General features: G+C 40.8%; 1 long non-coding RNA gene across 1 annotated transcript; it reads left to right on the plus strand.

Moving 5' to 3' along the window:
* Positions 1-14,178: 14,178 nt before the first annotated feature.
* LOC138764783 (uncharacterized) lies at positions 14,179-42,629 on the plus strand. The gene is made up of 3 exons (XR_011358308.1): positions 14,179-14,288; positions 14,430-14,505; positions 42,534-42,629. It is a non-coding gene; the product is annotated as an uncharacterized lncRNA (long non-coding RNA).
* The last annotated feature ends 29,460 nt before the right edge of the window (positions 42,630-72,089 follow it).

The raw sequence follows: 72,089 nt of genomic DNA on the forward strand, positions 1-72,089 counted from the left end.
AATTCTTAAATAAAATGTTTTAAAAATTATTAATTTCAGTCGTGGAAAATCTAATTTTTCCAAAGTCAAACGTGCCATCTTAACAGATATCTAATGATTATGAGTGGGAAGGGCAGCATCTTTCCATCTCATGAAAATGACCCTTCTAGCAATAAGGGAAGTGAGGGCAATTATATGGGATTGTGAAGCAGTCAATATCAAACCTGTTGGAGAGCAATAAAAGGTTTTGGAGTCAAATTAATATTAAGAACTAAATGCAAGGTATGAAATACCCCTTCCCAAAAATTGGGAAGAGAAAGACATAACCACAAACTATGAAACAGTGTACCTTCTTCAGTTATACATCTATCACATTTAGAAGCAAGATTAGAATAACATTTAGCTAATTGAACTTTGGAATAGTGGGCCCAGTATACTACCTTGAACTGTATTAATGAATGTCCAGCACTAAGAGAGGATGAATGCACTCGCTTCAAGTAGAATTCTATGCAGTTTCAGAAAATAGCTGTTGAAAATCCTGTTCCCATAATTTTTTAATTCTGTTTAAGGAACTATCCCTAGAATTTCGAAGTAATTCAGAAAGGCAAGATACTACCCCTTTATTATTAGTTTGGAAATGATAAATCATCCCTAGCATATTAGGTTCCAGGTCTTCAGGGAGCTTCAAAATTAAAAGCTCCTAACCTGTAAATAAGGAAAGAAATGGTGTGTAGGTATTGTAAATTTTGTGGATAATTGTTCAAAAGAGGCAAGTATCGGAAATTAATTAACGCTAGACTAGCGATGATTAATTATAATTTTATTCATCAGCTATATTTAACGCCGGAGAAATTAAAAAAATTTGGTCTTAGTAAGTTGGATTCTTGTTTTCGATGTGATCAGACTTTTTTGCATACTGTTTGGCTTTGTGATCGATTGCAACAGTTTTGGAAAAGAATTCAATTTATTTTTAACAGTTTATATAATATCCGTCTTGTATTAGATCCCGATATATTTTTATTAGGGAACATGCAATCATTAATTGATTTAGGTTTAGAGGATTATCAGATTTCCTTTATCTATTTAGCTTTAGTCGTGGCTAAGAAATGTATAGCACTTACTTGGAAAGATAAAAATATATTAACTTTAGATAAGTGGTATTTGGAGATGAAATTTTGTCTGACTATGGAAAGGATATCTTTTTCAATTCAGGATAGGATGTCTTTTAATAAGTTAAAGTGGACTCCGTTTGCTAATTATATGCATTTAAGTTTGATTTAAATATATGTTTAAGCGTGATATTTTAGTATAGATAAAAAATTTTTTTGTTGTTAGAATTTTTTTTAAGTTAAGTTTTATCTCTTTTTTTGTAAGTGGGTATTTTTTTTTCCATATATAATATTGTTAATTTTATTAACTCTTCACTCTTTATTTGGGGGGGGGGGAGGGTTGGACTAATTTTAAGTTAGATTACTAATATTGTGTTACAATTAATGGGGGGGGTTATTTTGTGTAGTTTTCTGATGTAATATTGTAATCATACCATTTTTAATTTTTTATTTTTCTTTAAATGTAATTCTCTATTGTATTAATGTTATAAAATTTTAAATAAAGTCTTCAAAAAAAAAAGAAGAGGCAAGTATTTGGTCAGTAAAAATATCTAAAGAAGATTGGATACCTACATTTGGAAACCAATATCTTGTACAGATGGTTTTAAAAAAAAAGCAAGTCTTGGATAATTTCTATGGATGATTAATCTCTCTGGTGTAATTGCCACAAATAATTGGTTGTATGAAAATATATATATAATTTTAATATTGGGCGGAAGCAGGCAAATTACTCCACAATGATCACGAAGAGCAGTCTCCTAAAATTAGAGGTTAAGGAGAATTAGCATCATCGGGTGGATTAATTTAGTCAACTACAGTATTTGCCTAAAATCAGAGATCTAGAATTTGATAGCTTAAGGATTTTTCAACAGGCAATTGGCTGGTGGAAGATCTTTAAAACAAAATAGGTCTTTGCTTAGATACTCTAAGCATAGTAAAGGTCGATTGAGAATAGCACCTTATCATCCAGGAAAAGTGAAGACTACACTCTCTTTTTTGCCTCTAGTTCTTCTCTTCAGGTGATTCCCCAGGAGTAAGGATGGCCTGCATCCATGGAGATTTTGTGGCATCTGAAGTTGCTGTTGAATCTTATGTGGGAACAGCAGACAGAGCAGGAAGTAATTTGATGGGCAAATGGGTGAGCAGCTTGTGAGGTGCTGTGCTTCCTTCCTTATTTGTGCCAGATCTCTGTACACTCCTGATGCATGGACTTAGTTTTACCATATCAAATGTTTGTTCTTCACTTTGGGTGATTGCAGGCCAGCAGTACACTACAGCAGAGAGGGAGTTTAAGTGTTTTTTTCATGGAGGCTGTGAAAACATCTGGGATACCTTTCTAATATATTCCATGGAACCATCGAACATTATAGCACCAAAATAGGCCAATCAGCCCTTTTAGTCTGTGCCAAATTAATTCTCTGCCTAGTCCAACTGACCTGCACCCAGTTTAAAGCCCTCCCGTCCATATACCTGTCCTAATTCTTCTTAAATGTTAAAATTGAGCCTGCATTCACCACTTCAGCTGATGGTTTGTTCCACACTCCCATCCTAATATTTCCCTTAACCTTTAACCTGTGTCCTCTGGTTTGTATCTCACCTATCAACAGTGGAAAAAACCTACCTACATTTATTCGGTCTATACCCGCTAATAATTTTAAATGCCTCTATCAAATCTTCCCTTGACAGATAAGATGTCAGGTTCAAGAATCTGGTGTGAGACATGGGGACTTCAAAGCTTGGCCCATGCAGGTGAGTTGATGTATTTAGAGTTGAGTGGGGCAGCTACAATCCTGTTTTTTTTTAATAAGGATAATTTAAACAAATTGATGTCATATTCATTTCCTGTTTATTTCCTTCAAATAGCAGATAAAATTTGAAGGATATTCATCTAATAATAGAAATAATGGGTATTGAGAGCAATTTTTATATTGGTGCACTTTGCAAAAATGGGAAACATCATTACTGTTTCATACTAATTCATTACTTTGACCACTTTGAATGCCAGCTGCATTAAGAATGATAACGAGAACATTTTTTCACCTTGTACAATTGCTTAATGTCAGAAAACTGGTTCGACCTCTTAGTTGAATTGGAGAGTGAAATGGAAAGCTTGTTGGAATCATCGAGGTGAGAGTTTTCAGAGCTGAACCCAAACCAAAATAATGTAGATACTAGAAATCTGAACTAAGAACAGGAAATGCTGGGAACATTCAAGTACAAGTTTATTGTTACATGTACCCAGGTGTAGAGATGGAGGTTGCTTTGAGAGCTGAGCAGTGGACATAGTGCAAATGTGCAGAATTACACAAAGAGGTCAGTTTGTATAGAGCAAAGAGAACATAATTTTACTGTTCTGAGGCTCATTCAGGAGTCTGATAACAGCAGGAAATAAACTGTCCTTGAATCTAGTGGTACATGATCTCATACTTGTGAATGTGCTTCCTGATGGGAGAGGAGTGAAGAGATCATAGCTAGGATGAGGTGAGTCTTTTAATATTTTGTCTGTTCTTCCAAGGCTGCAGGATTTATAGACAGAATTGATAGATAGTCTGAAATGTCTTCACAGCGCTCTTCAGTTTCTTGCGATAAAAGGCTATTGATTTGATACACCAAAACTCTTTAAATGGGTCAAGCAGTATCTATGGAGGGAGACTCAAATTAATAACTTTTTATCAAAACACAGAAAGGTCTTTCAGCATTGTCCACTGATGTACTCAAACTTTCACCAGTGCCATGATTTAAAGATCAAAAGTGGTCTTAAAATAATATAAATGGGAGCTTAATCTCAGATGGGATGTATACTTCTGGATCACAAGGTTATAATAGAATTATAATGTCTATCAAATGAAAAGTTTAACTAATGCCCCATCTTCCCTCCCAAAGAAGAGCAGGTTGAGTTATCCCTGCTGTCTTGCTATTTTTGATTTAATTTAATCTCAGCAGTTCACCTAATTTTCTCAGCCTTAGTTACTTGTTTATATTTGGCCACACCTATCTTGAAAAGTTCACCATGTGTCAATAGGATGAGACATCTAGCAGGGAATCCATGCAGGTTCTCACTGGTGAATGTTGTGAAATGGGGTGGGGGGGTGACCCATTCTATTATCTTATTTAAATGATTGTCTGACAAAGTTAGTCTTAGCCTTATTTGCCTATTCTTCATTTCCTCCACTACATAAATATAGTCTATCAAATGACCATCGATGGCTCCACCGTTGAGTTTGTCAAGAGTAACAAGTTCCTTGGAGTACACTTGGCAGAGAATCTCAAATGGTTCCTTAACACCAGCTCCATACCCATCAAAGCCCAGCACACCTCTACTTCCTGTGAAGGCTGAGCACATTTCCTCTTCCACCTTCCAACCTCATTACATTCTACAGAGGAGGTATCAAGAGCATCCTGTGCAACTGCATCACTGTCTGTACTTCCTCAGACTGGAAGATCCTGTAGAGGATAATGAAGTCAGCAGAAAAATAATTGGGGGCTCTCTTCCTATCATAAATGACATCTACAACACTCAATGCCGGCGAAAGAAAATAAGGATTGTGAAGGATTCCACACACCGCTTAAGTAAACTGTTCTCCCTTCTGTCATCTGGTAGTACTTGGTCCTTTGTCTAGATTGGGCAGCAGCTTCTCCCCCCCCCCCACCAAGCTATCAGACTCCTGAATTCCCAGAACATTTGGGGATAGAGTACCATGGACTGTTGCTGTATATAAGTCTTAATATTTTAAAGTGTTTAACTTCTACTCTAACTTGTATTTATATAAATATGCTCTGTGGTCCTGGAGAAACGCTCTCTCATCTTTACCATGTGAGAATGGTATGAACGATAAATAAAGGTGAAAATGAAATATCCACATTTCTTTTGAACAGAGAATTCTAAAGCTTCACAAACTCTTTGAAGAAAGAAATCTCTCATTATTTCAATTCTAAATATCTGTCCCCTCGTCTTCCCAGCTACAGGAGAAGTGATCTCTCAGTATTGACCCTGTTAATCTCCCTCAGAGCCTTGTGTGTCTTTAAAATATTACTTTTCATTTGTCTAGCCTTGGTGGAACATTGGTCAGTTCTTTTCAGTATCTTTCATAGGACAAGTTTATCATCCTAGGACAACCAATGTCTCCTCCTTCCCACCTTTGTACTCATCCTCGGGACAGTTCGGGATGGCATGCTTACCATAATGTTTCTGCAACACTATTACAATGCCAGCGACTTGGGTTTAGATCTGGCACTATCTGTAAGGAGTTTGTATGTTCTCCCTGTATCTGCGTGGGTTTCCTCTGGGTGCTCTGCTTTCCTCCCACCCTTCAAAAATGTTGGGGATTTGTAGGTTAATTGGTATATTTGGGAATGGCCCTGAAGGGCATGTTACCATGCTGTATGTATAAAAACAATTCCCATTCCTCTTTATCTCATCCCCTACAGGTTGGCGTAAATGAATATCCAGCATGCTATCATTTTGTGCCAGCTGCCAGAGAATTGTCTAAACTTGCAGGATAGCAAATTAACTGCCCAACTACTAATTGTTCAGATTTGATCAACTTTGAAAAGTCAACTTGGGGAACTGCTGGTGTCAGCTTCCATTTATATAGAGCATTTGATGTGGCAAAATGTTTAAATTAGACAAATAAGTGACATCGTACAAATAAAACTTTTACAACCACAGCTTTTACTTCTACAGTGATTGGAGCAAATTTAAAAAATGCAGTAGATGCTGCAAATCTGCAACAAAATTGAAAGTGCAGGACGTTCGCAGAAGCCCGCAGGCAAAGCAGCAGAATTGCTTTTCAGCTCAAGGCCTGGCAATGAAACTGGAAAAGTCTGACGGATCTTCTTGAATAGCATCTCAAGAAAGGCAAAAAAAAACATGCCAGTTCAATTCATTATCAAACAAAATTTAAGGTACCAAAGATGTAATTTTAAATGAGTGAAAGAGAGGCAAAAGGCAAAGAAGTAATGCTGCATCTGGGGTCCTGAACATTAGAAAACATAGTGAAATGATTCTATGTACCTTTGTAGGTACATAGGAATTAAAAATTAGAAGAGTATTGATGTCTTGTAAAGAGATGATTCCAAAGATAGAGAGGATAATGAGTATATCAATGGAGGGATTTGATAATGAGAACATGAAAGCTCAGGGATTGCTTCACTGGGCGACAGCTTAGGAAGTGAAACAATAGTGGGTGGATCATCTGGGCAACAAAATGAGGGAACCAGAATATTAAATTGTGATTTTTTTCCACCCTTCTTCCCCCATTTACAAACATGCAATTTAAAAAAATCAGTAACTCCACTTTCTCATTTTCCATTGCTAAATTTAAAATGTGGAAAAATGTGCTAATATGAAATTTCTATTGTTTGTACTTCAACTTTCATTAATACCTGTCTCTCCTGCCCCCCAGTCACTTCCTGTTGAACCATTGTAAATGTGACTACACCTACCCTCTCACTTCCTTTCAGGGACATGAACAGACCTTCTACATGAGGAAGAATTTCACATGCACTTCCTACCTTGGTGGAACATTGGTCAGTTCTTTTCAGTATCTTTCATAGGACAAATTTATCATCCTAGGACAACCAATGTCTCCTCCAAATGTTTTCTACATTTGACGTGGCCTCTATGCTATTGGAACAAAAAGTAGATTGAGGAATCACTTTGCTAAACACTTACATTCTCTCCTTGTGTGCCAGCTGGAACTTCAAGTTGGCAGCCATTTTCTCCAGAGACCTGTCTGTCCTTGCACACTTCCATTGCCAAAGTGTGGTCAAACAAAGAGTGTATCATTTTCCACCTGGATAGCCTACAGCTCAGTAATATGAACATTCTATTTAATCCCCACCCTTTCCATCTATCCTTCACCTTTTCCGATTCTCTCAGCTCATTCCAACATTGCTTTTCACTCAATCCCCAGTGATTTCCATCCTTACTCTTCCACCTTAACTTATTGAGTATCCAATTACCTCTTGGCCCCTCCCTAACCCTTCCCATCCTTTTTACAATTGTTATCTCCCCCTTCCCACCTTAGTCTCAAAACAAGCTCCCTGTCCAATGCCCATTTCTCTAGATGCTGTGACTGACTTGCTGAGTCTCTTCATCTTCTCATTGTTTACATCTAATTACCCTGGTTAAATGATCTATGAATTGATGAATATGTTAGACAGGCTTCTTTGTCTCACTATTTTATTGTTGATATTAACCTACACAAATTAATGCCCCATACTTTTGTGAAGAGGAAAGAGTTGTCTTTTCTCCCAATACAAGCCCAAATAGGGCAGCATGGATGGTGTAGCAGTTAGCACAGTGCCAGCAATCGGGACCAGACCATGATTCAAATCCTGCGCTGTCTATAAGGAGTTTGTATGCTCTCCTTGTGTCTGCGTGGGTTTTCCCCAGGGGTTCCAGTTTCCTACCATTGTTCAAAATGTACTGGGGGTGTAGGTTAATGGGGTGTAATGGGCAGTAAGGACTCATGGGCCAAAATGGCCTGTTACTGTGCTATATGTCTAAATTTAAAAAAAAATAATTCCTGGATAACTGAGGCAGATTCAGACTCTTTAATTGAGCTTCTTGTCACAGATCTGTGCCCTCACTAATCCTTTCTTCTGCCTTTACATTTTAGCTGGCTTTTCCCTGCCTCAGTCATTGGCTTCTGAAAACCTCATCCTCCCTCTGTTTTATCCAGTCATAACTATTCCAACATATTCCATGCCAATCCCCTTCACTTAGACTAAAGGTCACACAAACTTTGCCGACTGTGTCCTAACTTGCACAAATCTCTTTTCCCATTACTCTTGCAATTGCTGACCTGCTCCAGGTCCCAGTTAAGCAACACCATGATTTTAAAGTTCTCAGTCTTATTCTTGAATCCCTATGTGAATTCTTCCTTTCCTGACTCTGAACTTTTTCCAGCACCACAGCACTCTGAGAAATTTGCATCCTCCCTCTCTAGACTCTGAACCCTAGAACATTCTTGATTTAATGCCCTATTGGACAGAATCAAAAATGCAACATTGCTACGAAGCTGGAACCACAGGCAGTGGATGTCCTGTTGACATGTCGCAAAAGAGCAGCTTGCTGTCGGCATCCATTTGCACATCCTTCCATTTTAATTTGGTTATCGAGGTGCGATACAACTCTATCTCACTCTCTTGTGCTTGGCCAGCGGCGAGAGCACCGTAGTCAATACTGTGGTCCATAGCTGATAACTCGAGCGCAACTGAGTGGGAAAGTGCATCAGCCACTACATTGTCTTTTCTGGAAATGTGCATTATTCTGGTAGAGAATTCCAAAATGAAGGACAACTGCCACTGTTGTCAAGTTGAACAGGGCTCTGACACCTTCGTAAATGCAAAGGTCAAAGTTTATGATCTGTGAAAATAGTGCCTTCCAAATAGTAATGGAAGTGACGGATAGACAAATTTAAGTCTAGGAGCTCTTTATCAAAGGTATACTTTTTTCTTGTCTCACAAAAATGGCAGCTAAAGAATGCCAATGGGTTCCATTGTCCATCGACATACTGATGCAGAGTGCCCCCTATGGCCACATCAGATGCATATGTTGAAAAGGCAGTGGCTCCGTTTAGGACTGGATAACTGAGCATGGTTGCTTGAGCTAATAGTTCCTTTTTCTTTAATGAAAGTGTTTTGACTTTAATCTGTTCACTGAATAGATTTGGCATTACCAGTCAGCAGATTAAACAGAGGCTTCATCATGTGACCTGCTGCTGGAAGAAATTAATGATAAAATTTAATCATGCCCAAGAACTCTTGCAGACCTTTGAAAGTGGTTGGTCTGGAATATTCAGTCATGGCATCAATCTTGGAAGGCAGGGAACCACGCCCTTGTTGGTGATTGTATGCCCCAGGAATTCTATGGACTCTTGACCGAAAAAACATTTATCTGGATTGCTGGTCAGTCCAAATTTTCTGACGACTAATATGTCGTCTAGATAAATGAAGACGTTGGCCATGCCATGCCCTACTGCGTCCTTAACTTGCTGTACTGTGTCTATGTCTCGCTGAAAGGCCTGAGCTGCATTTTTTAACCCAAAAGACATATGTAAAAATTCAAACAATCCAAAAGGAGTAATTATTACCATTTTCGGGATGTCGTCTGGTTCCACTGGCACCTGGTGATATCTATACATCAAGTCCACTTTTGAAAAGATTTTTGCCCCATTCAGATTCACTGAAAAATCTTGAATATGGGGAATAGGATAGCGATTCAGTATTGTGGCATTGTTGAGCCATCTATAATCTCCACAAGGTCTTCACCCTCCAGTGCGTTTTTGAACTAAATGTAATGGAGAAGTCCATGGGCTGTTGGATCTGTGAATTATCCCCACCTCTTCCATTTTGTGAAATTCTTGTTTAACTAATTGCTGTTTCTCTGGAGGCTGGCAATATTGAGATTGAAAGAACTCATTGAATGTTATGACCAAAGCCAGTCAGACTAGAAGCCCTGTTCGTTTCTGGTCAAGTTGCTTTGTTATGAAGTGAGGGAAAAGATCTTGGAGCTGGCTGTGAAGCAAGTGAAGGAGAGACAATCGCCATTGATTTATAATGATAATAAGATTTTCTTTTACCCTGATATAAGTTTTGATTTGTTGAAAAAAAGAAAATAATTTAATATTGTTAAAAATCTGCTATGGAAAAAAAGGTTACACTTTTGTTTTAAGGTACCCAGCAGTGTTAAAAATTTTTGTTCTTGAGGGTAAAAATAGAATTTTTACGGAATCCAATGAAGCAAAATTGTTTGCAGATTTGTTACCTGAATAAATGAGATGAGAACTGGGAAATATTTGAAGAGAGAGAAGAAGTGGAAAGATTGCAGTTCTGGATGTATAATGAAATGATAGAAGTTTTAGTAGGAGAGAGAATATTATGAGGTCAGTTTTTACCCAATAGATCTGTAAAAAAAATGAATTGTTCATTGAAAGTTTGAGTAGATTTATAATTTCGGAGCAGTTAAGTGAAAGTATGAGCCTGGCCTCTGTGGAATCTAGTGAGTGGGTGTGGTTTTTGATCACAACTCCTATAGATCAGGGGTATAAAGACACACTGTTAATTACACATGCCTTATTCCATTCTTTTCTTTGTTTCCTTTCTTTTTTCTCTTTAATACACCTAAATTTAATAACTATATTATGAAATATTTAGTTAGTATTTTGGATGTAGGAGGAGTGGAAATTTTTCATAAAAATATGTTTATGAGACTCTAATGTCTCCACAGAATAATGAGGCGCCAGGTGAAGATGGTTTCTCACCAGAATTTTATGAAGAGTTTAAAGAGTTATTAGTACTTGTATTGATGGAGGTATTATGTCAAATGAAAGAGGCTTATGATCTACCTGAATCTTTAAAATAGCATTATTAACTGTAATTCCAAAAAAGGAGATTGTTTATAGCCTTCTTTATATAGACCTATATCATTATTGAATACAGACTATAAAATTGTACTGAAATTGTTAGCTTATAGGCTAGTTGAATTTTTGCCAAATTTAATAAATTTAGATCAAACTGGTTATATTAAAAATAGAAAAGCAGCAGATAGCATAGTTAAAATTTAAAATTTGGTAAATATAGCACAAAATTGGAAGATTCCTGCAGTAGCAGTAGCATTAGATACAGAGAAAGCATTTGATTGATTGGTGTGGGATTTTTTAATTTGAGACACATAGTGCTTTTGGGATTCCAAATACTTTTATAAACTGGATAAAGACATTGTATGATCAACAAAAATCAAAAGTCATTACGAATAAACAAATCTCACAACCATTTTTGCATGATAGGTCTTCTAGACAAGGTTATCCATTATTACCCATTTTGTTTGCATTAGTGTTTGAACCATTGGCAAAAGTAATTAGAACTGATAATGAAATTAAAGGATTTGAAGCAGGTAATAAAGAATATAAAATTAGTTTATTTGCTGATGATGTTATAGTATATTTATTGAGACCAGAAATATCTTTAAATAAGTTGAATGAGAAATTAGAAGAGTATGGGTTAGTGTCGGGTTATAAAGTGAATGTTAATAAAAGTGAAGTAATGGCTATGGATTACTCTCAATGTAAAAGATTGACAAAATTTAAATGGCAAAATGAAGCAATTAAATACTTAGGAATTCAAATTAGGAGAAAAATAAGTAAATTTGTTTATACTGAATTATTTGACAATGTTAAAAAAAATTGGAAGAGGATTTGAAAGATGGAAAGATTTACCAATAACATTAATAGTACAAGTGAACTGTATTAAAATGAATATTTTCCCAATAATACAATATTTGTTTCAATCATTGCCCATGCAAGTACCAGAATTTTTCTTTTGAAACTTGAATAAAATAACATGTGAGTTTTTTTGAAAGGTAAGATGTCAAGAAATGCTTTAAAATAATTAATGTGGAAATTTGATCAGGGTGGACGAAGGCTACCATATTTTAAGAATTATTTTAAAGCAGCTCAATTGGGGTCTTTGTCCTCCTGTTATCAACAGGATGAAAAACCAGCATAGATTCAAATAGAAATGAATAAAATTGGTTAAACAATTCTGGAGTTAATTTTGTATAAATGGAATAGTGAGTCATTTAAAGGAACTAAAGATTTTTCCATATTGAAACATATTTAAAATATATGGAACAGAATTCATATTGAGAGAGGAATTAAAAATTATCAATGACCAAAAATGTTGTTAAAACAAAATCAAATTCTTCCTTTTATTTTGAATAATTCTTTATTTGATAATTGGTAGAGTAAAGGTATACAGAGAATAAAGGATTGTTTCTTAGGATCTGTTTTCTTAACTTTTGATCAATTAAAAGATAAATACAATATACACAATAATATAATTTTTGCATATTATCAATTAAAAATGTATTTGATCAAGAGACTGGTAGCAGATTTGAGACTCCCTAAACAAAGCCAGTTTGAAGATATAATAACAGTTAAGAAATTTATTATTAATATGTATATAAAATTACAAGAGACTGTAAAGAAAAAAAAGATTTATATAAATCAAAAATCCGATGGGAGAAAGAGTTAAATATACAAATTCATGAGGAGATTTGGTCAAAATTATACTATGTAAGTGTTACGAATACAGTAAATGTTGGATATCAAATGGTTCAATATGATTTTCTTCATCAATTGTATTATACACCACATAAGTCAAGTAAGTGTTTTTGATGTGTGAAAGAAATAGGAACATTTTGCATTCAGCGTGGTCTTGTGAAATAGTGGAAAGGTTTTGGAATGAAGTGAGTTTATTAGTAGGGCAAATTATGAAGATAAAGATACCAAAGGATTCAAGAATATTTTTACTTGGAGATATTGATGAAAAGGATATAAAATTGAAATTGGACAAATACCAAGAAAAAATTTCTTAAGTACTGCAATAGCAACTGCAAAGAAATGTATAGTGATATCATGGAAAGATGATAGAGAAGTGTTATTAAATAGATGGTATAATGAGATGTGAAATTGTATACTTTTGGAAAAAATTATGTATAGTTTAAGGAATCGAGTTGAAAATTTTTATAGTATTTGGAAACCATATATGGATTTTATGGATAATTTTCCATCCACCTCTTCCATTTTAACCACTCATCTTAATCAGTAATTTTTAATAACAATTAATGATTGTATATACTAATATTATTGTATATTAAATGGTAGGTGTTTCTTTTCTTTCCTTTTATTAATTTTGGGTAGGAGGGGGGATGGGGAGAAAAATATAAAGTTTTTCTGGTATCATTGGTTATGGATATTTGATTAATATTTTATTCATTTTTTTCCCTTAATGATGCAAACAATTAAATCAAGTTTTAATAAAAGATTTCCTAAATTATCAAGCAAAATGCTGGATGGACTCCCTCCTAGTCTCATGCATTCTGGGCCTAAGCTTTTGAGTGTTGAAAGTGACCTTGCATCCATCTGTCATATAGTCGGTTGAGATTGATCAGCAAGTCCCAAAGAGTACCGGAATTACAATTTGAAGGGAAGGAAATTACCATGTCTTAGAGAAAATGCAGGGTATCTTTTTAATTGAATAGCTCTCTCACAGGTCCAGTACCATTTCAATGAAATGAATTTCCTTCTGTGCAGAAATATTTTAGTATAAAGGGATTGACATCATAATAATAAACAAACCTTATGGAATTTTAGAACCACTCAGCAGCATAGCTATTAACGGTGAGTAATATTTGCAATTTTAGTGACCTGTTGTACATATTACTGAGTATGTTAAACATCTGTTAAACTTAGATTGCATCTGTAAAATAGTAATTTCTGCATGAATATTTAACTTCAAGCCTTGAAATTCGCTTATGGTATTAGCAGAAAAGTTCCCATTAGAAATAAGGATATATTACTAAGTAATGTCATTATGGAAAAACTTATTTAGTATTTATGTCAGATTGAATATGTGTTTTTAAATTTTACTCTTAAGTCTTTTAACTTGTCTAAATTAAATCCATGTTATATATCATCAATAATTCACAAATGGCTGAGTAGTGAAACAGTCAAGCTTTTAATAGCTAAAGACTGGAACACTATCAAACAACCATCCACTTCCTTGACTGATGAGAGCAAAAGGGAAGGGGTAGCCTGCAAGGGGCTATGGGTGAGATCAGTCTCGAGAAGCCTATCCCATCGATAGCAGCCAATCATGGTGTAACAGTGGTTTACCACACCATGTCTCTCAAAGGAATGTGTGGGTGGGAAGGCCAACAACTGTTTGCCTTCTTTAAGGTGGAAGGCTGCCTTATTGAATGATGGTACATTTCCAATGTACCCTTAGTACTGGATGAATTTTATTGGCCAATATATGTTAATACATTTGCCCAAATGCTAGAAATGCCTTTTCTAATATATCCCCTTTGATGATGATTTTATTTTAATAAATGAATTTGCTGGGCTAAGATAGAAAAATATTTTGTATTGTGCTCTGTTGTAGATTAAAAAAAAGTTGTAATATTTGAAGACCAGTGAGTGAGTCCATGGTCCCAGGTCAATGTCCCAAAGGACCTAGTGAGTCAGAATGAGTTGCTACATTTCCCTGCATTCCCAAGGTAGCCACACCTCAGATTAATTCACTGACCATGAACCAGTTTAAGTTTCATAAAGCTGATCCCTATTCACAATTTTTCAGTTATTAGTCAGTATTTCCTGCTACATCACAAGTGTTCTGCAAATGTCAGTTAAGGTGAGTGCCAGTCGATTTTGACATTTAAGAAAATATTACATACATGGGTACATGGATAGGAGTGGTATGGTTGGCTTTGGTTCAGGTGCAAGTCAATATGACTTGGCTAGATGGACTAAAGGGTCTGTTTCTATGTTGTAGAGCTCTGTGGTTCTAAGAAGGTGGAAAGGATGATGAATCTGCTGGATAACTGCCTCACATAAGAATGATTTACTAGGTGAGATCTCTCTTCTACATTATAGATGTTGGTTTCTTGATCAGCACTTCTAATGGATAAAAACTCTTCAGAGAGTGATGGTGAGATACATTTGTGAAATGCATGCATTGAATGTTTCTCAGTGGTAGGAAAGAGAAAAACTTTTCCATAACTTCCAGACCAGAGAAGTTATTAGGTACCAGATAGAATATTTATTTTTCCAAAAGGCACTGGTCATCCAGATGAAAACTTTAATTGGACTTTCAGAAGGCACTTTCAGGTGGCCAAAATCCTCGATTGTAAAGCCGGATATTATGCTTATATGCAGTTGTCAGAAGGCCACCTGAAAGTGCAGGAGGCACCTGCGAGACGAACTTTGTAACCCTCCTCTGGGAGGGACAATTGCCGCAGCACAGTGCACCCCCACCCCACCCAACCATCTGAATGCAGCTGGCTGAAAGCGGCTGCCAAAGGGGTGAGCTGATGATGTGGCAGTGACGTCATCAGCCAGAGATGCCTGGTGTGAATTTTGAAGCACATTGTGCAGGCAGGCTAGTGCAGGTACAGTCGATTTGGGTCAGCATTGTAGAAAAACATTATAATCCAACAATGGCTCCAAAAAAGGCTTCAAACTGGTGTGAAGAAGAGGTAAGACTGCTGCTAGACCATCTGCCTCAGGAATCCCAGGAAAGGAACTGTTCCTTCACAAGGACACATAAGATGCCAGGCAGCAGGCTCATGTCGCCGCTTTGTGAGGGGTGGGGGAGCAAATTGTGGGAATTGGGGAGCTGGGTAGCAGGGACATGCCCTTAAAGGGTGGACATTATGACAGAATGGATGGCCTGGTGCCCATGAGCCTGCTGATCATGACAATCTGGGCTATTGGGTGCAGGACCATCTGCTTCAACCGATGTCCACTCTGACAGGAAGTCTTCCTTGTTAATCTCACATATGTTGTGCAGTACACAGCAGGCAAACACAACATCTGGGACTAAGGCGGTAGAGATATCCAGACACTTGGACAGGCACCACCAGTGGCCTTTTAGATGGCCAAACACATGTTCCACCACTATCCTTGCAGAATTAAGGGCCTTGTTAAAACTTTGATGATCCGGATCCAGTACTCGGTGCTGTGTGAACCCCTTCATCAGCCAGGTTTGTAGGAGTTAAGCTGCATCACCCACAAGATGCGCTGGAACCTCCACTCCATTTACATCCTTGGACACCTTCGGGCACAAAATGCAGAAATGTAGTTAATTCATACACCTGACCATTGATACACTAAGTGTGCATAATATTGACACACGGAGCTTTAAAGGGTGAGCACTCTTGACACGTGGGAAGAGTTAGCCGGCCTGGTCCTCTACTTTTCTATACAGAGGAGAGTTGGTAAGCACTCGGACATCATGCATGTGGCTCGGCCGACCCACAAACACATCTGAGAAGCTGTAACATGAATGGAAAGTGTATTGAAGTTATAGACATTGAGACGTGATGTGATAAAGATCAATAAAGGCTTAACTCACCAGAGCCTGTGGTCAACCACCGCTTGCAGAACCACCGAATGCCACCCTTTGTGATTGTAGTATGCTGCAGCATCCATGCTGGAGGTGATAATGGGAATACGTGACCCATCAATGGCACCAGCACAAATTGGGTATCCCCTTTGTGCAAAGCCGTCAATGGTCTCCTGGAGACATGTTCCACTTGGCAGGGAGATGAAACATTTACTGAGGAACTTCCTCAAAGCAGGAGTCACCTCCTGCACCACCATGCACACAGTGCTGAACCCTATTCCAAAGATGGTACTGATGGATAGATACTCACAAGGGGTGGCATACCACCACAGGGCCACGGCTAATTGAAGTCCAGCCTCCAATGGTTGCAGCAAGTCTGGTCTATGCGGTTTTAGGTGAGGTTCTAAGAGTTCTAATACAAAGTGAAAGGTGCCACGCAACATACAAAAGTGTCTCCTCCACTCACCATCATCAAATTTGGTGAGGACATTACTTCAGAACTCAGCACCCTGGGCTGGGTTCAACCTCCAGAGAGACCGATGTGTCACCATAGCTAATTGACTGATAAGCAGCATTCACCTTTGTCTGCAGCGCTTATGCTCCACACGCCTTTCAGCCACTAACTGCCGCCTTCTTGCCCACAACCTTTGCAGGAACCTTCTCCAAATTGCACCTACATGATTTTCAGATCTCAAGGACATTTGAAGAGCTTCAACAGCAGTAATAGCCTTACCAAGGATCTGACATATCTCGTTTTGAACACTCAGAAAGGCTGAAACCATCATCATTATTTCTCATGCCTGCTCCGGGTCCGCCATCATCCTGTGTTTCTTCTCATCGTTCTCAAAATGACATCACATCAGTGGGCGGGAGTACAGCTAACTTTGGACAGGAGCCAGAGTGCGCTCAGAGGTGCATCCAGTGCAGCTGACCCTTCAGGTGGCCAGCGCTGTGCTTTTAGCGCTGCCACCTGAACGGCAATTCAAAGGGCATCTTCCGCTTCTACAGGTGCATTCTTAGCGGAGAATGCACCTGAAGAAGCCTACTCTTTATTTATGAAGTCCACACAATACAGGTCACTACATTATAAAAGTGGAATTCTATGGTGTGGAAATTTAAAAGACTGGAAAATATTGGAATGAGTAAGGATTAGATTAGATGAGGCTATAATCTTTTGAACAGAAGATGCTGAGGGGAAGCCCAGTTAGGGTGTACAAAACTAAGATGGCATAGATGGACTCAACCTAAAAAGGATTGTTACCCTTGGCCTTGAAAGAGTGTTAGAGGTAGAAACACACATAACGTGTAAACAGTAATTGAATGTGTACTTGAATGGTGACTAGCAGGGCTACTGGTGAACTGGAAAATGTGTGATTGGAAAACAGCCATTATTGTCATCATGAGTCAAGCATCCTTGACTGCACTGTCTGTCTGTGGCCTCATGCACTGTAAAACCAAGGCTACCTGCAAATTGGAGGAGCACACCTAATATTGTGTCTTGCCAGTTTCCAACCAGATGATATTAACATTGACTTCTCCAATTTCCGTTAACGCTTCTCCTCCATATCACTCTTTTGCTTGTACTCTGTTTCCTTTCCTTCAATTCTCCTCTCACTTTCCTTCCTTTTACTATCAGAGAACTATTCTCACAATTTCTCAGTTTCACTTTTCAGCTTTTTTTCTCTTCTACCCTCTCTGCTGTATCAGCATTACCTCTTGCTTGTTAGCCTCTGCTTCTCCCCCTTTCCTTCCACACCCCCCCCCTTTTCTCCTCTCTTCCTAACCCCTCATTCCCCCCCCCCCCCCCATCCCCATCTGCCTGGTTTTGCTCATAGCTGACAAGAGTCCAGGCCCAAAACATGGGTTACTTGTCACTTCCTATGCATGCTTCGTGACCTGCTGAGTTTCTCCAAGCATATTTGCATATTGCATCATGTTATCATATTCTGACGTCCTTCTTTAAAAGCATCTCAGTGTGTCCCAGCTACGTTGGGAGAACAAATTAAAAATGAATGCAAAATTAAACTCAATCCATTTATTTTCACTCAAATATAGAGTGCAACACTGTCTTTCTAAGTGAGGCTAAACAAAATAAAAGGTACTTTCTTTTTGTGGGCTCTCTGCATTCAAAGCACTGAGCTAAAAGAAACTACACTTTCTTTTTGTGTTTTGTACCACTCGGGAAACTAGTTTCGAACCTGGTTTGAAATGAAGAGGCAGTGCTCGTATTTTTTTTCTTGTTTCCCTCCAGTTTAATCAATGGTTAACAATAACATTGGCCTCATATTCTACAATCACAGCAGACCAGATTCTATTCAGTTTTGCTTGGCCTCATTGTGTAAGTGTCAGGAAAATTGAGGAAGGGCTCCTCTCATCTCATCCTGTAAGAGCTCACATGGTACATTAGCAAATTATATCACAAAACGTTCATATACATCTGACTGAGATTAACCTGTGAACTTTACTTCTCAGAAACATAATCTAATATGGCTTCATCTTCCTCTTGGTATGTCCAAGGCCAGCATACTAAATTCTAGCAATTCATTGCTGCATTTACTCCTATTCACCGACATGCCCATTTCCTCATCAATCTGACTCAGAGGTTACTAGGTGGACTTAAAAAAAAAATGGATTGCCCTTCCCAGCAATAAATGCTGGTTCGAAAAAGGTTTAAATTCATTTATCTATAAAACTGATTGAAATCTCATGTAATGGTTAGTGTCTTTTCTGCATTGATTCCTTAACTCGTTTGTCTCTGAGATATGAATGCTACCTTAGTCCTGCCTTGTGCAAATTCCATTGCAATGCATTTTTAAGTTCATTGATGCTACAGTATCCTCACACATTTAGAATACAACTCGTTCAAGTTGTTCACAAATGCGCAGACCTCACTCTATGCTGATCAGCACTCTTTCAACCCTTTCTGTTGCCTCATCAAAGAACTCAGTCAAGTTTCATCAGACATAATTTGCTTTTAACAAATTCATACTTTCCTAAATTAAATATATATTGGATTATTGACGTGCAACTTCTGTAAAAACAGCTGACAGTTCCATACTAATCTGTCAGCATTTACTTGTCAAAGAGCCTCATAACTCAAGCACCAGCCTGTGTGAATGTGGACTCCCACTAAGCCAAATACTGCTGATGTGACAAATGTGCTCCAAAGCAGGTATGGTAAATGTCAGAAAATTCACCATGTTTTGATTTCTTTGAGCAAATTGAACAAAAAAAAGTTTACTGGTGTTTTGAGCTTTATATCTTTTACTTCATTAAAGATGTTAATGATTAGAAAAAAATGTAATAGCATGTCTAATTAAAGAATCCTTCTCACTGTAACAGGTAAAATGTGATCACTAAACTTAAACATTTTTTAAAAATCTATAATGTTTTTTAGCACTTAATATTCATGTAACTTCAAGAGTTTAATTGATGTGAACTATGAGATTGGGACAAAATGTTCCTACCCGCATATTTTTACCGTAAGTTTGGTGAAGGGCTTATGTAAAGGCTGTAAATTAGCCCCAGCCCCAGATTTTTGGTTTATGGCTTTTACTATGTAGAACATAGAACACTTCAGCACAGTACAGGCCCTTCGGCCCTCTCTGTTGTGTCGACCTATATATTCCTACCAAAAAGAACTAAACCCATTCTACCTCATAGCCCTCCATTTTTCTTTCATCCACGTGGCTGTCTAGGAGTTTCTTGAATGCCCCTAATGTTCCAGTGTCCACCACCAAGGCATTTCAGGCACCCACAAATCTCAGTGTAAAATAAACTTACCCCTGATGTCTCACCTAAACTTTTCTCCCTTCATTTTGTACCAATGTCATCTGGTGTTTGCAACTTCTGCTCTGGGAAAAATATGTTGGCTGACTACCTTATCTTGCTGCTTTCTCTTCAGATCATTCAGAGGAAAGTTATTGGAAAGGATACTTAGAGATGGGATATGTACTCATTTGGAAGGACATGGTCAGATTCAAGATAGTCAACATGGTTTTGTGAGGGCAAGTCATAGCATAGAATCATAGAACCATAGAATATTATAGCACAGAAACAGGCTCCTTCAGCCCATTTAGTCTGCGACGAACCACCTTACTCCCTAGTCCCACTGCCCTGCATACTATCCATAGCCCTCCGTACCTCTCCCATCCAAATTCTTCTTAAATATTACAATTAAGCCCACATTCACTACTTCAGCTGACAGCTTGTTCCACATTTCCACCAATCTCTGTGTGAAAAGATTCCTCCGCATGTTCTCCAAAACATCCCCTTTCACCTTTAACCCATGTCCTCTGGTTTATATCTCATTTACCCTCAGTGAAAAGAGCCTACGTATATTTACTCTGTTCTTCCCCCTCATAATTTTAAATACATCTGTCAAATCTCCCTTCATTCTTCTATGCTCCAGGGAATAAAGTCCTAACCTCTTTAACCTTTCCCTGTAACTCATTTCCTGATGACAACATCCTAGTAAATCTTCTCTGCATTTTTTCTATCTTATTGATATCTTTTGTGTAGTTGACCAAAACTGAACACAATATTCCAAATTTCGCCTCACATATGTCTTATACAACCTTACCATAACATCCCACCTTCTATATTCAATACTTTGATTTATGATTTACAACCCTATCCACCTATGATACCACGTTCAGAGAATTGTCCAACTGTATTCCCATATCCCTCTGTTCTACCACACTCCATAGAGCTCTTACATTTACTGTGCTTGTCATTTCTTGGTTTGTCCTTCCAAAATGCAACACCTCACATAAATTCCATTTGCCATTTTTCAGCACATTTTTTTCTGCTGGTCCAGATCCCTCTGTAAGCTTTGAAAAACTTCTTTTCTGTCCACAACACCTCCAATCTTAGTTATCTGCAAACTTGCTGATCCAGTTTACCCCATTATCATTCAGATCATTGATATAGATGACAAAAAACAATGGTCCCAGCACTGATCCCTAAGGCATTAGTCACAGGTCTACAGTCTGGGAAGCAATCATCCTCTACTATTTTTTGGCTTCTCCCATCCAACCATTGTCGAATCCATTTCGCTACTTCACCATGAATACCTAGCGTCAGAACCTTCCTGACTAACCTCCCATGCGGGACCCTGTCAAAGGCCTTACTAAAGAGCATGAAGACAACATCCACAGTCTTTCCTTTGTCAACTTTCATGGTAACCTCCATGAAAAACTCTATAAGATTGGTTAAACACGACCTTCCATGCACAAAGCCACTTTGTCTATCCCTAATCAGTTTCTGGATATCCTTTTTAAACAACAGAACAATGTGAGCTACGCTCTAATCCTCCAGCATCACACCTGTGGCTAAGGACATCTTAAATATTTCTGCCAGAGCCCCTGCAATTTCAACACGGGCCTCCCTCAAGAACCAAGGTCATATATTGTCAGGCCCTGGGATTTATCCAGCCTTATTTGCTTTAAGACAGCAGGCACTTCCTCCTCTTTAATCTGTATAGGTTCCATGACCTCATTGCTTGTTTTCCAGTTTCCTGAGTAAATACTGATGCAAAAAAAAACCATTTAAGATCTCCCCCATCTCTTTTGGCTCCATACCTAGTTGACCACTCTGATCTTTGGGGGGACAAATTTTGTCACTTACTATCCTTTTGCTTTTAAAATACCTGTAGAAACCCTTAAAAATTTCCTTCACATTGTCTGGAAAAGTAACCTCATGTCTTCTTTTAGCCTTCCTGATATATTTCTTGTCATTTTTCTTGCATTTTTAAAAATATTCCTCAAGTACCTCATTTGCTCCTTATTCTAGACACATCTCTTTCTTCTTCTGAACCAGATCCCCAATAACCCACGGAAACCAAGGTTCCCTCTCCCTGCTAACTTTACCTTTAATCCTGACAGGAACATAAAAATTCTGTGCTCTTAAAATTTCACCTTTGAAAGTCCTCAACTTAAAATTTATCCTAATCCACATATTCTAAATCCTTTCTCATTTCCTCAAAATTGGCCTTTCTCCAAGTTAGAATCTCAACCTGTGGCCCAGACCTATTCTCCAAAATTAACAAAATGAATGGCATTATGATCACTGAACCCAAAATGTTCCCCTACACATACTTCTGTCACCAGACCTGTCTCATTCCCTAAAAGGAAATCCAGTTGGTACCTCTATATATAGATTTAGAAAACTTCCTTGAACATATATGACAGACTTCAAGACATCCAACCCTTTTACAGTATGGGAATCCAATCAATAAGTTGAAAATTAAAATCCCCTACTATCACAATCTTATATTTCCTGCAGTTGTCTGCTATCTCTACAGATTTGCTCATAAAATCATGAGAAATATTGATTGGGTGGAAAGTCAGAATATTTTCCCTAGGATAAAAGCACAAATCGTTAGAACATAATACATTTAAGATGAGGGAGAGGAAGTGTAAAGGAGATATGCAGGGAAAATACTTTAGACAAAGAGTGGTAGGAGTCTGGACCTGGCTTCCAGGAGTAGTGGTGGAAGTAGATACAAAGGTAACATTTAAGGTTTTCTCGATAGACACCTGAATATGATGGAGGGATACCTATTAGACATATACCACGGTAATAAGCCGCTCTGACCCACAAGCCTGCGCTGCCCGATTATACCCAATTAGCCTACACACCTGGTATGTTTCAAACGGTGGGAGGAAATCAGAGCCTTCGGGGAAAATCCACGCAGACACGGGAGAAGGTACATACTCCCTACAAACAACGTGGGACGATGCCAGATCCCAATCGCTGGCTCTGTAAAGGTGCTGCACTAACCGCCACGTTAACCATGCCTTGGGCATCATGTTCGGCACATATGGGGGCTGAAGGGCCTTTACTGTTCTTTGTCTTTAATACTCCTTTCTGGCAAGGGAACAAAGTGCCCAATAAGGAACTGTCTCATTGTGAGTGCATGTTCATTAAAAGAGATGTGAAAAAGTTGCCATTCGATTCAACCTTTCATGCTTTTATATCAGCAAAATTAATTAAAAATTAATGTCATGATGATTTAATGTGAGACTTGCTGTAGTCAATATTAGCTCCAACACCCTCACATGGGAGTGAAGAAATAAATATTGATGAGAACACCAAGGGATAAATTTCCTTCTGTTTGACATTATATTATGATTTAAAATCTCCAGCAAACTGCAGCATGTCCAACAGTACAGCACTCCATTAGCACCACACTGGATTTTTTTCTTCATCCAGAAGAGGGAATTGAAACTTCAAGAATAGCAGCAGAAGAGGTCCATTCGGCCTTTCAAAACCTTTTTGCCATTTGGTGTGATCATGGCTGATCATCCAAATTCAGAACTCTGGTTCAACTTTCTACTCATCTCCTTTGATTTCTCTAGTCCTAAGATAATTATGTGAGGTCTTCTTCAATACCTAAAACTTGAAGCTTTACAGCACTATACAAGCCCTTCGGTCCTTGATGTTGGGTCGATCTATGTAAAACTACTCGACAACATGGAACCATAGAACACTACAGCACAGAAACAGGGTCCTTCTCGTCTATGCTGAAACATTTTTTTTGCCTAGTCCCACTGATCTGCACCCATAACCCTCCATACCCCTCCCAGTCATGTACCTGTCCAAATTCTTCTTAAATGTTAAAATTGATCCCGCATTCACCACTTCAGCTGAAAGTTTATTCCACATTCTCACCATGTTTGAAGTTCCACCTAATGTTCACCTTAAACTTTCCCCTTTGACCTTTAACCCATGTCCTCTTGTCTGTATCTTACCTACACTCTGTGGAAAAAAGCCTATCTAAATTTACTCTTTCTATCCCCCTCATCATTTTAAATACCGCTATCAAATCTCCCCTCATTCTTCTAGCTCCTGGGAATAAAGCCCCAACATGTTTATCCTTTCCCTATAACTTAGTTCCTGAAGTCCTGGCAAAATCTTGATAAATCTTCTCTGCACTCTTTCTATCTTATTGATATCTTTTCTTGTAGTTAGGTGACCAAAACTGCACACAATACTCCAAATTTGGCCTCACCAATGTCTTATACACCTTTACCATAACATCCAAGCTCCTATACTCCTTATTTTGATTTATGAAAACCAATATGCCAAAAGCTCTCTTTACAACCCTATTTACCTATGACACAGGGAATTGTGTACAGGTATCTGTATTCCAGGTCCCTCTTTTCTACTGCATTCCTCAGTGCCCTTGCAATCACCACTTTCTTGGTTGTCCTTCCAAAATGAAACACCTCACACTTGTCTGCATTAAATTCCATCTGCCATTTTTCAGCCCATTTTTTCAGCTGGTCCAGATCCCTCTGCGAGCTTTGAAAACCTTACTTGTTGTCCACATTGACTCCAATCGTTGTCATCTGCAAACTTGCTGATTCAATTTAACACTATCATCCAGATCATTGATATAGATGACAAATAACAATGGCCCCACCACTAATCCCTGAGGCACACAGGTCTCCAGTTTGAGAAGCAATCATCCACCACTACTCTCTGGCTCCTCCCGTCCAACCATTGTTGAATCCAGTTCACTATTTCACCATGAGTACCTAGCGCCTGAACCTTCCTCACTAACCTCCCATGCGGGACCTTGTCAGAGGCCTTACTAAAGTCGATGTAGACAACATCCACAACCTTTCCTTCATCAACTTTCTGGGTAACCTCCTCCAAAAATGTCTATAAGATTGGTAAAACATGACCTACCACAAACAAAGCCATGTTGTCTATCCCTAATAATTGTACATCCAATCTCTTAGAGCACCTTCCAATAACTTACGTACCACTGACATCAGGCTCACTTGCCTATAATTTCCAGGATAACTTTTGGAGACTTTATTAAACAACAGAACAATGTGAGCTACCCACCCCCCCACCCCCCCCAATCTTCGGACATCTCACCTGTGGCTAAGGAAATTTTAAATATTCCTACCAGAGCCCCTGCAGATTCTACACAAGACTCCCTCTAGGCCCGAGGGAATATCTTGTCATGCCCTAGGGATTTAATCAGCCTTAACATGCAATCTCTTCCTCCTCTTTAATCTGTATATGTTCCATGACCTCACTGATTGTTTTCCTTACTTCCCAGGACTTGAGTGAATACTGATGGGGGAAAAAAAATAAGATCTCCCCCATCTATTTTGGCTCCATACAAAGCAGACCACTCTGATCTTCAAGAGAACTAATTTTGTCCTTTACTATCCTTTTGATCTTAATATACAGGTAGAAACCTTTTAGATTTTCCTTCACATTGTCTCCCAAAGCAGAAACATCTTGTTTTGCCTTTCTGTTATCTTTCTTGAGGTTTTCTTGCATTTTTATACTCCTCATGTACCTCATTTTCTCCATGTTGCCTATATCTGTTATACACCTCTCTTTAATTCTGAACCCGATCGCCAATATTCCTCAAAATCCAAGGTTCCCTATACCTGCTAACCTTAGCTTTAATCCTGACAGGAACATACAAACTCTACTCTCAAAATTTCCCATTTGAAGGTCCTTCACTAACCTCACACATCTTTGCCTGAAAACAACTTACCCCAATTCACGTTTTCTAGATCATTTCTCATTTCCCTAAAATTACCTTTTCTCCAGTTTAGAATCTCAACCTGAGGCCTAAGACCTATCCTACTCCATAATTAACTTGAAACTAATGGCATTCTGATCACTGGACCAAAAATGTTTCCCTGTACATTCTTCTTTCACCTGTCCAGTCTGTTCCATAAAAGGAGATCCAGTATTGCTTTCTTTCTGGTTGGTACCTCTATATATTGATTTAGAAAACTTTTCTGAACACATTTGACAAACTCCAAGTCATCCAATCCCAGACAATATGTGGAAAATTAAAATCGCCTACTATCACAACCTGCAACTGTCTGCTGTCTCTCTACAGATTTGCTCCTCTAGTTCTCATTGACTATTGGGCAATCTATAATACAACCCTAAGTGTGTAGTCAAATCTGTCCCATTCCTCATCTCCACCCATAGAGCCTCAGTGGATGAGCCATCTCATCTGTCCTGTTTGAGCATGGCTGTGATATTTTCCTTGAAGAGCAATGCTACTACTCACCCTTTCATTCCCCACCCCGCCTCTCACGCCTAAAGCAACAAAAGCCCGCAATATTCAGCTGCCAGTCCTGCCCCTCCTGCAAACAAGTTTCACTAATGGCCACAATGTCATAATTCCACAATGTCAGTCCGTTTTCTAAGCCTGTTTGCCTTTTCTACATTGCTCCTTGCATTGAAATAGATGCGCTTAAGAAAATTTCCACCATATACAACCTGTTGACTTGTAATGGTGCATGCAATCTTCACATCATCTTTTCCCTCCTCCTCTCCTCTATCTGCTCTAGCACTCTAGTCCCATCCCTCTACAAATCTAGTTTAAACCAACTGGAGCAGCACTAGCTAACCTTCCTGCAAGGATATTAGTCCCTCTCCAGTTCAGATGCGAACTGCCTTGTTGGAGTAGGTCCCATCTTCTCTGGAAAAGAGCCCAATGATCCAGAAACCTAAAACCCTCCCTCCTTACCATGTCTTTAGCCATGTGTAAAGCTGCATTATCCTCCTATTTCTAGTCTCACTAACATGTGGCACAGGTAGCAATCCTGAGATCACAACCCTAGAAATTCTGTCCTTCAACCTAGTGCCTAACCTCCTGAGCTCTCCTACCTTTCCTACACACACCATTGGTCCTGATATGGACCACAACTTCTGGCTACTCAATCTCCCTCTTGGGAATGTTATGAACTTGATCGGAGATATCTTGGACCCTCCCACCAGGGAGGCAACATACCATCCATCAATTTCCTGCACAGAACCTTTTATCTGTCCCCCTAACTATGGAATTGCCTATCACTACAGCTCACCTCTTCTCCCTTCCCATCTTAGCCACAGGACCAGACTCTGTGCCAGAGACCTGATCGCTGTTAGTTGTCCCTGGCAGGGGAAAGGTCACAATCTGATTCTTTCTTACCTCAGGCCCATAATCTCTCTATTTTTCTTCCAACCATGTGCCTTTCTAATAGTCTTTTTTTTAAGACTTTATTTAAAATTTTTATAACATGAATACAATAAAGAATTACATTTAAAGAAAAATAGAGAAAAAAAAATTAAAAAGGTATGATTACAATATTACATCAGAAAACTACACAAAATAACATCCCCCCGTTAATTGTAACACAATATTAATAGTCTAACTTAAAATTAGTCCAACCCTCCCCCCAAAAATAAAGAGTGAAGAGTTAATAAAATTGACAATATTATATTTGAAAAAAAACCCACTTACAAAAAAAAGAGATAAAACTTAACCTAAAAAATTCTAACAACAACAAAAAAAAATATTGTCAATACCAAAATATCACACTTAAACATATTTTTAAATCAAACTTAAATGCATATAATTAGCAAACGGAGTCCACTTTAACTTATAAAAAGACATCTTATCCTGAATTGAAAAAGATATCCTTTCCATAGTCAAACAAAATTTCATTTCCAAATACCACTTATCTAAAGTTAGTATATCTAAGGTTAGTATATTTCTATCTTTCCAAGTAAGTGCTATACATTTCTTAGCCACAACTAAAGCTAAATAAATAAATGAAATCTGATAATCCTCTAAACCTAAATCGATTAATGATTGCAATATATCGGGATTAAAATATATCGGGATCTAATACAAGATGGATATTATATAAACTGTTAAAAACAGATTGAATACCTTTCCAAAACTGTTGCAATCGATCACAAAGCCAAACAGTATGCAAAAAAGTATTGGCCGTCTGATCACATCGAAAACAAGAATCCAACTTACTAAAACCAAATTTTTAAAATTTCTCCGGCATTAAATATAGCTGATGAATAAAATTATAATTAATTATCGCTAGTCTAGCATTAATTAATTTCCGAATACTATTCTGACAAATTTCCATCCAAGCTTCTTCAGCTATTTTATGTCCTAAATCTTTTTCCCATTTCAACTTATCTTTATCCCAGTCTTTTTTACTATCAATTTCTTGTAAAATACAATACAAATCAGATATATATCCCTTTTTTGGTATTGAAATTACATATTCTTCAAAACTAGATTCAGGCAATAAAATCATATGTCGACCACATAACTGTTTTACAAAAGATCTTAATTGATAATATACAAATATAGAATTTGCACTAATACCATATTTCCTTTGTAATTCGTCAAAGGAACAAAAACAACCCTCAGAAAAACAATCAGATAATTTTTTTTATTCCCTTCTTTTCCAACCTTTCTAATAGTCTTTTGAATGTCCCAATTGTACCAACCTAACCTCCACCACCATTCCCGGTAACTTATTCCTCTGTGTAAAATAAAACTTACCTCTGACATCTCCCCTAAACCCCCCCCATTCTCCTTAAACATATGTCCTCGGCTGTTCCATCGGTTTGTACTTGTACAATTTGAAGATAATAAACTTGACTTGACCGGCATTTGCTATTGTTACCTAGGGAAAAAGACATTGGCGGTCCACCGAATCTCATCCCCTCATAAACCTAACTCTATGAAGTAATCTCTCATCCTTCATCACTCCAAAGAGAAAAGCCCTGGCTCTGTCAATGTTGTTTCATGATATATTTGATGACAGCCTCAATTGTGTGAAAATTCCACAGGGAGAACAAAATTCTTTCACTTCAGTCCTAAATGCCTGACCCTTGTCTTTAGACTACAACCAAAACTTACTGATTCAGAGGGCAGTCAGTATCGACCAAAGCCACAGGAGGCATGTACATCCATAATGAAAGCCTCATAGAAACATATCAGCATATTGCAGGAGGTTGGTGCCAAGAATATTTAAATTATTTTACTGTTAAATGTCAGCCTGCATGTTAAGGCATGTTTCCACATCTTGGAGTGTGCACAGTCCACTACACTTTGTAGCCTTATCCTTCAACCCTGTTAAAGGCACAGACATCAATGATTCCAGTCAGAAATGGATGTGAAGTCAGAGATACACAAGCCCTGCAAATGCCCATCAGATAGCATCCAATATGTTATCTGACTATTTCTCTCGATGGATGCTGGTGACTTCCTGAGTCCCTCCAGCTTCTCATTGATGCTGGTCCATATTTGCCTCCTGCAGTTACCCTGCTCCTGATCTTCACCATTCCATCACACAAAGACTATGCGTTCAAGAACCTCTGCAGAAATATGAGCACACAGATCTATTCTTGAGTCCCTTTGTAGAATCACGTCACAAAAATGGGTCCACTAAGTCCGTACTGAACTTTATTCACATCTACACCAATCCCATTTGCCTGCAGTAGGACCGTATTCTTCGACGCTTTGTCTATTTATGTGTCTGTCTAAGTGCCTCTTAAATGTAGTAATTGTATCTCATATCACTACTTGCTTTGGTCAAACATTCTATGTATTAATCACTCTGGGTATAAAAAATTCTTAGCTTATAGGTCCCATAATTTCTTCATATCAATTTAAACTTGTTTTGATATGCTGTGGTAAATGGTGTTTCTGCCCATATGCCATCATGTTGAAATGTTAGGAATAATTAAACCACACCTGAAATTGTCAGCCAATGAAGAGTAGAAGTGTTTATTGATGTGGTGTCAGGCTTGATATAGATAAACAATATGTGACCTGGCATCATGATGTCTGAAGTACAAATGACCTCATGACATAATTATGTTGAGTAGGCCAGGGCTTCGCAGTAGACCTGCAGGTTCTGCTGAGTCACTATGCCTCGTGGTTGTAGAGACTAATTACCAGTAGATAGGAGACTATTGATTCTAGCCATCACAAGATGGGAGCTGTTAGCACTGGTTCTGCCCACTCCCTCCAAGCATTCTGCTACAATGCTTACGATAGGAACAAGATTCTGAATATCTACTTCTGGCTGTTCATAATCTGATATGCTTCTTTTATGTTTTCCCTCAGCCCCCTTTGCTCCATAGAAAACAAAAGATCCAATTTCTTCCCATCACTAATTTATTGATCTACTAATCTGTAACTCTGGGTTGGTAAATTAATTGGCCACATGGGTGTTTGTGGATAGCGTGGTATTATGGACTAATTTAAAAAAAAGCCCAATTCAGGCAACATCCTGGTGAATCCCCTCTGAATTCTCTCCAGTGCAACTGGATCATTGCTTTTTTAGAAACAACAAAGTAACTATAAAAAAAACTAATTTCATGATGCAATCTCTTTACACCATAACAATCTTAACTCGTGTTCATTCAACCTGAGATAGGTGAATGTTTGGGAAGTAGATGGATGGAACCAGGAGGGGAAGGGGGATAAAAATGTGTGATGAGGGAGCTGGGAACAAAATTCACCAGGGAGATAGATTGGAAGGAGTGAGAGAGGGGAACATGGGAGATCAGGGTTACCTGAAATTGCCTTTCACCTCTCCTCTAATGGTTCCCATTTTCACCTTCCTTACTGACCAGATTGAATGACTGAGAGCCTTTGTGTTCCCGTTCATCACCTTCCACCATCTATTTCCACTTACCTGTATACCCACCCCTCCTCACACCTTTTATGCTTTCCTTGTCTGCTTCCACCTATCACCCACCATGTACTTGTCTCCCAGCACCACCCCTCTCCTTTCCTTACCTGGCTTCATCTGTCCGTCACCCCTCAGAATCTTCTCGGTCCACCTACTCCCTCCTGGCCCTGATCTCTTGTGTTTATGTGTTTGTAGGTGATGCTTGAAGGATAAATGTTAGTCTGGATGTCAAAAATCAGTCCCTTGATCTCTCTCAGCATTTTGCCAAAGGCTTTTCACTTTCTTTTGAAAGACAATACCATCACTTAATGTTTCACTCCTGGAAGACTGAGGAACATTGAACAGATTTGTTTATACACTAGCTCAAACATCTCTCAAAAGTAACTCTGTCAGTAATGAAGCAGAATGGGTACCTGTGATAACATTATTAAGAATATAACATTGTTCTGATGTAATGAGATTGACTTGATTGCTCAATACAGTTTCTTCAAATGCTACTGGACTTGCTGAGTATTTCCAGTATTGTTGTTTTCTCTTAGATATCCAAAATCTGCCATATTTTACATTTGTTTTGCAAAGTGCTCCAGGGTCCAAATTTTCACGTTGTTATTTTAAACGAACCAAGTCCAGGACCCATTGCAAAATTAGAGAAAATTCTCTACACTTATTTTTGCTTCACTCTTTTGCAGTTACATTTAATGAATGACAGTCTACTTACATGGAGATTGCTGTATCCTCAGGCTCCCTTGCCAGCAAGAGCGATCTATTTTTAACTTCTGTGAGAAAACTGTGATAATGACTTCATTGTAGTACAAATCTCTTAAATTTGAGAGCACATTGATTCTTGCCAATGGAGGACAATTATTTCCCATTACTTCCAATTCCACCATCTGTCAAGAACAGATAAATTCTTGATGATTTACAATGGAAAATATTAGAACAGAAAAGGACAAAAGTTATTACTGCTTAATGACACTGATATGGCTGTTCTTCATTAATTGTCCAGTGATATAATACTGTGCTCAAGTCCATGCATCAATATATCCATGCTCATTATTCTATGTAAAGTTGCAGAGCAAGAATTTCAGATGACTCTCCCAGATGAGTTAGCTGAGCCAGTGAGCCACAATCCAGTGATTATTGGGAATCAGAGGTGGAGAGGGTGAGAAAATTTACATTCTTGGGAGTCACTATCTCAGAGGATCTTTCCTAGATCCAACACACTAACGGCATAGTGAAGAAAGCATGTCAGCACCTCTCGAAGTTTGTGGGGATGTGGTATGCCATGAGAAACCCCAGCAAATTTCTACAGTTGTGTAATGGAAAGTGTGCTGACTGGCTACATCATGGTATGGTATGGGGAACCAATACTCCCCAAGCATAAAGCCCTCCAAAAGGTAGTGGACTCAGCCAAAACCCTCCCCACCATCAAGAACATCTCCTGGGAAAGCTGCCATCGGAGAGCAGCAGCAATCATCAAGGATCCACACCACCCAGCACACGCTCTCTTCTCGCTGCTACCATCAGGAAAGAGGTATAGGCACCACAAGACTCAAACGACCAGGTTCAGGTACAACTGCTACCCCTTCACAAGAAGACTTCTCAACAACAAACTCAAACAAGGATCATGTAAGGACTCTTACTTTTGCACTTTATTGATTAAAAAAATCTCTATTTATTTACATTTATTTACATATGTTGTCTGTTTCCAGTTATTTATTTGTTTACATCTGTCCATTGTGTACAGTTTTTTTTCAATGCACTAGTAATAAGTAGTAAATCTGCCTCACCTGCAGGGGGAAAAAAAGAGTCTCAGGGCTGTATGTGATGTCATGTATAAACTTGAAATAAATCTGATATCTATCAGAGCTGCTGTTTCCATCACCCAGCATAATGCTGCATCCAGTGATGGTATAAGGCAGAATGAAATTCCAGGGAACAGGTCGCCAAGCATTAGCCTGACAAACACTGAAGTCTGTGGGATATTGGGTGGCTGACTTTTATTGATTCCCATGTTCAAGGTCCATTTTATTTATAATTTTTAAAAATAAACTTAGGCACACAGCACAGTAACAGACCATTTCAGGCCCCGAGTCTGTGCTGTCCAACTTGTACCCAATTAACCTGCACCCATGGAAGTTTCAAACAATTTTTCTTGAACTGTTCTCTGTATTTGGTATCAGTTCCCCTCTTAAAGGGAGCAGATATCCCTCATCCAGATCAGTATGTTTATTTAACAATTTCATTACTTTAATGGCAAAATTGATGTGGCAGAATTCTAACATGTGACTAGCATGTGAGCAAGGGAAGCTGGCTGTGTCCTGTTCTATGTGCCTGTGTTATTGTGGGAGCAAGGGATGGACCGTGCAAGGTCAGTCTTTCTCTAACTTTGCGCAGGATTGCATCTTGCGGTGAAGATTACACCCAATCTGACCCAGCCATTGTTATAAAGTGGTAAGGACATTGGCACGGTTACCCAAGGCTGTGAATACTTTCTTTGCAAATTTTGTTGGTCAAAACATTGGACTAAGTTCGCTGAAAGATGAGAAAGAAAAACATGAATTATATCGATGAATTCTTCTTGAAGGGCCCAAGTTCAAAATTATCTATCTTTATCATTGCTATATAATGTATACTGTTTGACCTGCTGAGTTTTTCCAGATTTTTGACTCCGGTGGAGTTTCAAGCATTGTATTTTTACTTCAATCATGGTATCTGCAGACTTTCATGTTTTGTTCCTGTATTTATATAGCACCCTTTATAATGCTAAAGCGGTTTAAAGCAAAGGATGCATATTTACCTTTCCAATGTAAGAAACATGGCAGTCAACTTAAGCTACCATAAATGACAATGTGAGAATGAAGGTAAATTGGGCGACATCAGAGATCTTCTTTGGTTGGAGACCAGACCATAAAAGTGGGGGATCAAGAAAAACCTGCTCAAACTTTATAAAGCTGCTAATAATGCTGCACGCTGGGGTTGTTGGCAGTGACTGGGATAACTGCCTGCCTCATTCAAATGACATTAAGTGGAATGCTGGCTCAACTGGCAGTGCTGGTCCTGCACCTGGCATTGGACCTTGGCTGCTCTCTACCTGGAGCTTGCATGCTCTCCCTGTGACCACGCAGGTTTCTATCCTGGGAGCTCTGGTTTCTTTCCATATACAGAAGCTGCATTAGATGGTAGGTTGGTTAATTCTTGTAAAGTACCTTAAATGGAGATGGATTGCAGGAGAGTCGGAGAGAAAATGATGAGCATGCATAGGAAAATAGGTTTGATAGAAATAAATGAAGAAATTGAGGGAGCAGTCATCGTCAGAGTGGGCTGAGTCAGATTGGTAAGGGTTTGGCTCATCAGTTTTTGGCGAGAACAGATAGGAGGCAAGAAAGAGTAGGAGTTGATGTAACAAAGGGTCACCTTTTTCAAGGAACAAAAAGGATTCAGTAGGTATTTAAAATTATGAGGGAGATAAATGTAGGCAGTCTTTATCCATTGAGGTTAGGTGGGATACAAACCAGAGGACATGGGTTAAAGGTGAAAGGGGAAAAGTTTAGGGGGAACTTCTTCACATAGAATGTGGTAAGAGTGTGGAGGCAATGGTGTGCCAACATTAAAAGATTTCACACACAGGCATCTTCCATTCCTCAGGGCTGAACATTTTTGATCTTAAGGAAATGCTGAAGAAAAATAATTCAATGTTCCTGCTACTTTTTGTTTAACCAGGACATTTATTTTCACAAGTTCTTCTTTGCCTTTATTTGCCTGAGCAGTTCTTTGAAGTTGCATCAATTTCCTTTAGTCAAAGTTCAAGTCTATTCCATATATTTGAAAATCCTGCATTGTGACTGAATTGATTGCACTACATTAAGAACATTTGAAAAGTTATTCAGTGGTCTTTATTTTTACTTTTGAGATAACATGGTGATTTAATGTTTAACCTCTTCAGTTACTTCTCCTTAGCTTTCTTGTATGCAATCCCATTTTGCATTGTGCATTTCCAAGGGACTACATTTCAGTGATTAATAGGCAATTCTGGGGACTGACAACTTTTGCCTATTTTCTTCTGTAATGCACGTCAAAAGAACCAAAGACTTGTTGATCCAAACCAAGGCTTTTATTAACTAAAAGACGAGCATATCACAAGTAGGTTGACCCGTCCAGAATGACCTGGTCTGGCTAGGAGCAATCCTTTAAGACCTGCCAGTAGGTGTGGCTACACTCTCAGCCAATCACAATCATCCTACACTACCATCTGTACATATGTACATATACACATTGGTGATAGAATCTGTACTATCACATCTTCACCTTGTTGTCACTTTAATGGAGGCCCAAGTAATTTCTCCATCTCTGCTATGATTTCTATCAGCATGGCATGTAGAAGGGACCACCCTTGAACTTTATTGAGGTCTTAGTTTCTCCATAATCGTTCCCTCTATTAAATCTGCCAACATTTTAAGATTGAGATGCACAGTAACATGTGAGCATTTAAAAGACCTCTCACCCTGGTACCTGGTTCAAGTCAATCCAATCCTTATTTCCATCTTGAATATGTTTATTTATACAAGTAAGTCAGCCAATATCCCACTGACTATACTATTACTTGCTTACTGATGAAAAAAGAATTCCAAGAAGAGCACCAAAGGATTCAGTCCTAAAAGAGGTCATTAAAGCATTATCTGAGGGGATGAGTTACTTTGAAACCTCTGGGAAAAGCCTTATTCTCCCTCTGATGCAAGCAGCATTCAGGAGTTTGACATGAAAACAGCAATGAACCATTCAACAACATGGCTAGCTGCAAAAATGATGCTGTGTGAGCAGGTGTTGTGAGGGTCAAGATGAGGGGTATTGTCAACGACCATGATTGAGCTTGTTAACAGAGAAATCTTTGGGCATGGGACAACTGTGTGGCCAAACAATGAAAAGCAGAGATAGTGGCTTCCATCACACCTGACCAGAGATGATGAGAAATAATGGGATTTGGTGGTCAGTCAGCACATGGGCAAACACTGCCAGTTTGAAGCCGCTGTTCACACACACTTCACTGGACAGGATGCAGCCCTCAAATCTCACATATCAGCACTCAATGGTGACGTTATTTGTCCCGCCTAACACCAGTCTTGAAATTCATCCTCTCCACACCCAGCTATGGATAATTCATTCTTGAGGGATGCCAGCAGATGGCAGAGGTTTGCACCTTGTTCCTGACCTTACAGCACTTAATTTTAGTCTATTTAAACACCGGTCTAAATATCTCTTAAATGTAGTAATTGTACCTTATTCCACTTCCAACATCTGACAATGAGTTTCAGACATCAATCATTCTCTATGTAAAAGTGTTGTCCAATCCCCTTTAAATCTTTTTTCTCACCTTAAACCAATGTATCCTTTTGTTTTTATATCTCGACCATGGGGAAAGATTCTAACTATTTGTCCTATGTCCCTTATAATTTTATGCACTTCTCTCAGATTGGCCCCCACCCTATCATGAAGTTCTTGAAATTACTCACAGGTCAAGATTGAAACAGAATTTGAACTGATAATTTTGATGAGATTTATGCACATTATAAATGAAAGATGTTGAACCGAGCATTACCAAGGATCTGTTTTAATGGTTCTCTGCCAGTAATAACCATTCCCAAGCAAGGAAATCACAGCAAGCATCTGGCTGGATCTGAGTGGGTCGATTAAGATGAGATTTAAATAATTGATTTAAAAGCTGCAAACAAAAAAAATGATTCGCTGGATTTTATTTTAAGAAATATAAAACACGAAACCCACGAGCAATTGATGAGGCTATGGAATTTCAAGTTGGAAACTTTGGTTCTAACTAGGATTCACAGATAGGTACAAAACATATTTGTTTGGATTCTGGCTCTCCTGAGGGATTAAAGGAAAAAAAAATGTTAAAGCAACAGGAATAACATATTGGGAAATGATTAAGAGATAAAAAAGACTTTGCTACAAGTTTTCTGTTTCCAAATGTTGAAGACTAAAAATGAGATTTAAGATTAACTAAGAAAGCAATATTTGTATTTATAAAGCATCTTTCACACCTCTTTCCATTGCCACTTACACTCAATGAAGTACTTTTCAAGCATAGTATCGGAAATAGAGCAGGCAAATTGTGCACATCAAGATCCCACAAAGAGCAACGTGATAAAATCCAGGAGGATTCTGTTTGATGTCTCAACTGAAAGATGGCACCTCTGACAACAAGGTACTTTTACAGAGCCACACTGGAGTGTCAGCTCGGGCACTTGTATGAAAGAGATTTAGAACATAAGATGGACAAAAGTTGTTCTGATTCTTCAACAGAAGGGTGGGGAAGGCATTGGAGAAATAACATCAATATTGTCATGCAAATTCATCCTTAACCCAGGCAGAATATGTGGAGTGATCTCGGTGTTCTCTTCCAAGTTAACATCTCCAGCAACTAGCCTTTAATTGCACCCTAATGGAAGTAGGATGTTGCCTTTCTGACTCTAGACTCTCCAAAAAAAACTATTCAGTTCCAAACTTTGATATGGCTTGAAAGTGAATAGAGGGAAATAAAATAACATTCACAAAAGGGCCGTATCCCCTCTGACTCCTGGAAATCCTTGGCCCATGGCCCCTTGAAGTCAGGAAGAGGCATTTGGAATGATGATGAGAACTGTTGGTTCATGCATAGAGAAGCTCATCTAGAAGGGATGAAGGAGAGCACAAGCTTATAAACTACCTACCCATTCAACCCTTCAGGTATCTCAAGCGTGACAAGGTTTGCTCGTCCAACTTTGACAAGGTCTGCCAATTCAGAAACTATGGAACTGGAAAAGATTAACATAATCTTCAATTTTCAGAAACAAAGTGAATGTGTTATTTTAGCGGGTAACCATTAATGACCTGAGAGCATGAGTTTAAATTCAATCATGCCATCCGAGGAAATTTCCTAATTTTATGTTAATAGTAAGAATGAATATACCAGGTCTTTAATAAAAACTTTATTATTCACTAATGTCCTTTACAGAAGAAAATCTGCTTGTGCTGGCTGGTATATGGTTGATGTCAGTCCATGACCAAGTAATTGACTTCACAATCCTCCTTAGTGGCTTGTCATGACATTTAGTTGAATGGGAATTTGAGGCAGGTACTAATTGATGGTTGCATCCAATGATCAAGCATTAATTTTGTATGATAAATATCTGACAAAGAAATATTGGGTCATTTTTGCATGTTATAGTTTAGTGCTATGCTACTTTGGTTTTGTTCAGACACTGAGATTTAGACTTACATCAACATTTGCCCGATAACCTAGGTATACAACTAAATAATAATCTCGGCCATCTATATAAAGTAAATTATCAGCCATTAATGAAAAAAAATACAAGACAACTTAGAGCACTGGAAAGACTTACCACTAACACTGATAGGAAGGATAAACTGTATTAAAATGAACATCTTCCCAAGGATACTATACCTATTTCAATCATTACCATTTCACCTAACAGAGAAATTCTTCAAGGAGCTAAAGAAAATAATAAGGAAATTCTTATGGAAAAGGGGGAAACCGTGGATAGCACTAGATAAATTACAGAATGGTACAAACAAGGAGGCTTACAACTACCAAACTTTAAGAATTATTATAGAGCAGCACAATTAAGATACCTATCAGATTTTTATCAAACAAGGGAAAAACCAGATTGGACCAGATTAGAGCTAGATAAAATAGGGGAGAAGATACATGAACATATACTATATAAGTGGGATGAAAAATTGGTGCCACGTAGGAATTCATCAGTATTGCACCATCTGCTCAACATTTGGAAGAAGATTCAATGCTTGATCATTGGATGCAACCATCAATTAGTACCTGCCTCAAATTCCCATTGAACTAAATGTCATGACAAGCCACTATGGAGGATTGTGAAGTCAATTACTTGGTCATGGACTGACATCAACCACATACCAGCCAGCACAAGCAGATTTTCTTCTGTAAAGGGCATTAGTGAATAAAAAAGTTTTTATTAAAGACCTGGTATATTCATTCTTACTATTAACATAAAATTAGGATTCAACTACCAAAATTAATATTGACATAAAATCAACTAATCCCGTTCACAATAGATAACCTTTCCTTCAGAGAATGGGAGAGAAAAGGGATCAAAAGAATAGAAAATTGTTTTTGGGAAATAAATTATTATCTTTTGAACAAATGAAGGACAGATATAATATAACTCACGATACAAGGTTTGCATACCACCAACTGAAAACCTACTTGAAGGACAAATTGGGAAACAGTCTGAAGTTACCAGAAGGAAGCAATTTTGAATATGTGATTACAGACACAATGATCGTTAAAAAATTTATAACAAACATGTACATCAAACTGCAAGAAAAGGAGAACGAGGAAACAAACTGTAAACCTAAACAAAAATGGGAACAAGATCTAAACATAAAAATAAAGAATGAAACATGGGAAAAGCTATGTTCTGGAACTATGAGAAATACAATAAACATGATAGAATATAATTGGTTACACAGGCTATACATCACACCCCAAAAGTTAAATAAATGGGACCCAACAGTATCAGACAGATGTTTTTGCTGTAAAAAGGAAACGGGAACAAAAATACATGCAATTTGGACATGTGAGAACGCGAAAAAATTTTGGGAAGATCTAAACCAGATAATAAATAAAATAACAAAAAGCAATATACCAAAAAACCCAGAGATCTTCCTTCTAAGTAATATAAGAAATAAAGAATTTGGACTCGATTTGGATGGAGCACAAAAGAGATTTATTATGATAGCCCTAGCTGTAGCAAAAAAAATGTATTATGTCAACCTGGAAATTAGAAGACAACTTGAGAATACAACAATGGTACATAGAAATAAATAAATGTATTCCATTAGAAAAAAATAACATATAATTTAAGAAATAACATCACAATATTCGAACAAATATGGGAACCATACATGAAACACAATAGAGAAATCCTACCATGGACCTCCACCACCTAAAATGACAGAAGGAGAAGACAACAAAATGAACTGACTCAGTATATAAAAATAAAAGACAAGGAATTTCTTGTTTATTTTTTATTAAGTGATGACATTGTTTAACGGGTTTAATGTATCTTATAGATTGAACTTTGAATAAATGGGAAGGGGGGTGAGGGAGGGAAGGAAGGGTGGGGGGAAAAAGGGGAGAAAATGACACTATATATTCAAGAGAAAAATGTCTATATGTATTTTGGTCAGTATGGTTTATAGTGTGAAAAATTTAAAAAAACTTAAAAAAAAACATTTGCCCGATAGTTGTAAGGAAGTGAAACTTTGCAAGTGTTTCACAATGTTTGGCACTTAATGTGAAGAACCAAACTAAACATAATTCTGCACATGTAATCTTTTATTTTTAGTGTTATAAACAGGGCAATTTCATGCCAAAGAAATTCAATTTCACTGAGAGTTTGATTTGGAATTATTTGCTTGCAAGAGGATAAGTGCCATCCCACCAGCTGTGTATTGCACTATTCAGGAACTTATCACAAAGTTTCTGTCTTTTGTTTCACAACTTTTAGCTTTATCCATCAGCTGATAACTCTAAAAGCAGATTGATCTGAGTCTAGCTGGTAAATATCAATAAATGTGAAGGGAAATTATAGCATTTCACTGTAAAAATGGGTGAATGTTAGGACTCCTGCAGATGTTCACAAATTACTGATTGTATTCTGCGAGCCAATTGACAACTGTACCTCTTCACTGGATCTTGTTGGGATTACTCATCATTTTATCATAGAGAATATATTCTCTGATCCTGATCAAGGCTAGATCTGTCCCATTTACCACAAATTGTGCTTTTGGGTATAAACAGGAAATAAAGACCTTTCTTTAATTATTTATGACTTGTTTAAGATGTTTAATTATTTTAATTTACAGTTAAATTTATTCTTAGAGTATTCATTTTCTAATTTGAATTTTTTGTGCCTCAGAATTTTAATTCCAATCAGAAACATTGGGACAGCTTGACAGATGTGACAGCCAGCAAAACTGTGGACAGGGCTTTGTACCCAGAGGCTTTGTCCTAGCCAACCCATATTTTCATTATATTGTTTGAGGCCCTGCCACTGTTCAGTGCCTAATGGAGAAAAACAAGAGGGAGATTGTAGATGCTGGAAAACTGGTGCAGACACAAATTATTGGAGGAATTCTCCAGGTCAGGCAGCATCCATAGAAGGTAAAAGATGGTCAACATTTGTAGCAGAAACTCTTCATTAGGGTTTGAACAATCTGTTGAATGAGGAAAGTTTTCAGCCTGAATGTTAATGACCTTTTTACCTTCCATGGATGCTGCCTGACTGGCTGAGTTCCTTCAGTATTTTGTGCATTGGTTTAGTGCCTAATTGTTTGACAATTGATTCTGGACAAACTGGAATGACTTTTGCATTTAGCTAAGTTAAGTTCATGGAAGTGGAGGCACAAAGAGTAGTTCAGTTGCTAAACCATTATCTGGTCATAAACACGTTGCTGTGTAGGCTGCAGAAATTGGTTATTTTCATTACAGCAATGATTGAACTTATTATTCAGAGTTCCCCATATGAAGTGCTTGGAAATGTCTTGAGTCTGTAGATCACATTGTAAATGCAAATCTCTTTGTCTTTTACTGGGTATTCTCTGTTACCTGCACTACAGTGTAATGAGCCCAGATGACCCAGCATCAATATATATTCACCAAGACAACTGGTTACTTAAACAAAAGTTGCTTTTAGTTATCTTTAAACATGAAAACAGAATCAAACTTTAACTTATTACTATTAACTTAACTAACCCAAATTAACCCCCTTTTAATTCTGAGTGCACATGTATGTAATGTGTGTGTAAGTTTAGAAAAGTTATTTGATTCACAGACCAATCTCACTTCTCATTCCTCGAAGTTCACTGGTTACAGGCAATTCTTATACTATGCACAGAATTTAATATTTATGAAGTTCACCAGGCTTTGGTGCTTGAAAGGTAAATGGTTACCACTCAGGAAGGTTCTTGTTGGTTTTCAGAGAGGGATTTGTTGTTCCTGGACACAAACTGATCCCTTTCAGTCAACCACTTCAATGTCTTGCTGAAGAAACTTGCCCCATCAGGGTTTTCCAGATGATAACCTCTTTCTTTCAGGTTACCTCAGAGTTCCTTTTTGTTTCCCTTATTTCAAGTGAAACATTAGACAGCCAGTCCTCTCTTCTTGTATGGACCACAAAGGCTTTGATCAGGTTGAACTAAGCACTCACAACCTGTCTTCCAAATGGGGTTTTTCCACAAGCTTTCCAACTTGTCCTGTTCCAGTCCTAGCTGTTGCTGCTGACTGTTAGACCGTAGAACTAATCTCTCTTTCTGTCTCAGAGAGAAAACCTGTTTTACTCTCTCTGCTTGCAAAACCACATGACCCTCTTAGAAGAGCAAGTTCTACTCCAGACAGCCTGCGGCTCTGACAAGTTCTTTCATCTGTGGCCTATTTGTAAACAACAATCCATTATTGAAGTCTCTTGGACACTCTCCAATGCTTTTGCAAAGGCTCTTGGTGCCGGACTGTCTAGCTTAGCAGGGCTCCAGTATTTTAAATAAGATCTATTTTAAAATGTTTGTATGTGACCTAAACTAAAAAAAAAATGTTCACATTGAAGTTAGACATTTGTAGTTTGAACATACTCAGGAAATTATTGCACACAGTGTAGCTTGACAGTATGATTGCACTGTCATTGTGTATGTTGTCATTTGGTTGAGGCTTCAAACTGAGGTATTACCTATCTTTATTTGGAGGATAATCTTGAAAGTTCCCTTTTCTTTTTTTGAAGAAGAGCTGTTGCTTTCTCCCCAATGCCATGAAAATATGTATTAATTATGATGGAGATCAATAAGGCTATGACTTGGTCATAATAGCAAGCTGTGGGAGCTGGTTTCATTGCATTTCCTGCCTTGCAACCAAAAGTATTGGAATTTATAGAAATTAAAATTAATCAAAGTGCAAAAACACTGTCTAAATATATCCTTTATTTCTTCTTCGCAACAGATTGTCCATCAATTACAAGGATCCAGCAGCCTAATCAAAGTCAACAGAATTGTCCTCAATCTTGATTTTAGACAGAAATACTCACCTTGTTTTGAATCAATAAACACACAATGTTTGCATTGCTGCAAATTATTGCATTCTTTGACTTGTTCAAAATAAATTGAAATTTAAATGAAAATTTGAATCCCTTAACTCTGAATACCTTTTAATTTCTTTACAGGTCAATGAAGGTACTGCTATTTCTTCAGTCTAGCTGTTTTATAACCCAATTATCAAACATGAGTTGATATTAAGTTTACAGTTTGCTAGTTCTTCCCAAATGCTGCTTTATTTTGCAGAGATTTCTTTTATTTGCTTCTAATTAGTGCCAATAGCCAACCTAAACCTAGCATTTTGACAAGCTTATCTGAAAAATGTTAATTACCATAGTTTCTTTAATTTAATTATTTAGCTACCTTAAAATAAATTATTATTTTATATAACAATGCAACATTGCCAGTGGCCCATTGGAACTTATTGTGGCTTATTGGCTTTTACATTTTCTTATGTGTTGCTAGGAGCCTGAGGGATTGTGAACATTTAGCGTTGTGGCAGCAGTATCACAAGATCAGCTCTTTGTCCTGTTGACGGTCTCAGTACTGAAAGCTGCGATACTTTTTAATGCTGCGTCCTAAATCTGTTGATAAAATTGTTGATACCATAATCAAAATTAACCTCTGCACATATTATTACACCATCTTCCTGTCTCTTGATTCTTCCATTATTCAAAGAGTTATTCATTTCAGTCTTGGAGGCAATCACTGATGGAGCTTCCCAAATGATCTGGGTGTAGAGTTCACCATCTTTTGAATGAAGATTTACTTTTCTTTATCAGTTCAGTTGTTTTGAAGCTGTGACAAATAGTCCCAGGCTCCTCAGCAGGGTAACCATACTTCATGCATCAACCTCTAAGAAGTTTGCATATTTCAGGGAGTTCAGCTCTCATTTTTCTGAACACTCCTCAATTAACAAACCTTCCGACCCAGGAACCAGGCAGATTAAACCACTGCATTCCCTCCACAGATGATATCTCCTTTTTAAAGTAAGGAGACTAGACCAAAATACTACATAATGCACCAGGAGCTGTCTCACCAAGGCTCAATATAAATACAGTGAAATATCATCATTGTTCCACTCTAGTTTTTCTGGCAATAAAGGCCAAAACACCACTTGTCCTTCTGCCTGCCCGCTGCCCCCCCCCCTTAATTGTTTTCAGGAACATGATCACTTGGTCCTTCTGAATAACAATATTTCTCAACCTCCCACCATTTAAACAATATCTAGCATTTCTGTTCTCTCTGCTGCAGCAGAAAACTTTTTCCTTCCATTTTTAAATATGTAAATTACTTGTGGTAAAAACAATAGAACATTATTACCCTTGGAAAAACAAAGAATATTGATATAGCATATTTTAAATCTCTCTGAGGACATTCCAAACTACACATGGAGAACATGAGGGTATGAAATGTAATCAAAATTTTAGTGCAGGAAAGTCAGAAGGTAATCTTTACATAGTAAGTTCCCTCAAGTTGTGCGCTATGTTAACAAGCAGAGAAGCTTGATCAACAGAATTGCGAAAACACCAGGGTTAATGCAAGAATATATTAAAAAATACTTTCAACATGGCAAGTTAATCTGGATCATTCAATCACTGGAGGTCCAAGGGTAGCAGGCCCATCGTATTCAATATTAGCTAGTGGAGGGATAGTTTTCTGATTGGTAGAGTGCCTCAAGGATCACTGCCGGGTCCACTGTTATCATCTATATTAATGATTTTGATGACAATATAGTGAACATGATTGGTACATTTGCATATGACACCAAAATTGATGGTGTAGTGGACAGTGAGGAAGGATATTTAAGTTTACAACACAATCTAGATCAGTTGGGAAGGTGGGCCAAGGAGTAGCAAATAGAATTTAACCCTGATAAGTGTGAGATTTTACATTTTGGTAATTAAACCAGTCAAGACTTATATGGTGAATGGGAGGACTGCAGAACAGAGACACATCTCGGGTAGCCAAGGTGGTGAAGAAGGCATTTAGCATGCTGGCCTTCAGTGGGTGTGGTATTTATTACAAATGTTGGGACCTCATGATTCAGCTGAACAAGGTATTGGTGAGACCATACATAGATAGGTCAGGTAGTATCTTCGGAAACAGAATCAGCCCTTCAGGTCAAGGGGCCTTTATTGGACCTCGTCCTGGCCAGTTGCTTGCTCGGAACACCTCTTCCTGGCCATCTGCCCAGTCTGGACACCTCATCCTATCCAGCTGCCTGCTCTGAACATCTTGTCCTGGCCAGCGGCCCACTCTGCACACTTTGTCCTGGCCAGCCACCTGCTCTGGACTTTTTTTATTTCTTCTGCTGCTTCCACCTCTGGGCCAACTTCCATGACCTCAACTCTCCATCCCGACCCAAGATCCTTTCTCCTGCTTCAAACCTTTTCCTCTTCCTGGATAGCTCATTCTGGCCAGCTGCACACTATGGACTATTTTATTTCCAACTTCTGCTAAGACATCAACTGTCTCAAATTTGCCACCACCCTTTCTCGTATTCCAACCTTAACTCCTCAGAAGGCTCTGCCGTTCACTCTCTCCGCAACAATCCCAACCTCACCATCAAAGCAGCAGACAAGGGTAATGCAGGTGTGGTCTAGTGCATTGACCTCTATCTTGTCAAGGCCAGTCAACAGCTCTCAGACACTTCCTCCTGTCAAGCCCTCCCATATGACATTGCCACCACACATCAAGCCATTATCTCCAAAACCATATCCAACCTTATCACCTCTGGTCACCTCCCCTCCACGGCTACCAACCTCATTCTCTCCCTCCCTTGCACTGCCTATTTCTACCTCCGACCCAAGATACACAAACCCAACCATCTGGGTAATCCATCTGCCTGCTCCAGCCCCACCAAACTAATTTAATCCTACCTTGACTCTATCCCTTCTCCCCTGGTCCAATCCCTCCCCACCTACATCTACGACACCTCACACACCCTCCATCTCCTCATTGACTTCAGACTCCCCGAACCAGACCACTTCATTTTCACAGTGGATGTCTAATCCCTTTATACTCTATCCCCTACACAGAAGGTCTGAAAGCACTTAGTTTCTTCCTGGACCAAAGACCTGACCAGTCACCCTCTACCACAGTGGTCCTCAACTTTTTTCTTTCCACTCACATACCACTTTAAGTAATCCCTATGCCATCAATGCTCTATGATTAGTAAGGGATTTCTTAAGGTGGAATGTGAGTGGGAAGGGAAGGTTGAAAATTACTGTTCTAGACCCAATTGTTACTGAAATATTTTGCTTGAGAAAAATTGTCATTGGCCCATTTCCTTTGGAGTTATGAAACCGTGCACTTAACAAGTCAATTAGGAAAGATTAAAACAGTGGTTTTCAAACTTTTTCTTTCCACCCACATAATGCAACCCTTTGTGGCATTCTCTCCAACAGAGACACTAGTCACAGACTGGGAGATCGAATCACTCAGCACCTCCTCTCCATTTGCAACCATAGCAACCTCCCAGTAGTCAACCATTTCAATTCTGGGTCACACTCCCATGTTTACAGGTCTGTCCATGTCTTTATGTACTGTCCCATCCTGACCACCTGCAGATTGGAGGAACAACATTTTATTTTCTGTCTAGGCATTCTCTAGCCAGATGGCATTAATATTACTGCTTTCCATTAAACCTGCTTGCATTTTATTTCCCCTCCCCCCTTTTTCTGTCTTTCCAGTTCTTTCACCCACCCAGCCCAGCTATCTCGCCTCTCCCTCATTGCTGGTGTCCCTTACCTTCTTTCTCCATCTATCATCTCCTGCCTTCCTCCTTCTACCATTTTGTTCGGATGCTTGCCAGCATTTTCTCATGATTCGATGAAGGGCTCAAGCCTGAAACGGCAGTTATGTATTGATATCCTCTGTCAATAACACCATAGACAGTGAATGAGAAACAACAGGCTTTAATACACTTTAGATTGTAGCTGACCCGATTCCATGTGCTCTAATGAAGGATGGGGGAGGAAGGTTGACCTTTAAGGCTGGGTCACAAGGGGAGGAGTTACTAGGGAGCGAGTCATCAGTAGGCATACATATCACCACATTTACCCCCTCTTTTAAAGCAAAAACCCACCGGGTTAAAATTCTAGAGGTTCAGCCAGTCGGGTGGTTTCCTTTGTTTCTGTGACTTGCGCAGTTCCACCGGTGGTGTACTGGTCAGTTCCATTGCTGGTCGTGTGTCCTGAAGCTGGGGAGTGAGAGCAGTCTCTGTAGGAGGTGGGGCTTGGTTGTATGTGAGGGCAGTAGTGATGGTCAGAAAAGCTGGAAGGAGTCCGGAGCGTGTGGCATGGGGGCTCAGGGTGTGTCGCTAACCTGCACCATATCCCTAAGGGGTACGATGGGGGTGTAGTTAGGATCTGGGTTGTATGGGATAAGGAGTGGGTAGGGGTCACCGGCACGTGCCAGGTCCTGGACAGGAATTGTGTCCTCATGGCTGTCAGGATACACCACATAGGCATAGAGGACTGGCGTGCAGGAGCTGCTCCTCTTTGACCAGCAGATTGGTCTTATGACCTCTCGCATGTTTCCGCAGCAGGACGGGTGCTGGAGATGAGAGCCAGGGAGGCAATGTGGTTCTGGTTGCTGACTCCCTGGGGAATGAAAACATGCATTCATGTGGGGTCATGTTGGTAGCGGTGCACAGGAGGGATTAGATGGCATGGAGTGCTTCCGTCAGGACTTTCTGCCAATGGCCAGGCCTGGGCCAGGAGGACCATCTTCCAAATGGTGGCATTCTCTCTCTCTTTATCTGGCCATTTCCCCTGGGGTTATAGCTTGTGGCCCTACTAGTGGCAATACCTCTAGCCAACAGGTACTGCCACAGTTTGTCACTCATGAAAGAGGACCCCAATCACTATGGATATAGTTCGGGTACCCAAAGAGGGTGAATATGCTGCGGAATGTCTTGATGACAGTGGCTGAGGTCATGTCGGGACACGGGATGGCAAAAGGGAATCTGGAGAACTCATCGATGATATTGAGGAAATAGACATTCCTGTTGGACAAGGGCAGGGGCTCCTTGAAATTGATACTGAGTTGTTCAAAGGGGGTGTGTGGTTTTGATGAGGTGTGACTTGTCAGGCTGAAAGAATTATGGTTTACATTCCGCGTAGACCTGACAGTGTCTGGCCAGAGACCTGACATCCTTGATGGAATACAGAAGGTTCTTGGCTTTTATGAAGTGGAACAGTCTTTTAACTCTTGGGCAGCAGAGGCCATCATGGAGTGACTGGAGGTGGCTGACATGCGCGCTGGCACACATCACCCAGGATAGGGCATGTGGGGTGGGGGGGGTCGTTGAGCTTGCCTGGCCGGTATAGTATATTTTAGTTATAGATGGAGACCTCGATTCTCCACCTCATGATTTTGTTTTTATTTTACCCTGAAATTTGGTGTTGAATCACAGTTTTTCAGTCTGTTAGCAGGGTAAATCTTTTTCATGCCAGGTAATATCGCCAATGGCGTACTGCCTCATCAATCGCCTGCAGAGAAGTGCCATGTCTCAGCTTCGTGAAGGGTGCGGAAAAAAATGCCTCTGGCCTGCCTGCCGGGTTGAGAGTGGGGTCCAGCACAAAGTTGGAGGAATCACTTTCCACCTAAATGGGGTGGATTCATCCACTGCATGCATCATGGCTTTGGTGATGTCTCCTTTGATCTGGGCAATAAGGGGAAGGCTGTGGATCTTACCAGAGGGTAGGCTCTATCAGCATAATTGGGCACCCATCGGGCATAGTAGGAAAAGAACCCCAGGCACCTTTTTAGTGCCTTGAGGTTGTGTGAGATCAGGAGCTCCATTAGGGGATGCATGGGGTCGGGAGGAATGACACCATGTGCCATGACACATCCGAGGAGGGCCAGGGGAGTTGTGCCAAACACACGCTTGTCCATATTTTTGGTCAATTTGAGGGACTTAGCGGTGTGCAGGAATTTCACAAGGTTTGTGTCGTGGTCCTGTTGGTCATGACCACAGGTGGTGACATTGTCTTGGTAGGGGAATGTGGCCGTCAGTTTGTGTCTGTCTACCATCTGATCCATTTCCCTTTGGAACATGGAGTCATTATTGACTCCAAAGGGTACCTGGAGGAAATGGATGAGCCATCTGCTTTGAAAGCGGTATACTGGCAGTCTCCTGGGAGAAAGGGGAGTTGGTGGTACACTAACTTCAGGTCAGTGGTGGAGAATGCTCTATACTGGGTGATCTTATTGACCATGTCGGCGATCTGGGGAAGGGGTTAAGCATCCAGCTGCGTGAAGCAGTTAATCGTCTAGCTGTTGTTGATCACCATATGGGGTTTACTCCTGCCCCTGACCACCATGACTTGGGATCTCCGTGGGTTGGATCTGTGGGCTATGAAGGCCCTCTGCCAGGAGTCGCTGCTCCTCAGATTTTATAAATGCCCTGTCCTCAGCACTATAGCGCCTGGTCTTTGTCGTAGTGGGCTTGCAGTCTGGGGTCGCAAATAACGATGGAGGGAATATGCGGAGCATGGAGAGGCCACAGGCAGGGGCTGGCTGACAGGGGGATGGGGTGTGAATCAGGGGTTGTGTACTGTTATGGGTGGTTGAGGTCCTCCAAACGCCATTGTCAAGCTCCTAAACTGACTTTGTAAGTCGAGATCCAGCAGACCTGTGGCATTACAAGAAAATGAAAATTATCATAATGTTTGTCCCCAACATTAACGATGCAATACAATACCCGCAGATCTCAGCCATTGCAACCATTGAGATCATGCACTCATTGGTCTAATAGGGAGAGAGAGAGTTTGTGGGCAGTGTCCAGATGAACGATGCTCTTAGTGCTCCCGTGGTTAGTTCTTTACCCATTTACCTGAATCTCCATCATTGAGTGGGCAATCTGGTGAGGGCTACCTTGGTTCAGTATGACAGATGCCAGAACTGGGTTGTAGTCACTGTTGGGAGTGGGGGGCCTGATCGGTAAGACAGCAACCCTGACGATGACCACGCAGTCATACCGGGCAAGGGAGAGGAGGAATAAAGTGGAAATGACGTCATCCAGGAGGAGGAAGTGACGTCTGGTAAGATGGCAACTCCCGGGTCACGCACGTGGTCGAGCCGTTTGGGATCGGCAGTGATGTCGTGGTCGATGGCCCGCCCCAAGGGGTGCAAGCAGGGCTGCTTGATCAGGCGGGTTTGGAATTACAAACTCGCTGATAATGTCCTCTCTTCCTGCAACCCGAGCAGGTGGCTTCCTTCCCTGGGCAGAGTCATCAGGGGGCTTCAGCTGGCCACAGAAGTAACACTTTGGGTGATCGATTGCCACAGCAATGGGGTCAGGGCCTCCTTGCTTGGAGGCAGTTTGTGGCGCTGAATCCTTAAATGGCAGCATCCATGGCCCTAACATGAAGGTCCTGTTTTTACCAGCAGCAATTGACTCAGTTGTGTTGGGTTGTAAAGAGTGCAAGCTGGAAGCCCCCCTTCAGAGGCAGCCTGTCCTCAAGCAGTCACTGATGGATATAGTTGGACCTCACCCCAGACACGCTGGCACCCTGAATAAACTCTTCCACACGCTGGTCTGCAGGGACTGGGGTCGAGATATTGCCCCTACATTCTCTCATCAGGTTGTGCAGGACTGGAAAGAACTCATCCAAGGATTCACCAGGCAGCTGTTTCCTCGAGGCCAGGAGGTATTGTAAGTAAACTTCATTCACTCAGGGTCGGTAGAGGTTGTGGAGTTCAGTCATTGCAGATGGGTAGGTCGTGCAGCTTCTGATCACCTGATATGCTCGGTGACTGACTCGCACTTGCAGGACCTTAAACGTCTTCTCATCTGGGTCCACAAGGTCCACTGCATTTCCAGAAAGTTCACGAAGCACTTGATCTACTGCTCATACTGTTCAGCAGCTCCAAATTAAAGTGTGTTAAATTGGTACGCTCTATCAATAACTCCAAAGTCAATGAGTGAAAAATGATAGGCTTTAATACACTTTAGATTGTCGCGGACTCGATTCCATGTGCTCGAATGAAGGTCGACATTTATGGCCGGGCCACAAGGGGAGGAGTTACTAGGAAGTGAGTCGTCAGTGGGTGGTCCAGCTACCCATACACAGTCATATATACATATCACCACATGTATATTCACCTTTGCTACATAAAGCACCCTGTTTGATCTGTTGAGCTTCTCCAGCATTTTGTGTTTTTACTTCAACCACAGTGTCCACAGAATTAGTGATTTACTTTATTGGAACAAAGATGAATTCATCTTCTCTTTGAATCAGCAACTTCAAGAATGCTTATGTCTACCAGATGTTGGATGCCAGATTAATATCTCAGCATAGCAGGCAGTAAGTACCAAATCAATGGCACATTAAAACTTCAGTATTGGCATGTCTGCTCAAGGTTCTCAATGGGATTTGAACCGAAAGTCATCAGACTCCGAGATAGGAGCATACCTCATTGAAATATATCTAATAGATAACAGTAATGAATTTAAAGAATCATACACCAAGAAAGCCCAAATGAAAATGAAAATTTTAAATTTATGAACTACATATGATATTCAATCTGTCAATTAAAAAAAAATGGTTACTGTTGCATTAGTGAGTCGGCTCACTGGTGTGTAGAAGGAAGAATATTTATATTGGACAAAACTGTTAATACATTGTACTGAATGGTGGAGAATGAAATTGTGCTGCAGATTGGAAAGAGCTCCCACAGCAGTATAAATTTCATACAATTGTAACATGTTGCTTTGTAACAAAGGAACTACATGGTGGAAAAGAATATATATAAGTTTAAATGGACACAGTTTTGCAGGTTATTAGTAGCCAAATCAAATCAATCTGGAATTTACCAGTTTACATGTTATAATATGAGATAATCTTGTTGTAAGACAATAAACTACACCTACCAATTTACCCATATACTATACCTACCACTTTCCCCTTATACTATACCTACCACTATCGCCCTATACTATACCTACCACTTTTGCCTTATACTATACCTACCACTTTCTCCATTACTATACCAACCACATTTCCCATATACTCTACCTACCACTTTCCCGAATACTATAACTACCACATTCCCCATATATTACACATACCACTTTCCCCATTACCATACCTACCACTTTCCCAATTACGATACCAACCACTTTAACCATATACTATACCTACCACTTTCCTCATATACTATACCTACCACTTTCCCCATATATTATACCTACCACTTTCCCCTAATACTATACCTACCACTTTCTCCATATACTATACCTACCATTTTTCCGTTATACTATACTGCATAAGTTTTTCAAGCTTTGTTGGGACCAAGGAAAACTGCCTCAGGACCTTCGTGATGCCACCATCATCACCCTGTACAAAAACAAAGGCGAGAAATCAGACTGCTCAAACTACAGGGGAAGCACGCTGCTCTCCATTGCAGGCAAAATCTTCGCTAGGATTCTCCTAAATAGAATAATACCTAGTGTCGCCGAGAATATTCTCCCAGAATCACAGTGCGGCTTTCACGCAAACAGAGGAACTACTGACATGGTCTTTGCCCTCAGACAGCTCCAAGAAAAGTGCAGAGAACAAAACAAAGGACTCTACATCACCTTTGTTGACCACACCAAAGCCTTCGACACCGTGAGCAGGAAAGGGCTTTGGCAAATACTAGAGCACCTCGGATACCCCCCAAAGTTCCTAAACATGGTTATCCAACTGCACGAAAACCAACAAGGAGGGGTCAGATACAGCAATGAGCTCTCTGAACCCTTCTCCATTAACAATGGCATGAAGCAAGGCTGTGTTCTCGCACCAACCCTCTTTTCAATCTTCTTCAGCATGATGCTGAACCAAGCCATGAAAGACCTCAACAATGAAGATGCTGTTTACATCTGGTACCGCACGGATGGCAGTCTCTTCAATCTGAGGCGCCTGCAAGCTTACACTAAGACACAAGAGAAACTTGTCCGTGAACTACTCTTTGCAGACGATGCCGCTTTAGTTGCCCATTCAGAGCCAGCTCTCCAGCGCTTGACGTCTTGTTTTGCAGAAACTGCCAAAAAGTTTGGTCTCGAAGTCAGCCTGAAGAAAACTGAGGTCTTCCATCAGCCAGCTCCCCACCATGACTACCAGCCCCCCCACATCTCCATCAGGCACACAAAACTCAAAACGTTCAACCGGTTTACCTATCTCGGCTGCACCATTTCATCAGATGCAAGGATCGACAATGAGATAGACAACAGACTCGCCAAGGCAAATAGCGCCTTTGGAAGACTACACAAAAGAGTCTGGAAAAACAACCAACTGAAAAACCTCACAAAGATAAGCGTATACAGAGCCGTTGTCATACCCACACTCCTGTTCGGCTCCGAATCATGGGTCCTCTACCGGCATCACCTACGGCTCCTAGAACACTTCCACCAGCGTTGTCTCCGCTCCATCCTCAACATCCATTGGAGCACTTTCATCCCTAACGTCAAAGTACTCAAGATGGCAGAGGTCGACAGCATCAAGTCCACACTGCTGAAGATCCAGCTGCGCTGGGTGGGTCATGTCTCCAGAATGGAGGACCATCGCCTTCCCAAGATCGTGTTATATGGCGAGCTCTCCACTGGCCACCGTGACAGAGGTGCACCAAAGAAGACGTACAAGGACTGCCTAAAGAAATCTCTTGGTGCCTGCCACATTGACCACCGCCAGTGGGCTGATATCGCCTCAAACCGTGCATCTTGGCGCCTCACAGTTTGGCGGGCAGCAACCTCCTTTGAAGAAGACCGCAGAGCCCACCTCACTGACAAAAGACAAAGGAGGAAAAAACCCAACACCCAACCCCAACCCACCAATTTTCCCCTGCAACCGCTGCAACCGTGTCTGCCTGTCCCGCATCAGACTTGTCAGCCACAAACAAGCCTGCAGCTGACGTGGACATTTACCCCCTCCATAAATCTTCGTCCGCAAAGCCAAGCCAAAGAGAGAAGAAGATACCTACCACTTTCCCCATATACTATACCTACCACTTTCCGCATATAGTATACCTACCACTTTCCCCATATACTATATCTACCAGTTTTCCCATATACTCTACCTAACACTTTCCCCATTACTATACCTGCCACTTTCCGCATATACTATGCCTACCACTTCCCCATATATTATAGCTATTACTTTCCCCATATACTACACCTACAACTTTCCCCTCATACTATACCTACCACTTTCTCCATATACTCTACCTACCACCTTCCCGTTATACTATACCTACTACTTTACCCATATACTATACCTACTTCAGCGCAAACTCCGGGAGATCCAAAATGAGTGGTGGACTAGCCTCGCCAAACGAACACAGCTCAGCGCGGACATTGGCGACTTCAGGGGTTTCTACGAGGCTCTAAAGGCTGTGTACAGCCCCTCACCCCAAGTCCAAAGCCCGCTGCGCAGCTCAGACGGCAAAGTCCTCCTCAGCGACAAGATCTCCATCCTCAACCGATGGTCAGAACACTTCCAATCTCTTTTCAGTACCAACCGCTCAGTCCAAGATTCCGCCCTGCTCCAGCTCCCTCAACAGCCCCTAAGGCTAGAGCTGGATGAGGTTCCCACCCTGGATGAGACATATAAGGCAATCGAACAACTGAAAAGTGGCAAAGCAGCAGGTATGGATGGAATCCCCCCAGAAGTCTGGAAGGCTGGCGGCAAAACTCTGCATGCCAAACTGCATGAGTTTTTCAAGCTTTGTTGGGACCAAGGTAAACTGCCTCAGGATCTTCGTGATGCCACCATCATCACCCTGTACAAAAACAAAGGCGAGAAATCAGACTGCTCAAACTACAGGGGAATCACTTTGCTCTCCATTGCAGGCAAAATCTTCGCTAGGATTCTACTAAATAGAATAATACCTAGTGTCGCCGAGAATATTCTCCCAGAATCACAGTGCGGCTTTCGCGCAAACAGAGGAACCACTGACATGGTCTTTGCCCTCAGACAGCTCCAAGAAAAGTGCAAAGAACAAAACAAAGGACTCTACATCACCTTTGTTGACCTCACCAAAGCCTTTGACACCGTGAGCAGGAAAGGGCTTTGGCAAATACTAGAGCGCATCGGATGTCCCCCAAAGTTCCTCAACATGATTATCCAACTGCACGAAAACCAACAAGGTCGGGTCAGATACAGCAATGAGCTCTCTGAACCCTTCTCCATTAACAATGGCGTGAAGCAAGGCTGTGTTCTCGCACCAACCCTCTTTTCAATCTTCTTCAGCATGATGCTGAACCAAGCCATGAAAGACCCCAACAATGAAGACGCTGTTTACATCCGGTACCGCACGGATGGCAGTCTCTTCAATCTGAGGCGCCTGCAAGCTCACACCAAGACACAAGAGAAACTTGTCCGTGAACTACTCTTTGCAGATGATGCCGCTTTAGTTGCCCATTCAGAGCCAGCTCTTCAGCGCTTGACGTCCTGCTTTGCGGAAACTGCCAAAATGTTTGGCCTGGAAGTCAGCCTGAAGAAAACTGAGGTCCTCCATCAGCCAGCTCCCCACCATGACTACCAGCCCCCCCACATCTCCATCGGGCACACAAAACTCAAAACGGTCAACCAGTTTACCTATCTCGGCTGCACCATTTCATCAGATGCAAGGATCGACAATGAGATAGACAACAGACTCGCCAAGGCAAATAGCGCCTTTGGAAGACTACACAAAAGAGTCTGGAAAAACAACCAACTGAAAAACCTCACAAAGATAAGCGTATACAGAGCCGTTGTCATACCCACACTCCTGTTCGGCTCCGAATCATGGGTCCTCTACCGCACCACCTACGGCTCCTAGAACGCTTCCACCAGCGTTGTCTCCGCTCCATCCTTAACATCCATTGGAGCGCTCACACCCCTAACGTCGAGGTACTCGAGATGGCAGAGGTCGACAGCATCGAGTCCACGCTGCTGAAGATCCAGCTGCGCTGGATGGGTCACGTCTCCAGAATGGAGGACCATCGCCTTTCCAAGATCGTATTATATGGCGAGCTCTCCACTGGCCACCGTGACAGAGGTGCACCAAAGAAAAGGTACAAGGACTGCCTAAAGAAATCTCTTGGTGCCTGCCACATTGACCACCGCCAGTGGGCTGATAACGCCTCAAACCGTGCATCTTGGCGCCTCACAGTTTGGCGGGCAGCAACCTCCTTTGAAGAAGACCGCAGAGCCCACCTCACTGACAAAAGACAAAGGAGGAAAAACCCAACACCCAACCCCAACCCACCAATTTTCCCCTGCAACCGCTGCAACCGTGTCTGCCTGTCCCGCATCAGACTTGTCAGCCACAAACGAGCCTGCAGCTGACGTGGACTTTTTACCCTCTCCATAAATCTTCGTCCGCGAAGCCAAGCCAAAGAAGATACCTACTACTTTCCGCAAACAAAATACCTACCACTTTCCCCATGTACTATACCTACCACTTTCCCCTTACACTATGCCTACCAATTTCCCCATATACTATACGTACCACTTTCCCCATATACTATACCTACCAATTTCCCCATATACTATACCTACCATTTTCCACTTATAGTATACCTACCACTTTTCCCATATACTATACCTACCACTTTCCCCTTATACTATACCTTTCACTTTCCCCATATACTATACCTACGCTTTTTGTTTTTTCGCCTTTGTTTTTGTACAGGGTGATGATGATTGCATCACGAAGGTCCTGAGGCAGTTTTCCTTGGTCCCAGCAAAGCTTGAAAAACTCATGTAGTTTGGCATGCAGAGTTTTGCCGCCAGCCTTCCAGAGCTCTGGGGGGGTTCCATCCATACATGCGACAAAAACAAAGGCGAGAATTCAGACTGCTCAAACTACAGGGGAATCACGCTGCTCTCTATTGCAGGCAAAATCTTCGCTAGGATTCCCCTAAATAGAATAATACCTAGTGTCGCCGAGAATGTTCTCCCAGAATCACAGTGTGGCTTTTGCGCAATCAGAGGAGCTACTGACATGGTCTTTGCCCTCAGAAAGCTCCAAGAAAAGTGCAGCGAACAAAACAAAGGACTCTACACCACCTTTGTTGACCTCAACAAAGCCTTCGACACCGTGAGCAGGAAAGTGCTTTGACAAATACTAGAGCGCCTCGGATGCCCCCCAAAGTTCCTGAACATGGTTATCCAACTGCACGAAAACCAACAAGGTCGGGTGAGAAACAGCAATGAACTCTCTGAACCCTTCTCCATAAACAATGGTGTGAAGCAAGGCTGCGTTCTCGCACCAACCCTCTTTTCAATCTTCTTCAGCATGATGCTGAACCAAGCCATGAAAGACCTCATGCTCTACCACTTTCCCCATATACTATACCTACCACTTTCCCCTAATACTCCAGTACTGCACGGATGGCAGTCTCTTCAATCTGAGGCACCTGAAAGCTCACACCAAGACACAAGAGCAACTTGTCCGTCAACTACACTTTGCAGATGATGCCTTTTTAGTTGCCTATTCAGAGCCAGCTCTTCAGCGATTGATGTCCTGCTTTGTGGAAACTGCCAAAATGTTTGGCCTGGAAGTCAGCCTGAAGAAAACTGAGGTCCTCCATCAGCCAGCTCCCCACCATGACTACCAGCACCCCCACATCTCCATTGGGCACACAAAAATCAAAACGGTCAACCAGTTTACCTATCTTGGCTGCACCATTTCATCAGATGCAAGGATCGACAACGAGATAGACAACAGACTCGCCAAGGCAAATAGTGCCTTTGGAAGACTACACAAAAGAGTCTGGAAAAACAAACAACTGAAAAACCGCACAAAGATAAGCGTATACAGAGCTGTTGTCATACCCACATTCCTGTTCGGCTCCAAATCATGGGTCCTCTACAGGCATCACCTACGGCTCCTTGAAAGCTTCCACCAGCGTTTTCTCCGCTCCATCCTTAACATTAATTGGAGCGACTTCATTCCTAACATCGAAGTACTTGAGATGGCTGAGCCCGACAGCATCGAATCCACGCTGTTGAAGATCCAACTGCGCTGGGTAGGTCACGTCTCCAGAATAGAGGACCATTGCCTCCCGAAAATCGTGTTATTTGGCGAGCTCTCCACTGGCCATCGTGTCAAAGGTGCACCAAAGAAGAGGTATAAGGACTGCCTAAAGAAATCTTTTGGAGCCTGCCACATTGACCACCACCAGTGGGCTGACATCGCCTCAAACCGTGCATCTTGGCGCCTCAGAGTTCGGCAGGCAGCAACCTCCTTTGAAGAAGACTGCAGAGTCCACCTCACTGACAAAAGACAAAGGAGGAAAAACGCAACACCCAAACCCAACCAACCAATTTTCACCTGAAACCGCTGCAACCGTGTCTGCCTGTCCCGCATCAGACTTGTCAGCCACAAATGAGCCTGCAGCTGATGTGGACATTTACCCCTCCATAAATCTTCGTCCGCAAAGCCAAGCCAAAGAAGAAAAAGAAGATACCTACCACTTTCCCCATATACTATACCTACAACTTTCCCTCATACTATACCTAACACTTTCTCCATATACCATACCTACCACTTTCCCATTACACTATACCTACCATTTTCCCCTTATACTATACCTACCACTTTCCCCATAAAAGATACCTACCACTCTCCCCATATACTATACCTACTATTTTCCCCTTTTTCTATGCCTACCAATTTCCCCATATACTACACCTACCAATTTCTCCATACACTATACCTACCACTTTCCCCATATACTATACCTACAACTTTCACCATATACTATACCTACCACTTTCCCCATATACAATACATTACAATTTTTCAATAAACTATACCTACCACTTTCCCCATATACAATACATTACAATTTTTCAATAAACTATACCTACCACTTTCCCCATATACTATGCCTACCAATATCCCCATTATCTATACCTAACATTTTCCCCTTATACTATACCTACCACTTTCCACATAAAAGATACCTATCACATTCCCCATATACTATACCTACCAATTTCCCCATTTTCTATACCCACCATTTTCCCCTTATACTATACCTACCAATTTCCCCATATCCAATACCTACCAATTTTCCTATATTCTATACCTACCCCTTTCCCCATGTATGATTCCTACCACTTTCCCCATATTCTTTACATACCACTTTTCCGATATGCTATTCCTACCACTTTACCCATATACTATACCTACCACTTTCACCATATATCATACCTACATCTTTCCCCATATACTATTCCTACCACTTTCCCCATACTCTATACCTACCAATTTCCCCATGTACCATACCTACCACTTTCCCCATAAAATATACCTACCACTTTACCCATATACTACACCTACCACTTTCCCGTTATACTATACCTACCACTTTCTCCATATACTATACCTACAACTTTCCCCTTATACTATACCTACCACTTACTCCATATGCTATACCTACCACTTTCCCCATAAAAGATACCTACCACTTTATCCATATATTATACCTACCACTTTCCCCTTATACTATCCCTACCACTTTACCCATATACTATACGTACAACTTTCCCCTCATACTATAGCTACCACTTTCTCCATATACTCTACCTACCACTTTCCCGTTGTTCTGTACCTACTACTTTCTCCATATACTATACCTTCTACTTTCCCCATATACTATACCTTCCACTTTCCTCTTACACTATGCCTACCAATTTCCCAATATACTCTACCTACCACTTTACCCATATACTTTACCTACCACTTTCCCCTTATACTATACCTACCACTTGCCCCATATAATATACCTACCACTTTACGCATAGATTATACCTTCAGCTTTCCCCATATACAATACCTATGACTTCACCTTGTACTCTACCTATAACTTTCCCCATATGCTATACCTACCAATTTTCCCATATTCTATACCGACCACTTTCCCCATATACGATTCCTACCACTTTCCCCTTATGCTATATCTCCCACTTTCCCCATATACTATACCTACCACTTTCCCCATATACGATTCCTACCACTTTCCCCTTATGCTATATCTCCCACTTTCCCCATATACTATACCTATCATTTTCCCCATATTCTTAACTTACCAATTTCCCCATATTCCCTACCTTCAATTTTCCCCATATACAATTCCTGCCACTTTTCCCTTATACTTTACTTACCACTTTCCCCATATACTATTCCTACCACTTTCCCCTTATAATTTCCCTACCACTTTCCCCATCGTGCTGTGTGACACAATCACAATGCTGGATTGGATAGTTTAAGAGCTGATCTCGAAATACTAAACTAGGCATTTCTAAGGCTCTGTTCTTCATGTGTAGGAGTAGAATAGTAAGCCAATGCTCATAACCACATGTCCTTCACTCATCCATCCCACCGTTACCCACTTTTGAGTAATGACATGTTGAATAATTCTTAGTTGTGGACCCACGCAGATGCCAAATACCACTTACAGAATTTGCTTGAATGACGTGGAAATGTCAGCATTATCATCTATGGATTATTTTGTATCTATGCATTTATATTATATATGTTTCTCTTGTAGAAAGTGATTCACAGGAGTGTTAGTGGATAAAACCTGACATTGAGCAATACCACAATTTCTTTCAGAGAAGAGTGAGATTTGATAGAAAAATATGAAATGATAAGGTGCCTGGATGGAGAGGATTGTGATAACCTTACTCCTTTAACTAAAGGTCACAGGATAAAATAGGAGGGCATAATGAGTGACATGAGAAAAGTCTTTGTAACTCAGTGTGTTGTTGAAATCCAGAATGCACTGCCTGCAGATGTGAGGGAGACAGTTTCCATTGTGGGCATTGAGTAGAATTTGGACAAATGTATGCATGGTGGGGGGGGGGGGGGGGTGGGGGAATATGCAGAGCCACGGAGAAAAGGCCAGGGGATAGAATTAATGAGTTTTATTCACTGATTGGTCTCCTTCATGCTGTATTTATTTCTATGATTCTACAATTCATTTCATCTATGTGAGAATATCTCATTATATGATTTGATGGAGCAACTAAAATATGGAGGGAGGTGTTTCATCTTGTATTCATATATGTGATTTCTTAAGACAACACATGGGTGAAGGAAAAGTTTCTTAACTTTAAAGTTGATATGAACAGCACCATGAGGCTGCAAGTCTCCTGCTCTGTGTCAGCCCCCTGGTGGCAGCCAAGTCCAATTAAACAGTAAGGCATTGCTATTTGCATTGCAAACATGATCACTATCATTACATCTCACTTTCTTAAAACAAATGTAGCTTACTTTTAATTAACATTTTCTTTGTATAACTCTGCAATTTTAACTTTAACACCAAGAACTTACATTTTCATTATTATCAACATTGTTAACATTTTTTAAACTTGTTTTGTGTGTTACATTTACCTACACTAAAACTTGAAGAGTGAATAAGATAGCACTACTTCATTCTATAACCGGAGTCTTTAAATTTGCTCTATGAGCCTCTTAGGAGGAATCACGTGTCTTCACGATCTCCTAATTGATTGTCCTTGAATCTGAGTTGTTCTTTGAACTTCCTCACTTTCTCCTCCTCTTTTGTTTTTAGAAGGTTCTCCTGAATTGGGTAGGTCTAATCTGAGCCTACGTCCCATAAGGAGTTGTGCTGTTGAGATTCAACACTCAAGCGGCATTGTGTGGTATACTAGCATACTCTGGTAGAATTCTGTTCCAGTGTCTTTTGCCTTGTTTATCAGTCTTTTCACTGTCTTTATTGATTTTTCCACTAGACTATTGGACTGTAGAAAATTAGGACTTGATGTCGTATGTACAAAGTCCCAATCTTTGGCAAACTCTCAGAACTTTAAATTGCAAAAACTTGGTTCCATTGTCTGTGAAGGCCTCGCTTGCCATGCCATGTCTGGAGAATATGGCTTTCATACCTGTTATTACAGCATCTCGATACAGGGAGTAATAGTATGTGACTACAAGATAGTCCTTCCCTTGACATTCGAATAGGTCAGCGCCTACCTTCTGGTAAAGTCTGTATTGTGTTGGGTGTGGCTTTAGTGGTTCTACAGGATTGCTTGCTTGATATTTCTGGCATATGGTACAGTTTGACACTTCATTTGTTATATCATTGTTGATTCTTGGCCAGTACATCACTGTAGCACGTTGAATGACTCAAAGACTTGTTGACTCAAACCAAGGCTTTTATTACCAAAAGATTGGAGTGTAGTACATTGAGGTTAACCAGTCCAGACTGGCCTGGATCTGGTTAGGTTCATCCCTTTATGACCTGGCCAGTAGGTTGGCTACGGCTCTCAGCCAATCATTATCACTATATGCAAATATATACAAATATATACAGTGATGGTAGGATCCCATACTATCATATTCATCCCTTCTTTAAGAACTGACCCTGGGGTGGCTATAAAAAGGGGTGTTGGTGCAGGTTCCCCTAGTCTGCATTCGTCGTTGTCTATGTGCTGGTCCGGTCTACTGCTGTCGTCTTCCGTGTACTGCTGCTGGTCTCGCTGTCCCAGCATGTTACCTGGGGAGGGTTTGATGAAGGTTGGGGAATGAACATTACGAATGTTAGATCTGGCTTAGGCCAGGTCCCTTACTGAGCTTGCGTCCTCCCGTCTGTCTGGGTACTCGATATAAGCGTAGTGAGGGTACACGTGTAGCAGCATTTTCCGGTCCACTCGAGGGTCATTGTTTGAGTACCGGCCATGATGTCTCAGCAGGACAGGTCCAGGAACCATCAGCCAAGCTGGTGTGGCCGTCCCCAATTCCGACTTCCGTGTGAACCAGCACATGCATTCGTGCAGGGTCGTGTTGATGGCAGTACATAACAGAAAACGGATGGAGTGTAAGGCATTTGGGAGTATGTCCTGCCAGTGAGTGGTGGGGAGGTCTTTAGACCAGAGGGAAAGCGTGATCACTTAACAGATGGTGGCATTCTCCCTTTTGACCTGCCTGTTACCGTGTGAGTTGTAGCTAGTGGTCCTGCTTGAAGCAATACCACACTTCAGAAGATACTGCCTCAGCTTATCACTCATAAACGAGGACCCCCGGTCACTGTGGATATAACTGGGGTACCTAAAAATGACTGTGGAGGCTGTCGTGTCCGGGCAGTGGATAGCAAACAGGAAGCGGGAGGACTCATCAACCACTGTGAGAATATAGGTGTAACAGTTTGTCGAAGGTAGGGGCCCATTGAAGTACACACTGAGACGTTCGAAGGGCCAGGTAGCTTTTATGACATGGGTCTTCTCGGGCCGGAAGAAATTGGGCTTGCACTCAGCCCAGATGGGGCAGGCTCGGTCATGGAGCAGACCTCCTCATCCGTATAGGGCAGGTTGCGGGCCTTAACGAAGTGTGAGAACCTGGTGATCCCCGGGTGACAGAGTTCCTCATGGAGTCTCTGCAGTCTGTCCAACTGTACGCTGGCACATGTCCCATGGGAAAGGGCATCGGGTGGGTCATTGAGTTTGCCAGGCCGATACAGAATGTCATAGCTAAAGGTAGAGAGCTCGATTCTCCCCTTGGCAATTTTGATCTTACCGCACTGGTTGTTGCTAAACATGAATGAGACTGCACATTGGTCAGTCAGCAGTGTAAAGCATCTGCCAGCGAGGTAGTGTCTCCAATGATGTACGGCTTCCACAATGGCCTAGGCCTCCTTCTCGACAGAGGAGTGTTGGCTTTCTGGGCCCTGGAGAGTCCTGGAAAAGAAGGCAACAGGCCTGCTGGCCTGGTTTAAAGTGGTTGCCGGTGCAAAGTTGGAAGCATTGCTCTCTACCTGGAAGGTTATTGATTCATCTACGCATGCAGGGTGGCCGCCGCGATGTCTGACTTGATGCGGTCAAAGGCTGCTCTGGCTTCTGCTAACAAGGGAAAGGAGGTGGACTTAATGAGTGGCCATGCCTTGTCAGCGTACTATGGGATGCATTGGGCATAATAGGAAAAAAACTCTAGGCAGCATTTGCGTGTCTTCTGGATTTGGGGTGGTGGAAGGTCCACGAGAGGGCGCATGTTGTCGGGATCTGGCCTTACCACCCTGTTTTCCACCACGCATCCTAGAATTGCCAGGTGAATGGTCTGGAATTATAGGTTAGGTTCAGCTGTTTTGCGGTTTGAAAGAATCTCTCAAGGTTGGCATCGTGGTCTTGCAGGTCATGGCCACATGGAGACATTGTCCAGATATGGGAATGTAGCTGTTAGCCCGTTCTGGTCTACCATCCACTCCATTTCCCAATGGAAGACTGTGACACCATTTGAGACACTGAAGGGGACCCTGAGGAATTAGTACAAGCGCCAGTTTGCTTTGAAGGTTGTGAAGGGCGGTCCTCCAGACAGATCAGGAGCTGATCAAAGGTCGATGGTGGAAAACACACAGTATTTGGTGATCTGATTCACCACGTCCGTGATTCGCGGAAAAGGGTAACCATCCAAGAGCATGAAGCGGTTGACCGTTTGGCTGTAGTCAACCACCATCCGCAGCTTCTCCTTGTTCTTCATGACTACTACCCGTGTCCTCCAGGGACTTGCGCTGGGCTCAATGATACCTTTGTACAGCAGTCTGTGCACCTCACTTTTAATTAATTTCCTGTCCCTGAAACTGTACTGGCGGCTTTTGGTGGCAATCGGTTTCCAGCCAGGAGAGAGGTTGGCGAAAGGTGCTGGAGGATCGACTCGGAGAGTGGAGAGACTACAAGTGGAGCGCCTGGTTCGGGGCATGGGCTGTCACTAGCAGGAGGTATCCGGGGTGAAGTGGTGGTGGCAGACCCCCATAATGCAGTGACACAGATTTAAAATGGCATTGAAAATCCAACCCCAATAATACAAGAGCACACAGATGAGACAGGACTAGCAACTTAAAATCCATAAATTTGATGCCTTAAACTTTCAAAGTCACCGCACAATATGCTTTGATGCCCATTGAATCGGCTTTTGTGGCCAGTGAAATTTTCTGGTCAGTCAGGTAGATTGCAAGTGCACAGTGTTGGACGAGGTCTGGGTGAATGAAGCTCTCCGTTGAACCTGAATCAAAAAGACAGTTAGCATATCAATTGTTCACCTTGATGGTTTTCATGGCCCTAGCTAAGGGATGTGGTCAGCTTTGATTCAGTGTCACAGATGCAGTGAATGATGCAGGGAGCAGAGGTGCCTGTGTTGGTGACTCCAGCAGAGCTTCCCGTGTTGGTGTCTCCGGAGGCTGGTGTGATGATGTCATGTGTAGCTGGGAGGGCCATCTGATAGAACCCTACATCACTGGAACAGGGGCGGAGCATCGTGGTGCCTTGGCCTGTTGCGTGCTACGCTTGCACGGTGATGTCATCAGAGTGGGAGAGCCGTCAAGGTCTCTGATGCAGAGACCCAGTTGGAGGGGGCTGAAGTGGAGAGCCATGGTGTCGGTAAGTCAGTGGCGAGCTGCGGATGTGGCGGCACGCGTGGTACAGGCAGACTGTCAGGCCCTGCCGGCATGGAGGTTCCATTTGGCGGGGGGGGGGCAGCATAGAGGTCAATGGCAGCTGCGTGCCGTCAGAGAGCAGCATTACAGTGGTGAGGGTGGAGCGTTGCGAGAGCGGCCCCTTCCGCATCCGGTGCTTGCGTTGTGAAGTCAAGCATAGCCACATGATTGGTTCCTTGCTTTCATTGGATGGGAGTTCCGAGGTCGAGCAGTTTGAATCTGGGGAAGGCGGTTGGGCTTCACACGAGGCACTGTGCTTTGCAGCAGCCATTTTGGACTCACAGACTTTTGCGAAATGACAATTCTTTTTGCACTTCTGACACCGGTCCTTCCTCGCAGGGCACAGGGATCGACTGCGTTTCTCCATCCCGCAGAAGTAACACTTCGGAACTGCGTCGAGTAGTGTGCGGCAGTGAGGCCATCGACGGGCATGGGGAGGCCAAATTTAAAGCAGGCGTTCTACTCACATTGTAACGGTGGGCCCAGCCCTGTGTGTAGGCATCCATGCTTAGGGCTGTAGCCTCTATTGTTTCAGCGATCTGTACAGTCTCCATGAGGCTGTCTTCCCCGTGCTCCACAGTCGTTGCCTCACTTCGTTAGACCGAATCCCATCCACATAAGCATCCTATATGAGGCCATCAGTGATCCCGGCCACAGTTTTATCGGTGCACGCACATGCTCTCCCCACTAACTTTAGTACCTGTAGGTAGGTTCTGTAGGACTCACCCGGCTGCTGTCTCCTGGTCACCAGCTTGTGTCTGGCATATTCTTTATTCACAAGTCATTCATAGAGTTCTTTTAGCACATTCATGGCTGCTGTATAGGAGGTCGTGTCCTGGATGTTTTTGTAGACCCTCGTGGACAACATGGACATCAGAACCGACAGTTTATCTGAGTCTTCCTCCTCGATGGGGTTTGACCACTGCAGGTATGCCTCAGAACACCTCACCCAGTGCCTGCAATCACTCTGAGCAATAGCTGACTGTGGGTCGATGCTGAGGCGTTCTGGACACAGCATTTGCTCCATCCGTTGAAAATTATGGTAATAAAATTTTAGTGCTCGAATGATTCAAAGACTTGTTGTCTCAAACCAAGGCTTTTATTACGAAAAGGCTGGAGCGTAGTACAATGAGGTTAACCAATCCAAACTGACCGGATCTGGTTAGGTACAGCTCGTTATGACCTGGCCAGTAGGCGTAGCTACGGCTCTCAACCAATCATTATCACTATATGCAAATATATACAAATATATACAGTGATGGTAGGATCCCATACCATCACAATCACCTCTTGTGCTCTTTTCTTACACTTTTTGATTCTGAGATCCTTTTTAGCATCTCTTTTCTCAGACTCTTTGGGATAAGGATTTTACTTCCTTTGTAGATTATGTCTTCGATGACTGATAGTTCTGCCCTGCAGTTCCTGTACTCTGGAACGTCAGGCGAGCAGTCCTGCTTCATGTTGGGCCATCCATCCAAGATGTTTTGTCTCAGTGGTTTCAGTGTTTCATCTTTGTTTATCTCTGACTTTATGAGCTCCATTTTTGCATCTGATATGGGCAATGCACTTGTGATCATGTCCACTAAGGTGTTCACGTCTTCATCCATTTTGGTGTTTGCGGGCTATCTCATGTCAACAGCTCTAGACAACATGGCTGCTGATTACATTAGCTTACTCGGAGTGTACGCTACATTCAGTGTATTGTGTTGCAGCCCAATCATCACTCTTTGCATTCTAAGTGGACATTCATTTAATGGCTTTTGGAACAATGCAGTCAAAGGCTTATTGTCAGTCTCTACACCAATTGCTTGTCCTGACACCAACTGATGAAATATTTCACAAGCTCCTTTTCAATTTGAGCGTATCGTTAAGCATGATGCATATGCAATGAGTTGCCAGCTATCATATTTTTACAGAAGAAATGCACTGAGCCCACTATGTGAGGTGTTTGATGATATTTTGATGGGTCTCACTGGGTCATAAAACCTCAGAACTGGTTCCTCTGTGAGCAGTTTCTTTAGTTCACTCCATGACTTTTCATGTTCATGATTCCATTCCCATTCAATGTTCTTTTCTGTTGGACTTCTCAATGGAACCATCTTTTCTGAGAGGTTGGATATGAATTTGCTTTAAACCTCTGAACGTCATTTTTGCATTGTGCCCTTGAAATGTTCGCAGTGGAGGACACCTTTCTGGCATCTGGTCTGATGCCCTCACTGCCAATAATATCTCCTACAAATGTTAGTTCTGTCACCCCAAGCTGGCATTTCTCTCTATTCATCTTCAGGTTTCCTTTTCTTGTTGCTTCCAGCACTTTCCTTAGTCTCTCATCATGCTCCATTTTCGTGATTCTCCATACTACGATGCCATCCATTGAGGCATCAACTCCATCCAGGTGCTCACAGACCATATGGATAGTTTTGTGATACACTTCAGGAGCTGGTAACCTTAGGAATCTGTATCTACCAAATGGACTATTGAACGTGCACAGTCTTAAACTTGCTTCATCCAATTTTTACCTGCTAAAATCCTGATGATGAAGCTAACTTGCAAACTGTGACATGATTTCATCATGCGTCGGATGCTTAAAGTATTCTCTCTTTATGGCTTTGTTTAGATCTCTTGGATCCAGGCAAATTTTAAGTTTTCCATTCTTTTTATCCATAACGATGAGTTGCATCATCTATCTTCTGAATCACGTTCAGGCTTTTTATCCTGCCCCACTCTGCCTTTGGTTGCTTTTGAAGCCCAAATGGAACTTTTCTGCATGGATGTATTATTGGTGGCATATGTTTATTGACTCAGATCGTGTGTTCTCCTGGATGGCAGTCTTAACCCTGAAATAGGTCATTGTACTCTTTCATGAGCTCATCATAGACTCTCTCTCCTTCGCTTTCCACCATGAAGACTTTTTTTTAAACCAGGTTCAGTTTCTCACAGGCTGTTAAACCTAGTATGGCCTGTACATCCTTTGGTACCACGATGAATGCCAGTATGTGCTCTTTGCCCTTGTGTTTCACTTTGACCATGCATTTTCCTTGCACTGGTATATTGGTACCTGAATATCCTGTCACCTTCACTTTTGTTCCATACATCTTTGGTCTGGGTCTAATCTTCTTAAAGTCAGTCTCTAATATTACATTAATTTGTGCTCCAGTATCCAATTTAACTGAAATGTATGTGTCATTCACTTTTAATCTCAACATCCAGTCTGTTTTCTTGTTTTCAGTCACAACATCTACATAGAATTCCTTTATCTCCCTTTCATCTACTGCATGAGCCTTGCTTTGTTGCACTTGGTTCCTACAGCAAAGGGGAAAATGATTGCTTTTGTTGCACATATTCCATGTTTTACTATATGCTGGTCATTTTTTGGTAGGTGTTGTTTACCTCATCGATAACATGGCTTTCGTTTTTCCCTTTCATATTTGTTCACTGGCCACTCCTCTCTTTCCACTTTGGTATGTTTAAAAAAAATGGTTTATGTCTGTTCTTGCTCACTGCCTCTGCGTTGCAACTAGTTTCACTGAATAGCTCTTTTGCCTGCAATTTTTGCAGCTCTGCAGTTCCATGGCTTTTTCCAGGTCTAGATTTTGCTCCCTTAACAGTCTTTCTCTTAGACTATTATCTGAAATACCACACACATGTTTTGCTTCTGTTTCTCAATTCAGATACTGATCAATACTTACTTCCGTTTTCTGTACACATGAAAAATATGTGCCTATGCAGTATGCCGCAAACTGTTCCATTATTATTTTTTCCAGTTTCATTTTGTCTCCTTCAGCAGCAAATGTGAAGTTATTATACACCTCCAGGGCTTCATCACCCACAACTAGTAAGAAAACTGACGCTTTCACTTTATCACTTTTCTCATCAGCTCCGACTGCCACTAAATACAATCCAAAATGCTGTTTGAATCTGTTCCAATTTTCAGCCACATTACCTGTCAGCTGAAGTTTCACTGGTATAAGTAATCCTTGCATGTTTCACTGTGTTAGCCTCTCTTCACTGATCAGTTTCTGACTTTAGATTTTACCTTTTAAAGTATTTCCTTCCAATTTCCTTCATCCCACTTCTGACACCATGTTTCATCTTGTATTCGTATGTGTGAGTTCTTATTCAACACATGAATGAAGGAAAAGGTTCTTTACTTTAAAATTTATATGAACAGCACATGAGCCATGCCATGAGGCTGCAAGCCTCCATTACAAATCTGCATACTGTGTGTGTGTGTGTGTGTGTGTGTGTGTGTGTGTGTGTGTGTGTGTGCATCAGCCCCCTGCTGGCAGCCAAATCTAATCAAACAGTAAGGCATCGCTAGTTGCTTTGCAACCATAATCACTATCATTACAGGAGGGTTTTAGGAAGAACATTCCAGAGGTATGGGCTCAGGGATGTAAACATACAGCTACCACTGGAGATGCAATGAAATTCAATGATGTACCAGAGGCCAGGATTGGTGGGGCAGAGAAATCTAAAATGGTTTCTTACAAGGATATTGCCTTATGCTTGTAATATACCTGAAGGTTTAGCTTGGAACTGAATGGATCAAAAAAATGAGGCATGATTTTAATTTTCCTTAATCAGTTAGTTTGAACACAAGACTGAAAACACATTTGGAGATTTAGTTCTGTTGCAATTTCCTCAAAACTTCAGAACATTTACAATAATAACCTGCATCTCTTGGCCAAATATCAAAGTGCTTTGTTACTAAATAAAGTCCATTGCCATGACATCAAAATCTAAGAAGCTCCATAGCTTTTAATGGCCTTCATAGGCTAAGAATGACACAAAAGCTATGAATCATTTGGGCACCATATGACCAAGGTTTTCCCCCCTTTATTATACTCCACTCCATGGCTGTAACAAGAAAAGCAGAGTGATGGCAGGTAATCTGCTGTGGCCATTAACTTTAATGGGAAGGAGTACCGTGATAATGAAATGTTCACAGTTTTAATTCAATCATGGGTAGAGTGGGGCAACAAAAGAAATGGTGTGAACATTGCATTACTCAGTTATAGCACTGGCATATAATTTCCTGTTTGTTGTTTGCAGAGCTTGCCAGACAAGTTTTAGAGAGGATGTTTCTAAGATTGGATGAACACTTTGAAGGTAGATGAGGAGAAATATCTATACTGAGAGGATGATTAACCTTGGAATTCTCTACCACAGAGGGCTGTGAATCATCAGGTACTATGTTCATTCAAATTAGAGAGTGATAGATGTACTAAATATTAAGGGAATCGGAAATGTGAGGACAGTACAGGTAAATGGTGTTGAAAAAGATCATGGTTATAATGAAAGGCTGAGCAAGCTTAAACGGACGGATGCCTCACTCTTGCTCCTGTTTTTGGTGATCTTGTTGGCATTTTATTGGCAGAAATATCGATGAAATCGTAGGTCAGTGGCTATCATTATCTATCAAAGATTGAGCTGGAGGAAGCCAGTGGGTCAGGCAGCATCCAAGGATGGCAATAGCCAATGTTTTGTGTCGAAACCTTTGATTAGGAATGGGCTGATAACTGAGCTAGTAAAGGAATGGTGCAAACCCAATTACTTTTATTGTACTCCCTGTACCAATTCATCACGGCTCCCATTTACCTATTACTTTTGCCTTTTTGACAGAAGATATTGTGAGTTTGAAAGGTTTATCGGGCTGTCCTTGGACATTAGCAGTATAACTTATGATTGGTCCATCCCGTCACAGTCTATCAGTGGTGGACAATGAGTAATCAATTTGGAAAGCATGTTCTCCTGCTGGCTCCTTTACACTATCTATGCCTTTCATTGTGCATTATGTTTCTTTATGGTTATCTCCAAGTACACATTTTGCTTGTCTCAAACAGCAAACACCTAACAGACATTTGTTTCATTCAACATTTTAAAGAAGAAGGCCACGACAGCAATAGAGAGGGTAGGCTGGAACATTGCACTTTTTGGGACATTCCTGAGGCTTAAATTACTTGTTTTTATTTTTGGTTCCATTTGTGTGATTTCTTTTGGATATTATGATTGTTTCGATAAATCAGATGTTTTTGACCTGGATAAAATCTTTGAGGCAATACATCAAATCTTTATAATTAGCTGTGTCTAAATCAGTGATGGAAATAATAATCCTTGCAAATTCGAAGTCGCCCACTACCATCAACATTTTTTGGTCACCTGGGATTTTCCCCTCCATAAACAAATATGGCAGTCAGTAGGCAATGTATAATATTCTGATTTTTAAAAAAGGGATTCTTAAAGCAACTGTGTGTTTGACATCATCAAAAATATACTGCCATCAAGAAATTTTAATGACTTAAGAAATAAAAGCTGACATTTTCTAACTCCCGCTAAATTTTCTTGCCATTGACCCTTCTGCTGTTGAGAGAGAATAGACTGCTGAGCTGAAGTGAATCTTGGCAATTCAGAACTGCTGCTGGGCAATGACAATGACAATCCGAGAAGCTGAAGATGAGACAATTCATGTTTTTGGTAGAGGCAGAGCAAAACATCTGTGATGTCCCAATCTATCCCATACACTGAACCCTCTAAACCAGTGGTTTTCAAACTTTTTCTTTCCACTCGTGTACCACCTTAAGTAATCGCTATGCCACAGGTGCTCTGTGATTAGTAAGGGATTACTTAAGGAGGTGTGCGAGTGGAAAGAAAAACGTTTGAAAACCATTTTTTATAAAAATCATACCTAATCGACTCGTTATGTACACGGTTTCATAACTCCAAAGGAAATGGGTCAATGACAATTTTTCTCCAGCAAAATATTTCAGTAACAATTGACTGTAGAGCAGTGGTTCTCAACCAGTGTCTGCTTAATGTATCTCCTTTGGCCAACATTGCTAAAAGAGATTATCTGACTATCCACATCTTAGTATTCATCAGACCCTGCTGTGTGCAAATTGGATGCCACATTTCATTAATTATAACAGTTCAAAAGTGCTTCATTGACTCTGAAGTACATCCTAGTTCCCTGAGGTTATAAATATAATTCTTTTTCTTAATCATCAAAAGTAATTTAAAATGAGTTAGATATTT

Source organism: Narcine bancroftii, chromosome 1 (assembly GCF_036971445.1).
Source record: "Narcine bancroftii isolate sNarBan1 chromosome 1, sNarBan1.hap1, whole genome shotgun sequence".
NCBI lineage: Eukaryota > Metazoa > Chordata > Chondrichthyes > Torpediniformes > Narcinidae > Narcine > Narcine bancroftii.